The 72089-nt window shown below is 36.5% G+C and overlaps 3 protein-coding genes and 1 non-coding gene across 6 annotated transcripts; 2 read left to right on the forward strand and 2 right to left on the reverse strand.

Annotated features, from left to right (window-relative positions):
- Positions 1-967: 967 nt before the first annotated feature.
- LOC142523916 (uncharacterized) lies at positions 968-1723 on the reverse strand. The gene has a single exon (XM_075627649.1). It carries the CDS (start codon positions 1721-1723, stop codon positions 968-970), a length of 756 nt encoding a protein of 251 aa, XP_075483764.1.
- A 21601-nt stretch (positions 1724-23324) lies between these two features.
- On the reverse strand, positions 23325-27435 carry LOC142523917 (uncharacterized). The gene is made up of 5 exons (XM_075627650.1): positions 25848-27435; positions 25563-25655; positions 25350-25431; positions 24625-25108; positions 23325-23960 (listed from the first exon to the last, which is right to left on the reverse strand). Exons 1-5 carry the CDS (start codon positions 27433-27435, stop codon positions 23325-23327), a joined length of 2883 nt encoding a protein of 960 aa, XP_075483765.1.
- Positions 27436-27969: 534 nt separating this feature from the next.
- Positions 27970-28076, forward strand: LOC142525706 (small nucleolar RNA R71). Its single transcript, XR_012815156.1, has one exon. It is a non-coding gene; the product is annotated as a small nucleolar RNA R71 (small nucleolar RNA).
- Positions 28077-32982: 4906 nt separating this feature from the next.
- Positions 32983-36585, forward strand: LOC142524495 ((S)-coclaurine N-methyltransferase-like). Of its 3 annotated transcripts, none has more exons than XM_075628512.1 (8): positions 32989-33379; positions 33817-34015; positions 34166-34390; positions 34728-34827; positions 34916-35026; positions 35110-35193; positions 35841-35899; positions 36191-36585. In XM_075628512.1, the coding sequence occupies exons 1-8, from the start codon at positions 33073-33075 to the stop codon at positions 36381-36383; spliced, it is 1278 nt and encodes a 425-aa protein (XP_075484627.1). In that variant the 5' UTR covers positions 32989-33072; the 3' UTR covers positions 36384-36585. The 3 variants fall into 3 exon arrangements, with proteins under 3 accessions (XP_075484629.1, XP_075484627.1, XP_075484628.1); XM_075628513.1 differs by having other exon boundaries at positions 32991-33379; positions 33817-33920; positions 34161-34390; XM_075628514.1 differs by lacking the exons at positions 35841-35899; positions 36191-36585 and adding an exon at positions 35978-36071 and having other exon boundaries at positions 32983-33379; positions 35110-35210.
- Positions 36586-72089: the final 35504 nt, after the last annotated feature.

The following is a 72089-nucleotide window of genomic DNA, read 5'->3' on the forward strand; positions in this document are numbered from 1 at the left end:
TTGGTCAACAAACTTCTGGTTTGTGACAATGTTTGTTTCGACTGTTTTTATTGTTGTAAAATACATTCCAGAAGGAAGTGCACATAATTTTTCTTTTATCTGCTTCTGGCCAGATATAATAGATGTTATGCAAAGGTATTCGAAATTATTTTCATTTAATGTTTCAATATGGTATCCATTTCGGCGGATGTCTTTAAAGCTAAGCAAATTTCTACTGGATTTGCTCGCATATAGGGCATTTTCAATATATAGGCTTGTATTATTTGGTAAAATGATTTTTGCCTTTCCATAACCTTCAATAATTTTTGATGCACCCGATATTGTTGTAACATTATTTTCAGCTAATGTTAACTCCAAAAAATACCTTTTATTTTGAAGAATGGTATGTGTTGTACCACTATCCACTAAGCATTCATCCTGACATTTCATCGTTAATCTAAAATAAAAATATAATTCAATAAGCTAAATTCAATAAATAATGTGTAAAGCTTTCAAAGGAAATATTTTATTGAATAATGAAAACATTTATTGAATAACAAAATAAACCTCCATGACAAATCATAAACATGAACTGAACATCAAAATAAAAACGAGACCACGATAACCTAATAAACAATAGAAATTCAAAGTAGAAACAAGAGCAATGAAAGTAATTACTTATTATTTTCTAACACACCACCACCAATCAAATTATCTATATTTTCATCTGGATTAGCAAAGAAATCAGAGACGTCCAAGTGAGTTATATCAATTGGATCATCATTGTCCACAAAATTTATCTCCATTTTTCCATTTTCCTTGATTGATTTTTGGTATAGATCCACAAGATGTTTTGTCGTACGACAAGTACGAGACCAATGCCCTTCCATTCCACATCTATAACATTTTTTTCATATACTTTGGAACTCTTCTCCTTTGCTTCTTCATTATTGGAATTCCACTGCTGGTGGCTTGTTTTATGTTTCTTTCAATTTTGTTGCTGATAGTATCTTCTTTGGCCATGCCCACGCCCACGCCCACGCCCACGCCCACGTCCATGTCCACGTCCATTGTTATGATTTTGAGTGGAATTAGCATTCGCTTCAGGAAATGCAATTTCATATTCTTCAGGAAATGTAGTTCCATTTGCTTCAGGAAATGGTGTGGATCCAGTTGGGCGCATTTGGTGATTTTTCATGAGCAGCTCATTGTTTTTTTCAGCAACTAGTAAGCATGAGATGAGTTCAGAGTACCTTTGAAATCCACGTTCACGATATTGCTGCTGAAGGAGCACGTTTGATGCATGAAAAGTGGAGAATGTTTTTTCTAACATGTCTTGATCAGTGACTTTCTCTCCACAAAGTATCAGTGTGGAACTAGTCTTGAATAATGCAGAGTTATAGTCACTTACGGACTTAAAATCTTGTAACCGTAGGTGCATCCATTCATATCGGGCTCTTGGGAGAATTACAGTTCGTTGATGGTCAAATCTTTCTTTTAGATTTTTCCAAAGCTCTCGTGGCTCTTTCACAATGAGATATTCGACTTTCAACCCATCATTGAGGTGATGACGGAGAAAAATAAGTGCCTTTGCACGGTCCTGCTGGGACATTTCATTTACTTCTTTTATTGTATCTCCTAAATTCATAGAGATAAGGTGGACCTCGGCATCCAAAATCCATGATAAATAATTTTTTCCAGTCAAGTCAAGTGCTTCAAATTCAAGTTTGGTGATGTTCGCCATTGCAACTTAAAAAAAAAATTATATAATTAGAATCATGACATAAATAGAGTAAAATTGCATTACTATTATTGAAAATAAATATTATAACAAATTATGCATGTTACTACTTTTACTATGTAATTTTGAAATTTTGTTATTCTATTTGTTAAACTAACATCGATGCAGGTGTACATTGAGATGTGCTCAATTAATAATTTATGTATCTATTACAAATTGCACTAATTACAAATTGTAGCATTATAAACTAAAGAAAAAAAATAAAACTCTTTTATGCACAATTATTCTAATACGTAAAACAAATATCACAGAATCCTGCCCAACTTCGTAAACAAGCCATATATTTCTTGAAAAGGAAAAAATCCAACACTTTGGACTTAAAGAAATTATAATAAAATTTATGTCTTAAAAAAAATTACTCTCACACCTAGAATTTCTCACACCACTGCTGCGGTTGTGAAGAATTATTATTATTTTTTTTTTGGTCCAATTGATATAAAAAATAGTGTTGTGATTGACTCAAAAATTATCATAAAACTAGTAAATACTAGTATTCACACAATATTTTAGCGACTATTTAAATCATCAAAATCCAAATAATATAAATCTTAAATAAGCAATCCAAGATATGAAAAAACTTAAATCAAAACAACAATACATTTATAATCAATATTCTTCAAGAATATTATCGAAACATATGATAGTTATCTAAATTCTTCAGGAATATGATAACATTATATTTTATATCAATATTATTCATAGATATTGATAGATCTTTATGATTTTAGATCAAGATTCTTCGGTAATATTGATAAATCTTATTCATCTATATTTTATTCATAGATCTATCAATATCTTCAACATAAAGTTGTGTTGTGCTACTTCAGGAGCATCAACATAAAATTAAAAGTTGTGCTTCTTCAGGAGCATCAATATAAATCTATAATTTGTGCTGCTTCGGGAGCATCAATATTAAATCTAAATATTGTGCTTCTTCAAGAGCATTCATACAAGAATAAGAATAAATTATTTATAAATTTTATCTTGAAGAGCACTCGTGCTGATAACGTGTTGTGAATAGTATAGAATATAGAGAAGAGAGAATGAATTTTTTTTTGTGCTTTATTCATCATTGGAGACCTCTATTTATAGAGTAGATTTACAGAACTTGAATAGGTAACAATATCAATAATCATCTATAATATCTTTTCTATAATAATTTCAAGGATTTAGTAATTTTCAAATTTTGGGTATCAATCTTTTTAATTAAGGGGTGAGATTTAATTTAATTATCTAGTGTTTATCTAATTGTTTACTAATGATCTAAACCCTAAACTAAAGCCTTTTTTTATTTAACCTATTTAAAAAAAAAAAAAAAGAGGAAACTCACGCACACAGCCTCCTGACCAAGAACACACACACATATCAGCCGTGAAATTCCTTGTGCATAAAGGTCTCGGTTTTGATTGTTTTCTTGGTCTTATCATCACAATCACTCACTCACACGTAGCACAGTTGGTTCACGCCATTTTTACACAAAAAAAACAAACGAAACGTCGGTCTGATCGCCCACCGACTTCCCCGCAACGAAATTCGATGGCTCGAGCGTTTAAAAACGCAAAGACATGTCTTAATCCTTTCTTTACGCATCGATCTTTTATATTATGTATTTTGACACAAATTATGCATGAAAATTCATTGGATATATGCAAACATGGGTTCAAAATAATTCGAAAATCGTTTCTGAAAACTTGAAGCATGAAACTTAAGTATTCTTCCAAATCTTGATGGCGTGTGCTTTAGCTGGGCTTTTGGACGTGCTGTTGCTGTATGGGTATGATGTGGAGTGTGTTTAGACATGTTTAAGTCATCTGGTAAGGGTTATAAAGGGTCTGGAAGGACAGCACAACCGCTGGAAGTGAATAGGGCCCGTGCGATTCTTTTTTTTTGCATGCGTGCAGGGTTGTAGGTGTTCGGCCTTATGGTTTCAGTCACGGGCTGGGTTGGGGCTCTTGGCTATGGCTTATGAAGTCTCTAAGGGTCCTAGGATGAGCCTAGTTAAGGTGGTTCACAGCTTGATTGGATAGAGAAAGCGCTAGAACTATAAAAAAACACAGCTGCGCAGGATGGAGCGTATGTAAGGGGCTGTAGGTGGTTGCTGGTGCGGTTCAATGCACGGGCTATTTAGGGCCTCGTGGCTATTGTTTGGGATGTGCCTTAGGGTCCTAGGACGAGCTTAGATGGGATGGTTCATGGGCTGGTTGGCTGGATAGGCAGCTGGAACCCGAAACGTGCAGCTGTGCACAGTTTGGGCGCATGTGAGGGAGCTGTCACGGTTTTGGCTTGTTGGAGGCTTGGGCTGCAGGTCTGGGCTGGAAAGGGCTGGACCAGGGTCTCATGAGATGTCTAAGGGTCGAGTATAGGGTCTGGTTTGGGTCCGGTTCACGTTAGTTTATGCATGAAATCGTGAGAAGCGTATAGGCGCCATATTGCGTCTCCATGGAATGTTTTCTTGGATAGACTATTGTTCACGTTTTCTTGGGTCTTGGTCATGGTCCGGCGATGTTTTAAGCTCTTGTACAGTAGGTTAGGGTGTTGGCTAAGTATGGTTCGAGTCCCGGGCCGTTCGGTAGGTCATAAGCTACTTTATTTAAATCGGGAATCGTACGCGTACAAGTGCATCTTTGGGGTTATGTTTTGTTAGTTAAATATTGAGATTTTGGCAGCATGTCCAGAGCATTTCAACGAAGCTCACGACGTTTGTAAGTATGATCGACGTGCAAAAATATTTTTATTTTGGAGGTATGTGATTTGTGTTGTGGCCACCCGGTAAAGCATGACTGGGAATTTGTGATTATGAGATTGGAAAGCGGTAAAGCATGATCGAGGACCTCTCCACCTGGTAAAGTATGACCAGAGATTTATGTATGTGGGAGTGGACATTCGGTCGAAAGATTGTGGTGATCCATGCCAGCCCAGTACTGTGGTTTAGTCTGATCATGCTATTTATGTTACGAGCCACTTGCTTTGAACATATTTCTACACAAAATTAAGTGTGATTATGTATGTTATGATAGAAGTACTTTTATGAAAATGTTTATGCAGTTATGGCATGTCTACGTTTATGTATGTCCCGTTATTTTTTCGTACACGTTACTTTCAAATGCATGTGATTTTACTAAATACTATTCGCGATTCATGGTTTTTGCATGTTGAGTCTTTAGGCTCACTAGACTTGATCGATGCAGATGATGATGTTTTTGAGCAGGCAGGAGGTGCTGACCAATGAGCTTGCTCAGACTGTGTGCAGTATAAACTCGAGGGCCGCTTAGTTTATGAAATGATTTTATGCATGATAAAATATTAAAATACTCGGATTATTTTTAGATTGTTGGCAAACAAATTTTTTTTAGCTCTTATATGTTTCTTGGATGATTCCAGATTAGTATTTTTATTGCATTGAATTTAATTAATTTTATGTAATTAAAATATTAAGACGGAGTTTTTATTATTTTAAACTTTCGAAAATATTAGTTGATTTATTTAGTAATAATTTATTAAGTAAGAGATTTTTTCATTTACGCATATTTTAAGTAGTATAATAAAATACGGTTTGTTACAAATAAAGTGAACTGAACTAAATCAGTATTGGACTGATGAGGTTAAAGAACATAATGGTACCAATCCAGCACGTCAAGGATAAATTGAGCTGAATCAATTAAGTCAGAAAAGACCAATTGAGATGTTCATTAGACTGATCTTAAAACATTATCTGCATACAACAGACAGTTCTCTCAGATTTCAATTTGAATTTGATAGGTAAGGACATGTCATATTCTCTCTCTGAAACAGAATAAAAGATCAGCTGGTACCATATCTAGCTTGTGTCAAAATGAATTTATTTTCCCAGTACTATATCCAAAAAGACATCAATGACATGTGACATTCTCTGAAAAAATTTCGAGTATCCAGTATATTTGTGAGTACTGTTCAATTTTTTTTTTTTACGTTGGAACCATAATCTATAAAATGAGAATGCATTAAAAATATTGAAGACAATTGAAACTTTTAATTAGGGATGTAAATAAACCAAACCGTTTATGAGCTATTCGAAACTCGATTCGATAAAAGCTCGTTTGAGCTCGTTTAATGAGGCTCGTTAAGATAAACAAACCAAATTCAAGCTTTACAGTATTCGGCTCTTTAGCTCGTGAACATGTTCGTTGGTAAGTTCAGGAGTAATCTTTTAGATGAAAAAATAATAGTTTTGATATTTGATTTATTGATTTTGCATATTTTTATGAAATATATAGAAAAATCTATTAAATTTATTTATAATAATAAATTTACAAATTTTAATAAGAATAATATATTTTTCTTTAAATATATGATTTATTTTTAATTAATTTAATGAAAATTTAAATGTATAATTCATATTTATTAAGCTTGTTTAGGCTCGATAAAGGCTTGAATGAGCTCGTGAGCCATGCATATATTCGTTAAATAAAGCTCGAGCTCGACTCGATTATAAACGAGCCAAGCTCAAACATTCAAGAGTTCGGCTCGGCTCGACTCGATTACATCCCTACTTTTAATCTCTACTATTACAAACACTTCTGAATTATTTTCAGCACCTCTCGAAGTTATATCTTCGAGTTGATCTGCACATGCTTAAAGTCTATCAGATCAATAAGGATCAATTTTGTACTTGTTTATTTTTTCACGTGTCAGTTGTTTACCTAAGCTATATTGCAATGAGAAGCTTGTAACTGTCAAAAAACCTATTTATGAACATATTGAGATTGTTGTGTATCTAGGAGTTTCAGCTAAGAAGGTTCTTTAATCAAGCTGAACTGGGTTTATATAAAGGTTGTACTAATCAAATCTTTTTGTTGAATCTTTCAGAAAACAAAAGAAGGGGAGATGTAGAAATTTTGTTTTCAAACTTCTATAAACCAACTCTCGACTTATTTACTTTCAGTTACTCAGTTATCTGATTTGATTTTTTCCGTGCATACTTTATTCACTTTGTATATTAAGATTTCTTTCGTACTTTTATACTTCTTTGTTGATTGAGTCACTTAATTTGATTAGAAAATTGTTTCAAGTTGTTAATCCCATTTGATTTGAAAAATATGTTATAATTGTTAAATAGTTTTATTCACCTCTCTCTAAATATATTTTTTTATCCTAACATGATAAGATATATTTGGGAATAATCGTTGAGCTACAATAGCTCGATTCTTAAAATATTGAATATCGATGAATTAAATCGAGTTTAGTTTCAAACCAAATGAAATACACTCAAAATAATTCTTCGTAGAAATCGATTAAACTTTTTGTAAAGTATTTAAAAGATATGCAAGTTTAATGAGTAAAAAAACATTTTTGTTGAAGCATTTTATCAAACACTTGATATGCAATATTTTGATATTTGAAGAACACATAAAATGTTTCAACAATGCATCTTTAAAGCATTAGAAATTAGAATTAAATGTAATAAATAAATAGAAACGAATTTGTTTATGGAAGTTCGGAGATTAACATCTCTCGTCACCCCTTCTTTCCCTTAGGAAGGATTCACTAGAAAACTTTAATCCATACAAATCTTTGTACAAATCCAATCTAGAATGGCAGTACCCAATTAGAACTCCTAGCACTCAAAATTGCTGGCAGCACCTCGCAATCAGCGTATTGTTTAACGTCTCATATACAAAGATTACAAACACATTGTTTTACGTCTTTATGTGAAGACTCACTCAACTAGTCTTTGAAGTTCAACTTTCTTGTATATGTGTGACTGATTGTGTGTGAGTAATTTATCCTATAGTATATTTCTCAAATGTATTCTCAAACAAGGGCGTGTGCTCTCAACTAGCAGATTTATTCATGTCAACTGCCCATGCTTTGAATCCCTTCAAAAACCTTTGTTTGATCTTCAAGAGTTGTATTTATAGGCTTCAACAATGATATATACATTAAATAAAAGAAATATGACCGTTGAAGAGATTTCTGGACTGTTTCTGAGCTGACATAATTTGGCCCGCGAACTGATGACATGGCAAGTAACATGAATTGATGATGTGGACAAGTTCTAACTAGTCACTGTCGAACTGATGTGAAATACGACATGTCCCAAATTGAGTTTTCTGATCAGTCAAGTTGGCGGATTGTCATTTGAATCATTCAGCTGAGAGATATCATCAGAAAACTGAATCTCGTCAGAAATTCAGTTTGGCAAAATTTAGTTTCAGTTTAGCTCGGATCAGTTTAGATCAGTTTCAGTTCGGATCAGTTTAGCTTGGATCATTTTGAGTTTCCAACATAACACAATATAAATCATATACTATTTTGCAATAAAAATCCTAATTAAAATAATTAGTTCGACAATCAAAACAAGCCAACAAAAGTATTCAATCAACAATATCTATATAAAATTGAATAATGATTAATAGTATTGATTCCAACGTGATAGTAACTTGCTACCAAATAGCTTACGCACATAATTATGTATAATATCCTTATTCGTTAATTGGAGATGGAAACAAGCTAAACGTAAAGGAATCATTTGTAGTAATTGGTTTCAACAAAAAATGTGACGAGACATTTAAATTAATTAATTTAGTTTAGTTTTGTTTCAAAAAAAAAAAATGTTTATAACAATACATCAACAAAGTTCATACAAACATGTGTGTACAAACGAAATGGAATAAAAAGGGTGGTGATGGCAATGATCCCTTGTCTACCCAAGACCCATATATAAATGTATATATATAGTTTTGCTATTCTACCACAAATCGTGCTCACTTTTATGCACACCAATGATGTGATGCTCACTTATTAGATATATAATTTTTATATGATTCACTAGAGCCAATAAGTGAGTGACACCTCATTGGTAGTGAGTTTAATTCATCGCATTGGTAAGCACAAAAGTAGACACAATTACTGAGCATCATAGCAAAGTATATATGTATATACAGTTTTGATATGGTGCACACTCATCTTGTGGGTTTGTGAGAGCAACAATGAGGTGACACTTACTTATTGGATTTCTAGTTTTTTTTATCACATCCAATAGGTGAGTATCACCTCATCGATACTCACATATTAGATATACAATATTTGATATGTTGTACACTTGTTGTGCTCACCTATATGAGCCGAATTATATATATATGTGTATACCTATTGTACAAAAAAAGGGTTGTGATTCAATATGTTTACCAATCAAAAAAATAATATCATAAATGTATATCTATAGTACAAAAAAAACGGTTGTGATTCAAGATGTTTGGCAACCAAAAAAATATCATAAATCTAACTTTTACAAAAGTCAAAATTTATTTCTCCAAAAAATTAATCTAATAAGTTTTTCGAATTCAATCAATTATTCATATTATTTACTAATAACCTATGGTTTGGTTCATTGTATTGATTTGAGTATGTTGTTCTCATTGGTTTTTCAATTTTATCTAAAATTTTAATAGGAAATCAATTAAAAGTACAAATTAAATTTTTTTGATAAACAGTGATAAATTTTAATAAAAGGAGATAAAATCATACTCTATTTTATTTGTGTAATCTGAAATATAGCACGAATTATGTTTTATGTGTTTTAAAAAAAACTAAAAAAATTATGTTAAGATTAAAAACATTAAAAGAGATGTTTGGTTGGATGTTCAAAATCATAATAAATATGGTTATCGGGTTTTAAAAAAATGTAATTTAAAAAAAATAAATTTCAAATTTATCACAAATTGATATAATTTACATTTTTAATGTAAAACGTCATCGTAGGTAGAAAACACAACCAAAAAATTGCAGTGTCCCCTGCTAACCTAAGTAGGCTGGCAAACGCAATGTATGGACCAATGCAGTGTCCGCTATAATTACATTGTGGTCCACACGGACCAGCAGACCACATGCTATATATTTGTAGATGTGATTATATTTGTGGTCCACACGCAATGTATGGGCATGTAGGCAATGTCCGCATGTCCATTTATTTGTAGATGTGATTCAATTTGTAGCTTTAATTATATTGGCTGGTTGTATATGTCTGAATGTTTATGTTGGGTTAAGTGTACATGAGAGTAGTACTGGATAAATGATTACATGGAAGTTCTCATCCGTCAACCTGTCGATGTTGCGCCGCTTGATCTGGTTGACTAAGTGGAACGTAAAAGAATTGAAATGTCTATTACTCTAACACTACTGATTTTTTTTTTTTTTTTGAAATTATGGCCGAAAATGCACACATACTCTTATACATATATATAAGTCAACCATGCATTTTATAAAGTCATTCAACTACTGAATAAAAATTGCTACAGTTAATCAAATCTTAAAAATGTAATCAATCTCATATTCTACTGTTTTTAAAGAAAAACTCAAACATGTTATCAAAAATCTGTCAAATCAACAACGTATAAAAAAATTACTACAAAAAAAGGCTAAAGACAACGGTGAAAACCGTTGTCATTAGGTCTTGTAAAACCGTTGTTAAAGGTCATGTGGTTAAAGGGTGTGCTCAAAGACAACGGTGAAAAACCGTTATCGTAGACGTCAAGACGACGGTGAAAATCTGTTGTCGTAGGTCTTGTAAAACCGTTGTTAAAGACCATGTGGTTAAAGAGTGCGCTCGAAGACAACGGTTATTCACCGTTGTCGTAGGTTTTATTTGCGACGGATTTTTGAAAACCGTCGCTAATTTAGAGACGGTATACAAACTTAATTTGTCGCTAATATTTTCAGGAGAATAAAAAAAATTGCTTTTATAACTTAATAAATCTAAATAAAAAATTACAATATGACAATGCTAACAATATTCATTATATTAAATAATACTTAAAATTTTACAAAAAATTGAAGCGAAAAAACTACTAAAATCGTATAAGAGAGAAAAATTTTAAGTGTTGTGAAGAGGTGTTAGAGGAAAATGGATCGAAAATACGGATATTTATAGACGAATTGCGACGGAGTTTGGTAAAACCGTCGCTATTAGCTACGGATTTTGTTTAACGATGGTTTGAAAATAACCGTTTCTATTAGCGACGGTTATTTATTAAACCGTCGTTATTGGCGATGGTTATTTTAAAAGGTTTGAAAATAACCGTTGCTATTAGCGACGGTTATTTATTAAACCGTTGCTATTGGCGATGGTTATTTTCAAACCGTCGCTATTGACGATGGTTTTACCAAAACTCGTCTCTAATTTAAAAAGTGCGACGGTTTTAATAAAATCGTCGTTAAATTTAGCTACGGTTTTGCTTAAACCGTCGCTAAATTTAACGACGGTTTTATTAAAACCGTTCTCGTAGGTGCATTGTTGAAAGAACATAGACATAAAACGGTTTTATTAATAGAAAACGGTTTTTAAAACCGCTGTCTTAGCTACATAAAAATGCGCTCATAGACAACGGTATTAATAAACGTTGTCGTAGCTACTGAAAAACCCCGCTCATAGACAACTGTTTAAAAACCGTTGTCGTAACCCATAAAAGACAACGGTTTTAACAAAAACCGTTCTTAGCTAAATAAAAAACCAGCACAAAACTGTTGTCTTTGGCCCATAAAAGACAACGGTTTTTTAAAAACTGTTGTCTTTGACAAGGAAAAAATTCACAAAAACAACGGTTTTCGTTAAAATCGTTGTTAAAAGGAAAAAGACAATGGTTTCTGATAAAACCGTTGTCTTTTGAGTGTGGTTGAATGTGGAATTTCTTGTAGTGAATTCATAAACATTTAAAAATATTATTTAAACCCATGTCTCATAAATCATAATGTGCGGAAGAACTGCAAGGTCCTCGGGTTTTCACGTGCACCCCCAGCTCAGCCTACTCACTCTTCAGCACCCCCAGTCTCCTCATCCACATGATCACCTGCATCAATCATATCTAGTTATTCTAAAGACTCAACACACCTGAACCTTTATAACAAGTACATATACATATCATTCAACAATAAAAAGTACTGTAACCAAAATAAGTTTCGTGATCTTCAAAGCATAAACATAAACATATTCATCTCAAATCATGTCATATTGTATCGTCATATTGTATCATCATATACATATTCATTTTTTCTTTATTGAATTCAGATCATTAGTTGTGACTTCATATCAGCTGATGTTCGATGTATCCATCTACGTATAACCGTGGAACCCGGCGGCGGAGACATCAGCGACACTCTCACCCGTCAACTGAGCCTTGAACTTACATGTTTCATGTTCGTGTTCATTTTCGTGTTCATGTTAGTCACAACCAACTCACCTCCTTCAAAAACATGTCATCGTGTTCACTACTCGAAAAATTCATGCATATACATACATTTTCTTAAAACCAACCATGCAACGTATTTTCACCATTTTCATAAAAATTCCATATTCATTTAAAATAAACGTTAAATGCAAACATTCAGTTATCATGACGCTGCCAGGACAGCTAACTCGACTCAAGTGCAAAATGACCATTTTGCTCCTGAAACCTTAAATTTGACCATTTTACTCGTGGACCTTAAAACTATGACCCGAGTCAATCCAAACTCATCAAAACATCTTAAAACATACTTATAATCATTTCTTAGATGTAAACTCGAGCTCATGCATTAATTCTGTAATTCGTTTTAAAACTTGGATCGGAGTCCCGGTTTTAACCCGAACTTAACCAAACTTTAACCACAGTTGAAAGACTACTAACCAATCCCCGTATGACCCATATTTAAACCATATATAACCACAGACCCATCGATGTAACCTGTGGGAACACCCAAAACGAGACAAGCCCAATAAAATCATTAAACCTCGTGTACTGGACTAGCTCCTAGGCACTAGCTGTGTAGTGCTGCAGCACTTGGTAAGCGCCTAGGCACCATGCATCAGCACTGCGGCGTTACAAGCACCGTAAGCTCAAGTGATGCCCAAGCGCTGCGGCGCTAAATAGGCAGCGCCGCGGCACCACTCCCGTGAAGAAAACCCAAATTACAACCTTGAAGCCAACTCCATCCTACACCCACTAGCCCGACCAACCTCTCCTAAGTCACAACTGACTCTTCCTGAACTGCCCTAGCCATGGTCCTCAGCCCCATGTACTCGGATGCGAACCACCCAAAAAATCGAGCCACAAACAACCTCAAAACCGAGCCACAAACAAGAAATTTGATTGGACTCATACCAAACCATTCCAGATATGAACCTAGTACTTCACATCATCAACCCGATGTGATTTGAGTCCTCGAACCCTCGATCCTGGCAGCACCTTGCAAGACATGTCAAAAACGTGATACACCATGAAAATAAAATCGATATACCAAAAGCAAAACGTGTAAAACTGATCCAAATCATTATATCTATCATTCCTCATGCAAAATAGACTCAAAATACAAAATATGGTGTGAAAGATGAGAAAACGAGGGTATAGGGCTTGCCTTTGCGATTTAAGTACTCGAAACTCGATATTTAGTGCGAGGGAACGATAGAGACGATTGGGAGACGACTTTCCTATGCTTTCTTCTCCAAAATCCTTCGAAATTCTCCTCCTAGGACTGCTATAAGGGACGGCTACAGCAGCTGCTTCAAACCCTAGCCTTTGCCTAATATTTTCGAAAATGGGTTGGAGTTGGAGACTAAGCCTTTTTGGCTATTTATTTGGTGGGTTAAAAATCCACTAATATTAATTAATTTGGTCCAGCTAGGCCTAATTAATTCTGCATAAAATTTTTGCATTAAATGGTTTCTCCAAAATAAATTACGAGTATTCAAAAAGTCCTTCGTTTTGACATAAAATGATTTCTAAAATAAGATAAGGCTAGATTCGAAAAATAATTCAACTCCTATCAATTTAATTAAATGACATCAATTAAAACATATTTTCGAGCATAAAAATATTTTTATATATATCAGAAAATATTTTTTCTCACTCGTCCCCGGTCTTTTTTCCTCGACCAAACATCAAATAATCTCCTGACGAATCCTAAAACTGAAATCATGCACCAAAACGCCTATAGACATTTAATCAAAATAAAACATCGCATTTAAGCATTTAAAATCATTTAACTAAATAAAAATAGTGACTTATAAATTCTTATGCATGTGGTTTACGTCAGTGGAGTTCGGACGTTACAAGAATGACACCAGATCTTAACAGATAATACTATATCTGCTGAGGACTGGAACGACGGTAGGGAAATAGTAATACTGATCTCTAAGGGATATGATATAGCACCAGAAGATAGAGATGCACCTCCCCGGACTCATGGACCTAACAGCCCGACCCATTAGCAACCAATTAGGTGCACTTTGCGCTGCCACAAGTATAAAGAAATAAAGTTGTGCATTGGCTAATAGCTATAACTTTTGGCCTAATGATAAGCACTTGATTCTAACAATTGATATCAAAGCGAGGTCGTGGTTCAAGTATCCCAAAAGGCATATTTCTATACTTTTTGGGGTGGGGGAATGTTGTGTTAAGCATGTACGAGTGAGAGTAGTACTGGGATGGATGACCTCCTGGGAAGCTCTCATGCGTCAAGCTGCTGACGTTGCACCACTTGATCCGGTTGGCTAAGTGGGCTGTAAAAGAATTACATCAGATCTTAACGGGTAATATTGTCTCTTCTGTGGACAAAGCCAACGGTAGGGAAATGGTAAGACTGATTTCTAAGGTATATGAGATGGTACCAGCAGATAGACACATACCACGTCGGACTCATGAGCCTAACAACCTGGCCCATTATAATACTAGGTCGTCGGCTTCAACGTCCACTTCTTCCACAATCCCACCGACTATCATAAAATAAATTCACCGTTCACTTCTTCAATGGATCCATGATAATTCAGATTATCGTCCCGTTTTTGACGGTTCACTTCCCTTTCATTGTAAGCTCACCGTTTTCGTTTTCAACGGATCCTTACTAATTTTACGTCACGATCAATTCACATTCCTAAAAAAATATTTTCCTTTATTTTATCATTTCATAAAACATTCATAAGTTTCCATATTCTTTAAAACTTCCAAAAATTGCTTATATCATTTGTATATGTCGAGATTGCTAAAAATAGCATAAACATGCAGATACTTTAAAACTTTTGAAAATAGTATATATCATGCATATACTTTAAAACTTCCAAAAATAACATTTAACATGATATGAAATTGTTTTAGGAAGTTGTAAACTGCCCTCGATTTTGTCGAACCGACCGCACACGATTCAATTCTATATGTACCCGGACGACTCCGAACTTTGACTTAAGGGTAACGACTCGATTCCATAATTTTAAAAATATCAAAATATCCAGTAGCTTGTTGGAAATTCAATCTTAGGACCTATGTTTCAAAAAGGACTCGATTTGCTTACCAAACGACTCTTTTACCCTCGTTTTCGCGTTTTCGGGCAAACCAATGACCAAACTACCCTTCCGATTCGAACCAACCCAAGACCAGACCTTTATTAAAATCCTAAGACCCAATAAAAGTTGTTGGAACTTCCCAATCCCAAGCCAAAACCGAAACTTGAAGAAACGATTTAACATATGCCCATTTCGTCTATATTTTGACACGTTTGGGCATATTGCGATCCAGAACGGACCACGGCTCGAAACGACCCCAAACCAGGCCCTAGACCTCTTTCTTAGACCCTAACTAAGACCATTATCAGCCCCATTTGGACTTACACCTGATTCCCTAAGCCCTAAACCTCTCGCATCAGCAGCCCACCGCGCCCGTCCCTTGCGCAACAACAGCTCTCTCGTGCACTGGCGGCTGTCACAGCCTTTGGTTTGACTCTTGGCTCATTCCATCCCCTCACCAGGACCATAAGGCACGTCCCAAGCCCCTGGTCCAGCCCTTACACCATCCCCTTAGCCCTAGGACCGCACACCCCCAAAACAAGACAACAAGTGCAACTTTTGAAGTCATGCCCGCAGCGCTGTACCAGCTTGTCCAGCTATGACCTAACCCCTCCTAGACTTCCTAGGACCCTAAACCTTCCCTCAAGACTACGGATAGGACCCCATGCAGCCCCCATAGCCAAAGAAGCCCCAAGTCGCGATCATTTCCCTCTTGGCCCGCACGCAACAGGCTTTGCAACCCCTAACCAGCCTCTCTTATGATTCTTACCCTTCAAAACATAATCTAAACATTTAGGTCTACCCTTGGATCTCTTGGTTTGCATACCTCTTTCAACAATTCTCAAAAACGACAAGGATTTCTTATTGAAAACATGATATGAATAAAACTTAAAACCATCATCCTTATGAACTCTTCACATAAAATCAAATACATGCAATATTATGGATTGAACAGTTCATAATGAAAGGTTTGAAAACATGCCTTTGTGTTTAAAACACTTGAAATACGAATACCGAAGCGGTGGAAACGTCGGTGACGAACGAATGACGATTTCTACCCTTTTTTCTCATCAAAACCCACCAAAAACCCACCTTATGATGCAAGGGAGTTGGGTGTTCGTTGTTGGAAGAAAGAACAATGAAGAAAATCGAAGAATGAAAGAGAAAAAAAAATTAAAAATCTCAAAAGCCGAGGAACTCAAGTTTCGGCCACTTCCTCCTTCAATTAACGTGAATTGTGTATGTGTTTGTAGGTGTTTAGGTGTATGTGTGTGTTTAGGGCTATGACTCTTTTTTATGATTCTTACCCTTCAAAACATAATCTAAACATTTAGGTCTACCCTTTGATCTCTTGGTTTGCATCCCTCTTTCAACAATTCTCAAAAACGACAAGGATTTCTTATTGAAAACATGAGATGCATATGAGCAAAACTTAAAACCATCGTCCTTATGAACTCTTCACACAAAATCAAATACATGCAATATTATGGATTGAACGGTTCATAAAGAAAGGTTTGAAAACATTCCTTTGTGTTTAAAACGCTCGAAATACGAATACCGAAGCGGTGGAACGTCGGTGACGAACGAATGACGATTTCTACCCTTTTTTCTCATCAAAACCCACCAAAAACCCATCTTATGATGCAAGGGAGTTGGGTGTTCGTTGTTGGAAGAAAGAACAATGAAGAAAATCGAAGAATGAAAGAGAAAAAAAATTAAAAATCTCAAAAGCCGAGGAACTCAAGTTTCGGCCACTTCCTCCTTCAATTAACGTGAATTGTGTATGTGTTTGTAGGTGTTTAGGTGTATGTGTGTGTTTAGGGCTATGACTCTTTTTTATGATTCTTACCCTTCAAAACATAATCTAAACATTTAGGTCTACCCTTTGATCTCTTGGTTTGCATCCCTCTTTCAACAATTCTCAAAAACGACAAGGATTTCTTATTGAAAACATGAGATGCATATGAGCAAAACTTAAAACCATCATCCTTATGAACTCTTCACACAAAATCAAATACATGCAATATTATGGATTGAACGGTTCATAAAGAAAGGTTTGAAAACATTTCTTGTGTTTAAAACGCTCGAAATACAAATACCGAAGTAGTGGAATGTCGGTGACGAACGGAGGACGATTTCTACCCTTTTTTTATCACAAAACCCACCAAAAAACCCACCTTATGATGCAAGGGAGTTGGGTGTTTGTTTTTGGAAGAAATAACAATGAAGAAAATCGAAGAACGAAGTAGAAAAAAATTCAAAATATCAAAAGCCGAGGAACTCAAGTTTCAGCCACTTCCTTCTTCAATTAACGTGAATTGTGTGTGTTTGTAGGTGTTTAGGTGTGTGTGTGTTTAGGGCTATGAATCTTTTTATTATATATAAAAAAACAAAAAGGCTTTCCAATTACTTAATTAATAGGCTTAATTAACCCTAGTTTTTAATTAATAATTAGGCTTAAAAATATCTATTTCCTAAAAAATCCTTTATAAAATACTTAATTTCTTTTCTCCCACCAATTAATTTAAATTTGAGCTTAAAAATGTGAAAATTCTTAAATTATTTAAAATAAATATTTTTTTGACTAAAAATAAAAATTAAGCTTTTAAATCTTTAACATCTTAATCGTCTCCAGTCCTCCGTCCTCGGCCAACCACCGATATTCGTCTGAAAATCTTTAAATTATGCAATCGAGCAAAATTACACAATTAATCATTTAGTCACTCAAAATATATCATTCATGCATCTAAAATCGTTTAATTAATAATTTTCATGCGTGTGGTCTACATGGACTGACTTTCGGACGTTACATTACAAGTCCGGCGGGGTTGTAACGACATCGGGACGGCACACGGTAGAAGGGGTGGTGGCTGAAAACTCCTTTCGAAATAAAGGGGTGGCCGAAAATTTCCTTGAGGAAGGTGGACAAAATTTTGTATGCAAAAGTTTTCTTCTTTCATATAACTCTTAATGAAATATTTATAGTAGTGTCACTACTAACATTAATATTTATCTAATAGATTCTAAATTTACTAAATAAATAATTTTGAACTCATTATAACCCCGATCGACGATCAGACAGTGTTGATGTGTTGATGGTACAAATCTCGTTCATATATTGAAAATTTCTAGATCAAAATTTCCACTGATATATGTTGAGTATTTTCACTACCGCAAGTATACGGTGTCAAGTTTTAGTACTGGTTAGAGTACAGATATCGACCCCACGAAGAGTAAATAATTAAAATTGTATATTAATTACCACAATTAACATAGCTCAACTTTATTTAAACGAATCAAATAGTTGGTTTAAAATCAATTCAAATAAAATAACAATTCCTGTAATTCTAGCACGCAGCAGAAAATTCACTGAGGAAATAAATCTAGAGATATGATTTCGTCGAGTCTCCCCTATGCTAAATTAACATTGACTAACATTTAATTAAATTGCACCATGTTTATTAACCAAGAACTCACAATATTTTCTATTCCCTCTGTCGAGTGTTAAATAGAAATGTACTACCTATTACTGATTTTAATATGTCTATTCAAAATCACGTAACACGTAATAAAAGTAAACAAGGTTCTTTTATGGATTCGTCAGAGTTATAGGTCTTTTGCACGTTATAAATATCTAACGATGTGATTTCTTCTGTCCTAATTTCAATCCCCTCTGTCGAGTGTTAGATTTCAATTATGTAATCAATCGAATTATGGCCAGTAATTCAAAAGCATTAAAAACAAGAAATCACAAATAAACACGATGAAATAATTCAATGAAAATTCAAATCGTCGTTCACATAGGTTCAACCACGACTACATCAATCTCTAGAAAATAAAATTAGTTCATGCTCGAATTTAAATCACCACAAAACCTGTTTGTAATCATTAAAAACGTAAAAGTAAGAAACCGAATTAAGAACGTGTTGGCGAGAGATGAAAGTGCTTCTCCGTGTCCGGATTCACCGTCTTCTATCTCCGTTCTTCGCGTCCCGTGATCCGTGCGCTCTCACTTTTTCTCCTTTCTCTCGAGTGGTGTGACGGCTGTGCTAAAAATATTTCGGATCCCCTAAAAAGAACACGCCGAAGCCTATTTATTTCTGAACTTTGTGCCGCACGCATATGCGCAGGTGCTTCTGGTGCCGGTGTTCTTCTTGCGCGCATATGCGCGCCATGAGCGGCGCATATGCGCGCTACTCTCTGGATATCGCCTCTTATCTCTCGCGCATATGCGCGCCATGAGTCGCGCATGTGCGCGGCTTTGGGATGCACATGTGCGCCGATCTTTCTGTCCTAGTTGCGCATGCTTGGCTCACATCTCTTCTACTAAGCGCCATTTTGGTTCATTTTCACGCCCATGTCGTGGCCGCACCTAGCTACCTGCAATCACACCAAAAACAACAAAAAGCGCGTAATTCCGCCCAAAAGACTAACAATATATATGAAGTATAAGAATAATCAAATCCCCCAAAACTTAAACTTTTGCTAGTCCCGAGCAAAATCAAAATAAAATAAATAAAACATTAACTAGACTCGACTAAACAAATCCTAAAAAAAAAATAAATAACTAAACGAACAAGAATTGTGGAATAAAACGATAACCACTAGCCTCAGAGATTACAGCTTCCATGATTTTGAATCAAACACATGCCACATTACTCACAGTTCACGTGCGTGTGTGTTTTGCTATTCTCGTTTACCCAAACCAAATGCCAAAATAAGTTCATAACTTTTTCTTTTTCATAAAATTCTGGACCCCTCGACACACACGTAATTAGCAAAACCATTGAAGCACACATTCACCTTCACAAATCAACAGGACTTATAGGGTAACATTTGGCTAAACAAAGTGGTATTATGAAGGCAACAATTAACCAAATAAAATCCAATATCATGAGATGCGCACATGTACACAATCAAATTCTGTGTTTATCGACGGTATTTTTCAAGTGTCCATAGGCTTAACTTTGACATCTCTTCTCCACTAGTATATTGGGTACGTGTGACTTGGTTAATAGGTCTTTTAAGCTTATAACGTTAGGCTATGGCTAATGGCTTCAAATGAAGGTAGGGAGTCAAGAGAGAGAAAACAAGTCAATTTATTTTTCAACACGCGTCTCCTTCCTTTTGTTTCACTTCCACTTGCCTTGCCACAACATATTCACCATTTTGTCCTCTTTTTCATATCACATGTCATACTCGTTATTTAACTTTTCCTTCTCCACTTTTTCAACAGTCTCTTCTTCTTTTTTTTTTAGAGACATTTCTTTCTTTCTTTTCATCTTTTTCTTTTCGATGATATTCTTATATGCACAGAAGGGAGAAGAACTTTTATAGTGATACACAGGTTCGTTTTCTCTCAGTTTTCGGTCGGTACTAGTGTATATGCTCAAAAGTTGGTAGTTGACGTAGGAATTTAGAATTGATACGAATGGGGGCTTTTGTGTGCCTTGGCACACTCCATCCGATTTTCATTAAGCTCAAACATGGGACAGTAGGGCATAATATGATGTTATGGGTAGGCTTGAAAGGCTCAAACGTTCCAAAAATCGCCTAAATCATCCCTAAGTCACACAATACCCGTATCTCGCCTCGAAAAGTGCCAAACCAAGTTCTAGACTACTTTCAATTTACCAATCAACAGACACGGAATGATCATGCTTTCGGGTATTCAAACAGAAAGAATTTCCACATCTCATTCTCATTTAGGCTCAAAGGGCTAACAATTGGCAAATTATTCAAGGAAAAACAGGCCCAACATAAATCAACGACTGCCTGAATCATTTTTCTGTTAGTGAACATGTAACTCAACAACAAGTACTCGACATGCAGGTTTTGGAGTCCATTCATTCATTTCAACTCACAAAACACATGAACACTCTCTCGACATCGGGTATATCAACAATCATAGCAATCGTGAATTAATGTGTAAACGGTTAAGTAAGGATGACATGCATTCAGATTCGTAATCAAGGAACAACATGAATTTCGGGTCAACTCTCATCATTGTTTGGTTATTACCTTAATTCCACAATTCTAAAAAAAAAATTAACGACTACGACAATAAAAATAAAGACTGAATTAAATATTTTTTTTTAAAATTAAATAAACATAAAAAAATAACATCAAAGCAACAAATCAACTCAGATCAAATAATCAAATCACCCCCCCAAACTTAAAATAGGCATTGTCCTCAATGTATAAACAAGAAAGAAATGGGACACGCATACCTCACACGACGAGCGTCAGTGCTCGCCGTCATCATCATCGACATCCTCATCCATGTGCTGGGGTGGGGCCTGTGGAGGAGGTCCTGGATACTGTGGTGGTGGTCCTGGATACTGCGGTGGCCATGCACGTGGCTGGGGAAACATAGGATCTTCTGGACCTAAAGGCGGGAACCGCCGAGCGAGCACGGAGGTGAAATCCATCTTGAATCCCATAAAGTGGTCCGTGCGGTACTGAAGTGAGTCTAGCACCTGGCGCTGCTCGACTAGTAACTGCCTCTGATCCTGCATCTCAATCTCTAGTCGTCTCAATCTGTCTCCCCTGCGCTCTCTGGCTGCTGCATGTGGTGGTGAAATCTGTGCTTGTGGGGGCTCCTTTTCGTCCGGCAACTCATAGGGAACATAGGATGCGGCTCCAAAGAAAGCAATAATGGGGGCCTTTGGCTTGAGAACTGGTTCATCAGGGGCCCATGAGACGCCGGCCTGGCGGCATAGCTCGGTAACAGTGTGGGGACAAGGAAGGGCAACCGTGGCTAACCCTGCGCCGGCTCTCATAATCGAGCCATAAATGATTTTCCCCACGTCAATTGATTTGCCCATCAGGATGGCATAAACCAATGCGGCTTTGTCCTTGGTGACATCGTAGTAGTGAGAGGACGGGAGGATGCGGGCTAGTACAAAAGATGTCCATGCACTAGCGTTAGAACCCATGTCGGTTTTCTTTAAAGATGTAGGCCAGCTCGAGCTCATTTTCCATACGACGCCGGCCTCACAAATGGTCCGGATGACCTCTGTGTAATTAACTCCTTCTTCGAGGAACTCACTGTACTCGTCCTGATCGAAACTGGGCATATGATAAAGCGTGTTGATCGTTCGAGAATCGAACGACACCAATTTCCCTCGGACCAATACTTTAGATTCCTCATGCCGAATCCGGAGGTTGGCATAAAATTCTCGCACAATGGAAATAACGGCGTCCGACGGGTGTTGAGCGAATTCCACCCATTGCCTTCGTTCCAGTTCATTTAAAATCACACCACGTGCAATGGACAAATTGAACCCCCAGTTCCGGTATTATGGGTCGTGTCATAGTACTGTCATATATCTGCTGGGCCTCCTCGTTCCAAAATCGGTGCGAATCAAAACTCGCAGAAGAAGAAGCACCCTTCTTTGATTTCTTCTTCGGTGCCATCTCAATTAACAATGCTTACACCACCCTTTAAACTCAACTAACAGACAAAATCAAAGCTAATTGAACCACCAAATTTGAACACTATAATTGCACCACACCAATAATCCAATAAGCAATGCACGTACAACCCAGTCACAAAAGATTTATACCAATTCGACACACCAAATCACGATATCAAGAGTCCCCCAAGTTGCTTGAACTACTTTCTATGAAATCTGAAAATTTTAACAAAATCTGAAGAGAAACCCCTTACTTGAACGAGAGGATGATCGGAATTAGGATTGTGGTGGAAAAATTGCTGTTGAAAGGCGGCGGCGGACGGTCGGCTGAAGGGTGGCGACGGTGAGGGAGATTCGGAGAGGGGCGGCGGCGTGGTGGCTAGGGATTTGAGTGTGTTGCTGAGTGTGATTCGCGATCTCACCCCTTTTTTTTTTATACTGAATCGCGCGCATATGCGCGATGTAAAATGGCGCATATGCGCCACTGCTACTGTCTCGACATGCTGGGAGCTGGCGCATATGCGCGCCCGGATTGGCGCATTGCGCATGTGCGCGCTCGGAGTGGCGCATATGCGCTGACCTCTCTACCACTATCGCGCATGTGCGCGGTAATATGTTGCGCATGTGCGCGGAGCACACTGTCTAAGCGATTCTCGAAATTTTTTTTTTTTTTAATACCTGCAAAAAATAGCAAAATGCAAATTAATACTTGAGAAAATTAAAATTAATAAACTAAAGAATCGAAATAAAATAAATAAAATGAATGCAAAAATAAATAAATGTGGGTTGCCTCCCACACAGCGCTTGGTTTAACGTCATCAGCCTGACTTTCTTCAGTCTACTTTGGTTCTCGCAGTGGGATGTTGTCCATGTGTCGCACTTCATTTCCAAAGTAATGCTTGACCCTCTGACCATTGACTTTAAATGTCTGACCATTGTTGCATTTTAACTCAATTGCACCGTGTGGGTACACTGTTTCCACTGTGAATGGTCCAGACCATCGTGATTTTAACTTACCAGGGAACAACCTCAGTCTAGAATTGAATAATAACACCTGTTGCCCTGGTTCGAAGTCTCGTCGAAGAATCTGCTTGTCGTGCCATTTCTTGGTCTTTTCCTTGTATATCTTGGCATTCTCGTATGCATCATTCCTAAACTCTTCCATCTCATTCAACTGCAACAGTCGTTGCTCTCCCGATGCTCCCATATCAAAATTGAGCTTTTTCACAGCCCAATATGCTTTGTGCTCCAGTTCCACAAGGAGATGACAAGCTTTTCCAAAGACCAACCTATAAGGAGACATCCCGATAGGTGTCTTGTATGCAGTCCTATACGCCCATAACGCGTCATCTAGCTTGATCGCCCAATCCTTCCGGTTTGTCTTCACTGTCTTTTCTAATATTTGCTTGATCTCCCGGTTGGATACCTCTGCTTGCCCATTAGCTTGCGGGTGGTATGCCAGTGTCACCCTGTGCTTCACGTCATATTTGGCCAATAGTGAGTTAAAAATTTTGTTGCAGAAATGCGTATCTTCATCACTGATAATGGCTCTAGGCGTTCCGAATCTTGTGAAGATGTTTCTGTGGACAAACTTAACAACAACTCGAGCATCATTAGTACTGGTGGCGATTGCTTCCACCCATTTTGACACATAATCAACAGCAAGTAAAATATAAGATTGACCAAAAGAGGATGGGAATGGACCCATAAAATCAATACACCAGACATCAAAAAGTTCCACCTCCAAAATATTTGTTAGTGGTAATTCATGTCACCTAGAAATATTGCCAACTCTTTGGCATTTATCACATGACTTGACTAAAGTATAACTGTCTTTAAATAAATTAGGCCAATAGAAACCTGACTGTAGTACCTTAGCTACTGTTCTAGATGCTCCAAAGTGTCCACCGTAGGGTGAGGAGTGACACTGCTCTAGAATCGTACCCGCTTCTTCCTCTGCTACACATCGTCTGATTATCTGATCAGCGCATCTCTTGAACAAGAAAGGATCGTCCCACAGATAAAACTTGGCATCATGAAGAAATTTCTTCATTCTGATGATACGTTAAATCTGAAGGTAATTCTCCTGCAGCAAGGAAATTAGCTATATCTGCAAACCACGGATGTGTAACACTTACCTTGAAAAGTTGTTCATCTGGGAACGACTCGTTGATAGCTCTACCTTCAGTTCTTTCTTCCAGCTCTAGTCGTGACAGGTGATCAGCCACCTGGTTCTCACAACCTTTCTTGTATTTGACTTCAAAGTCAAATTCTTGAAGTAGGAATATCCATCGTATCAACCTGGGCTTGGCATCCTTTTTGGCAAACAAGTAGCGAAGAGCTGCATGGTCAGTGAAAACAGTTACCTTGGTGCCAATGAGATATGTTCTGAATTTGTCGAATGCAAACACCACTGCTAGCATCTCTTTCTCAGTAGTGGTGTAATTCTGTTGGGCTGCATCGAGTGTACGACTTGCATAGTAGATGGCTTTAAACATCTTGTCTCGCCTTTGTCCCAATGCTGCTCCAACAGCATAGTCGCTAGCATCGCACATGAGCTCAAAGGGCTCCTTCCAATCAGGCACTATCATGATGGGTGCAGAGATCAGTGCTACCTTGATCCTGTTAAACGTCTGCAAACAATCATCGTCAAAAATAAATGTAGAATCTTTCTCTAATAAATTACATAAAGGTCTAGTAATTTTAGAGAAATCTTTAATATAACGACGATAGAACCCGGCATGTCCCAAGAAGCTTCTGATTCCTTTCACATTTTTCGGCGGTGTGAGTTTTTCAATTGCCACAACTTTGGCTATGTCCACTTCTATCCCTCTAGCTGAAATTTTATGCCCAAGCACAATACCTTCTGAGACCATGAAGTGGCATTTCTCCCAATTCAGCACTAGATTCTTTGCTTGACATCTCTGCAAAACAAGCGTTAGATTCTGCAAACAATGATCAAAACATGAACCAAACACAGAGATATCATCCATAAAAACTTCCATTATTTCATCGACCATGTCAGAAAATATGGCCATCATACACCGCTGAAAAGTAGCAGGTGCATTGCAGAGACCAAATGGCATTCTCCTGAAAGCAAATGTACCGTAGGGGCAAGTGAATGTAGTCTTCTCTTGATCCTCCAGTGCAATGACAATCAGATTGTAACCTGAATAACCATCTAGAAAGCAATAATAATGATAACCACCTACTCTATCAAGCATCTGGTCAATAAAGGGAAGAGGGAAGTGATCTTTCCTAGTCGCATCATTCAATTTCCTGTAGTCTATACACACTCGCCAACCAGTCACTGGACGAGTTGAAATCAATTCGTTATTCTCATTTCTAACTACAGTTATACCTCCCTTTTTAGGCACTACTTGTACTGGTGAAACCCAATAACTGTCAGATATAGCATAAATAACACCAGCATTTAACAATTTTAATACCTCAGCCCTCACAACTTCTTTCATGGCTGGATTAAGCCTCCTCTGATGATCAACATAAAGGGTATAGGACTCCTGCATCAATATTTTATGCATACAAACAGTAGGGCTAATCCCCTTTATGTCAGCAATTGTCCATCCCAACGCAGATTTAAATTCTCTCAACACCCTCAACAACCTATCTTTCTCATCACTAGTAAGAGCAGAAGATATAATTACCGGATGTGACGAACCCTCGTCTAGGAATGCATAGCACAAGTGACTCGGTAAATCCTTCAATACAGGGGATGCTTTTGGTACCTCTTTACTTGCATCCTCAAGTAACTCTTCAAGTTGGGCATTATTCTTTTCTTTAGGTAGCGTATTGAGAGCAAGTAACTCCTCTCGCACATCCCAGTCATCTTCATCCAGTGTAGAAGTTGATTCCAACAAGCATCTCTCCAAAGAGTCCTTTGTCATCCTACCTGCACCAACATGAGATACACATGAATCAATTATATCAATGCTATTACAAGTACTTACCTCATTTGGTCCCTTGATGGTGTTGTAGATGTTGAACACGACTTCATCTCCACCTACTCTCAATGTGAGCTCGCCCTTGTGCACATCAATCAAGGCTTTTCCAGTAGCTAGGAATGGCCGTACAAAGATAAGTGGCGTCTCTTGGTCTTCTTCCATATCTAAGATGACAAAATCAGCAGGAAATATGAATTTATCTACCTTTACCAGCACATCCTCTATTATCCCTCGTGGATAGGTAAGTGATCTGTCCGCCAGCTGCAAAGTAATAGTGCTAGGTTTCACCTCGCCAAGTTCCAATGTCCTGTAAATAGAAAAAGGCATTAAATTTATACTAGCACCCAAATCACATAAAGCTCTATTTACTCTAGAGTCACCAATAACACAAGGAATAGTAAAACTCCCTGGATCTTTGAGTTTCTGTGGTAATTTCCTTTGAAGTATTGCACTGCACTCTTCGGTCAGCTTTACGGTCTCAAACTCTTGAAGTTTCCTCTTTTTGGACATCACATCCTTGATGAACTTAGCATAATTGGGCATTTGCTCCAATGCATCGGCAAATGGGATGTTGATATGTATTTTCTTGAAAATTTCCAGGAACTTCGCAAACTGATCATCTAGTCCTTTCTTCTTGAACCTCTGTGGGTATGGAAGATTCACCTTTGGTAAGAGTCGCTGCTCAATCACTTTCTTAGGTTCCTCCACTTTCTGTTCCCCAACACTTGCACTCTTTTCCTCATCTTCCTCAACTATAATCTCTACACTTTCTTCAGTAGGCTCTGGGATCCCAATTTCCTTGCCACTCCTCAGTGTGACAGCTTTGACCCTAGGATTCACCTCGGTATTGCTGGGAAACTGTCCTCGATTCTGATCTTTTAAGGCATTGACTAGTTGCCCAATCTGTGTTTCCAAGGACTTCATCGTGGCACCCATATTACCCATGTGTGTCTCCATATTATCAAGGCGAGACTCAGTTCTTGCCATCCTCTTCCCAGACTCAGTCACAAATGTACCAACCAGATCTTCAAAAGATGGCTTTCCTTCCCTTTTTTTGTGTATTGAACCCCGGTGGGGGATTCAACACGTTCTTGTTGTTTGCATAGGAGAAATTCTCGTGATTCCTCAAACCTGGATGATAAGTATTAGGGGGAGGATTACCTCGATAACCTCCAAAGCTGCGATTGTTGATGTACTGAGCTTCCTCCACAACTGGCTCTTCCTCAGCAGTCACCAATGCTACATCAGACGTAGATTGGCCTGGCTTGTTCATAGCTGCAATCTGTGCGGTCAATGCCGAAACCTGTGCAGTAAGTGATGTGATTGGGTCTACAGCATACACTCCAGCAGGTTTCCTTGATCCAGATCTTTCACTTGGCCACTGATAACTGTTGATGGTCATCTGTTCAAGCAAATCATAGGCCTCATCAGGTGTTTTAGAAAAAATAGTACCTCCGGCGGCTGCATCCACATTCCCTCTGGCTGGCCCATCTAAACCATTGTAAAATAACTCAATCTGCATAGCCATGATTCGGGCACTTCCTGAGTAATTCTTTGTATCGCTCCCATGCCTCATACAATACTTCAAATTCTCTCTGCCTGAAGTTGGTGATATCTATTTTCAGCTGAGCAGATTTAGCAGGAGGGAAATATTTTTACAGGAACTTCGTAACCAAATTTGCCCAAGTAGTGACACTTCCCAGCGGTAGAGATTGGAGCCAGCTCCTAGCATGATCCCTGAGAGAAAACGGAAACAGGCGCAATCGAATAATTTCGTCAGAAACACCGTTAATTTTTACCGTATCCGTGATCTCCAGAAAAATTCTGAGGTGAAGATGGGGATCTGCGGTGGCTGCTCCTCCAAATTGGTTCTGTTGAACCATGTTGATGAGTGCGGGCTTTAGCTTGAAATTATTAGCAGCAATAGTTCCACGAGCTATTCCAGAGTAATGAGCGTTTATGACTGGGCGAAAATGTTCCCGGATTGGCACCTCTCTTGGGAGCTCATTCTGATTATCTCTGTTTTCAGCCATCGCTTTAATTTCGTCTCTCCTTGCTTTCCTTAATCTCCTGGCAGTTCTTTCGATTTCCGGATCAAAAATTAGCAAGTCGGGATTTTGAAATCTTCGCATGCACTGCAAAAACAAAAAGATTATAGATTAACAAAGTAAATAAAATAAAATAAAATAAAGTCTAAATTAAAGTAAAGACTAATTAGTAATGATATCAATATGCAATTAAATAGTTTACTCCCCGGCAACGGCGCCAAAAACTTGTTGAGTATTTTCACTACCGCAAGTATACGGTGTCAAGTTTTAGTACTGGTTAGAGTACAGATATCGATCCCACGAAGAGTAAATATTTAAAACTGTATATTAATTACCACAATTGACATAGCTCAACTTTATTTAAACGAATCAAATAGTTGGTTTAAAATCAATTCAAATAAAATAACAATTCCTGTAATTCTAGCACGCAGCAGAAAATTCACTGAGGAAATAAATCTAGAGATATGATTTCGTCGAGTCTCCCCTATGCTAAATTAACATTGACTAACATTTAATTAAATTGTCACCATGTTTATTAACCAAGAACTCACAATATTTTCTATTCCCTCTGTCGAGTGTTAAATAGAAATGTACTACCTATTACTGATTTTAATATGTCTATTCAAAATCACGTAACACGTAATAAAAGTAAACAAGGTTCTTTTATGGATTCGTCAGAGTTATAGGTCTTTTGCACGTTATAAATATCTAACGATGTGATTTCTTCTGTCCTAATTTCAATCCCCTCTGTCGAGTGTTAGATTTCAATTATGTAATCAATCGAATTATGGCCAGTAATTCAAAAGCATTAAAAACAAGAAATCACAAATAAACACGATGAAATAATTCAATGAAAATTCAAATCGTCGTTCACATAGGTTCAACCACGACTACATCAATCTCTAGAAAATAAAATTAGTTCATGCTCGAATTTAAATCACCACAAAACCTGTTTGTAATCATTAAAAACGTAAAAGTAAGAAACCAAATTAAGAACGTGTTGGCGAGAGATGAAAGTGCTTCTCTGTGTCCGGATTCACCGTCTTCTATCTCCGTTCTTTGCGTCCCGTGATCCGTGCGCTCTCACTTTTTCTCCTTTCTCTCGAGTGGTGTGACGGCTATGCTAAAAATATTTCGGATCCCCTAAACAGAACACGCCGAAGCCTATTTATTTCTGAACTTTGCGCCGCGCGCATATGCGCGACACAGACTCGCGCATATGCGCGGGTGCTTTTGGTGCCGGTGTTCTTCTTGCGCGCATATGCGCGCCATGAACGGCGCATATGCGCGCTACTCTCTGGATATCGCCTCTTATCTCTCGCGCATTTGCGCGCCATGAGTCGCGCATGTGCGAGGCTTTGGGATGCGCATGTGCGCCGATCTTTCTGTCCTAGTTGCGCATGCTTGGCTCACATCTCTTCTACTAAGCGCCATTTTGGTTCATTTTCACGCCCATGTCGTGGCCGCACCTAGCTACCTGCAATCACACTAAAAACAACAAAAAACGAGTAATTCCGCCCAAAAGACTAACAATCTATATGAAGTATAAGAATAATATAAGTGCATTTCTTATCAATATATTTTTTGCAGTTGACAGATTTGTAAACTCCTTCACTAAAAAAGAAAGGTCCACTCTTCTCACTTAATTTGCAATTAAGCTAACTTCGACAACTTTCATTCCTGAAATTTACTTATAAACTCCTTTATAAGCAATCTGTTTGATCTCCATCAAACTACAGTCGCCAAATTCAACTCCTTGAATTTGAGTATCTCAACGGGAAAATAGAATTGAATACTTGTATGACCCTCGATGGTTTAAGATACAGATAGTCGTGGGTTCACAACTACATTGTAATTCAAAATAACATTTATTCTTATTCGGGCTTACCTTAATCCTTATTCTTTTCATCAACCCCTTGATCAAGAATGTCAGAACTCATATCTGATTGCACCTATCGGATCATGATAAGAACGTCTAGTAACATCGCCTCATGATCTCCAAGGTATCGTTGATAGTGCCTCCAAGAACCTTAAATTATAGTTAGCGTACAGTACGGTCCCAACTCATATATCCTGATCGAATCTACAACCATTGATATATCGAAAGTTGCAAATGAATTCGATAACGATGTGATATTTCTTTTGAGTAATAACAGTGCATTGGTATGTGTAACTAGAAAAACACATTTCCTTAAAGCACGTGTCTTGCTTTGGCCGGAGACTCCTTGTACTATTAACTCATCATATCACATAAGATATCTTCACCTGTAGGCCAACGGTGAATCCCCAACTACAATGCATTGATCCTAGGTATTTCTAAACTACATCCAACATCACCACCTTATGACCCTCCATGGAGTCGGTAAACGATTCAAAGGTATCATCATGTCTACCTTGCAACGTAAGATCATAAAACTCATAGGAAGTGTACCGTATATTCTAAAAATGTTTCTAGTCTAATCAATCGCCTGAAATAAGGATAAAAGTCTCTTGAGCTTGAGACTAAAAAATGTGATGTAAACGCCATGTTTCATTGGTAAGGGCATGAAAATGTCCGTTAAGTAATTATCACTTATCTAGTAGAAAAGTCCATGATTATGATTGTTTTATCAATGCAACTTGCATTAGTTTATATATAAGTAAATGGCACAATTAAATAAAATCTTAAAATATAATTAAAATAAAATTATTTTTACGTAAGAATCAATAAACTCAAGTCACAATTTGACTCGCGGGAGATATACCGTAACATAATACCCACTAAATCTATCCTATCATTGAACAAAATGTGCTAAAAATTTTACAGGGTTTAATGTCCACATGCATACACAGCTCAGTACGGTTTAATATATGAGTATTTATATTGTTTTTATAGAATAATTAATTATGTGTTTATATTTGTACAAGTCTTATTTAACAATGTAATTTCAAAAACTATATGTATTATTAGTATATCAATTTTTTACTTTACGTTATAACAATATTCATACATTTAGTATTTCAAATCAGCCTAACAAAATAAAAAAATTGGGAAAACAAGGAACTTAAATGAATCAAATATTGATTAATTTATACCTATACACTATTATATAGCTTTGGTAGCAATAACTATATTACATATATTCAAATAAATCTTAAAAAACTACTATATAGCTTTCGTAGCAATAATTATATTACATATATTCAGATAAATCTAAAAAAACAAAATATAAAATAAAGCAAAAAGACACCAAATATTTCTGCAGTAGGAATAAACTTGTCTCAGATCGCGATGATTACGTGGCTGTCCTAGTAAGATGATACGTTAACTGGATCAAATTTTTTATATTGTAATATAAAGCCTGATTCCATTTTATCTCCTCCTTTTAGCCAACAAATTCTTTTATTTCGGCACGTAGAACAAAGTACTCTAAGCCGATTAAGATTCAGAACATGTAATGAGCTTGTATATGAGAACGAGTGCAAATGAAGGAAAAAATAGATACTTCACTTACTGGAAACAATCCATTATATTAAACATCTAGTATAATTCGGTAAAGAGACTATTTTCAGAAGAATGAATTTTTTCAAGATTTTATTCAACTGTGTCATCAACTTCACAAGGCCTTTTCCTATAAATAATATCACTGCAAACAAAAAATTGTCAAAGAAAAAACATTGAAGATCACAAACGTTTTAGAAGAAGGAATAATGTGAGCTCCGCCACTGGGGAAACTTTCCTTGTGATTTTCTTGATTTTCTTCGTAGCCCCCATATCCAGTTCCAAAATTTAATAAATTTGCCTTGATTGCTCTTCTCCTCACATACAACTGTGGTGCCTCCCAATAATATTCTGTGAAAAAGTAGCTGCCATCGGGGACGGATCCAGGATTATATGATTGGGAGGACCGGCTAACCACCAACTATGAAAGTTTTAAGTTGGGCCTACATAAACAGAGAAACCTTATCTAAACCTTAATTTTCATCAAAAAAACCAACACACCTAGAACAAATAAAATTTCGGTAAATATACTTACCCCGAACAACGACAAAATCCAAGCGGTGGAGAGAAGAAAGCCGAAACCACGAACATAAGCAGGAGGAGAACACAGCCGCGGTGGAGAGGAAAAAGCGGAAACCCCAAACAAAAGCAGGGGAAAAGCAAAAACGAGAAGCAAAGAACGGAGTAGACACACTTAGTTGCCGGCTCTTCTTTGTTGCGGTGGAGAGAACCAAGGCTTCAAAACAAAGGAAGAAAAGGAAAATGATGAGGGAAGAAGGAAACAAATCGAAACTGTAACATGTAACCCGCAGCTGTGTGTTGTGGTGAGAAGAGCCCATCCCACGTGCTGATGTCCCTTGTATGTGATGTGGTGGAACAGGCTCATGACACGTGTTGAGGGCGTTACCATGTACCGGACCAAAACTGGTCAATTTGCTCAACTGCATGCTTTAATATAAGTAGATTATGTTATCTTTGTTTAAAAGAAAATTTGAAACCACTTGCTAAATATTGCAAGGGACATCGGCAATTTCATGTTCTATATGGGTCAAATGAAATTAGAATAAGACGGAACCCGTCGCAGCTCTGGATTGCATGACGTGCCAACTTCTCCTACACAAATTCCAGTCGTATCAATTTCTCCTACACAAATTCCAGTCCGTTTCAAGGAATCAGGAGACAATGGCGGCGACGGCGGATGCTAACGGTGGCATTATATATTCACTCATGAAGGTACCGTATGAAGCAACGGTGCGCCTGATGCTAACCTCCCTCGAGCGCAATTTACTTCCGGACCCCGTCGTAAGACGACTCACTCGCATCCTGCTCGCCTCCCGCCTCCGCTCCCATTACAAAACCTCTGCTTACCTCCAGTTGTCCGACATGCTCGAGTTTGCGCATTGTAAATCTCTGAACTTGGTGTCCTCACATCTAATTGTGTAATTTGATGTTCCAATTGGCTCCCACCTAAGTAATTAATTTTTTGGTTGCTCATGGGTTTATTGTCTGACAAACTCCGTCTGAGTGTACAAACTCGTGTTCAGTAGAACACTAGTTTCATGCTTGAAACCACTAATGAATGTTTTGATCATGATTTGCAATTTCTTTCTGATTCTGAGTTTTATAATGTTGTGTTTTTACATTTGGGTTTTCCCTATCAAGATGATACACAGGATGAAGATTTTATTTTTATTGTTATTGTTATATAGCATTGTGTGCAGTTTTCATGTCATACGGGCTTCAGCTGGATATGGCTAATATCAATTATCTCTATTTTGGTTTATGAATTCTTACTCATTATATATGATGTCCTCCAAAATAATGGATCTCTTCTTTCAGCATTGAGAGAAATGCCTATAGCAATCAAGACGGAAATGCCAAAGGATCAACACTATGAAGTTCCGACATCTTTCTTCAAGCTTGTTCTAGGGAAGCACCTTAAATACAGGAAAAGATGTTCTGCAACTTACTTCGCTTTTCATAACGTTCGCATCGTGTATGGGTCTAGAGAATTTAAGTGTAGACAGCTCAACATAAAGTAACATTTCTTTTTTAATAAATAACGAGGTCTCCAAATTCAGTTTACCCTATTGAGAGTGTAAAGTATTATTATTATAATGGGCTCTATGCTAAAGCTTTTGAGATTCATGATACTCTTCTGCGAGCTGATAAGTATTCCTGGCTACAGTTGCTGCTTCTTTCCAGACAAGTCAAGCAGCTTGGAGGATGCCGAGAAGGCAATGCTAGAGTTATACTCTGAGAGGTCACAACTAAAAGATGGTCTCACTGTTCTTGATGTTGGCTGTGGCTGGGGATCACTTTCTTTGTACATAGCTCAAAAGTATCCCAATTGCCAGGTTACAGGGATTTGCAATTCGACTACCCAGAAAGCATATATTGAGGAGAAATGCCGGTATTTTCCATACTCGTTCTTTGACCTTCCAGATCCTATGGTTAGTTTTTGAATACCTGAATCTCCAGATGTGCTCCCAGTCTTGTTACTTTTTTATGTGCTACTTTTCTTGGTTTCTCAGGGAAGGTAATTCCTGGATAAAGGTGTGAAGTCTTTTTTTCCCTTGACGGAAACAAATTTTGTTTTACATTAGGAGAATGGAAGATAAAAGAAAATTTAAAGCTCAGAGTGTAGTAGTATATCTTGGATTGATGTTCAACCCGTTGATCTTTTTTGTCCATGTTATTTCACAAGCAAAAATCAGGATCAGTCTGACAACAATCACTTTCTATCACAGGGAGCTTCAGCTGCAGAATGTCGATATAATAGTTGCAGATATCAGCACATTTGATATAGAAGCTTCCTATGACAGAATATTTTCCATCGAAATGTTTGAGGTGCTTACCCTTAAAGATTCAATAATAGGAAACGGGTATGTGCCTATTCTTGGCACCACTAATGAAATTTTTTGTCCATTTGAAACAGCATATGAAAAACTATCAAGATCTTCTTAAGAAGATCTCCAAGTGGATGAATTCAGACAGTCTTCTGTTTATCCACTATTTTTGCCATAAAACATTTGCTTACCACTTTGAGGTAATGATAGTCTGTTATACGATTATCATTTCTTTTTTCATATTTTAATTTGTAAAACACTTTTTTATGTATTCACTATGCAGGACATCAATGAGGATGATTGGATTACTAGGTACTTCTTTACCGGAGGTACAATGCCCTCGGCAAACCTACTCCTCTATTTTCAGGTGATCAGTGATCTACCAATTACAATTTGTTAATATGGATGGGGACTGTCAAAGAGTAATGTTAGCCATTTCAACCAATCTTTATTCGATTTATCATATTTGTCTTGCTAAGAAGTAATTCAAATCAATGAACTTTACCAATTTGTCTGTTCTTTAAGATTACTACATATATGTTTGGTCCCTATATGTGAATGACTTGAGTATTACAGATATCATTTAAGGTTAAGCTCATTTAGAAATAATTTCCCATGGTTTAGATAATTTTGGCATTCAATTTATTGAGAATACAGAGAGATTTATGCATTTTTTCTATTCACCAGAGAGCTTAAATAGAAATACAAAATATATGTGTTGCGGTTATGGTGTCCACTGTAGAAGGAACAAAGTCTACGAAGATTAGTTTATGTCAACTTTCCAGCATAAAATTCGTAAATACAGAGGAGCAGTTTGCAATGGAGCTAGCAACACTTGCCGTGTTGGATTGTAGAACTTTTTTCATCACAAAAAACTACAATTTTTTTTCTGTTTTGATTTTAAAAGTGCTTGTCTGAAACCTTCTGATTTCTGAATGATGCATCATGTTTTGAAATTGCAAGTTCAACCAGTGTAGAGTTACTAACTGCTTTTTGATGGTGTCTCTTATGCAGGATGATGTATCTATTGTTAATCAATGGCTGGTGAATGGAAAGCATTATGCACGCACAAGGTAAGTTCGAAATATGTAAAATAATTCATGAGCACCAGGAGCATCCGAAAACTTCATTTTCAGAAAAATAACAAGTAAAATTCGAAAACCAGCTTCCTTGGGTCCTGCAGGGTACACCCTGTTCGATTATAATGATCAATATACTTTACGTCATTAGAGCAATCAGCATGCTTATGAAACTGAGTTAAACTGGCCATCTTGATGGTTTTAATCATTCTTTATTTGTCGGGTCAATCTGTTGCATCTGTGGCTTGTCTATGTAAAAACTAATAAAAGAATATCTGGTTGCAGCGAGGAGTGGTTAAAGAGAATGGACCAAAATTCCATTTCCATAAAGCCAATAATAGAATCCACTTATGGCAAGGATTCAGTTGTCAAGTGGACGGCCTACTGGAGAACATTTTTCATCGCGGTTGCAGAACTATTTGGCTATAATGATGGAGAAGAATGGATGGTCACACACTTCCTTTTCAAGAAAAAGTGAAGGTATTTTAAATCACCTCAATTTGCATGAATTTCCTGTTAGTCAAGACTTTTCAAGTGTAATGCAGATACCGGTCATTGTTCATCGGCATGAATTGTTGCCTATTTTTGGAAATCAAATTTGCCAAGGGATGTAGAACTTCAACTTTGAAAGCGGTTTGGTGTTCCATATTTTCAGTTGAGTTTTACATTTCAGAGGACCATCCTGGAGCTCTAATTTGATATCAGCAGCAATTCCTATGCTGCACACATTGTGTGTACAAAGATTAATTTTTTATATAATAAGTAAATTTTTTGTTATAGATTTAAAGTAATTTTTAATGTAATTTAGAAATTATGTTAAATAATCTCATATATTATTTTTTAAGATTTATGATATTTATTTTAATTAGAATAATAATATTTTAAGTAGAATAATCTTTATTATTTTTAAAATTTATTTTGCCTTATTATAAATTTTCGATTATGGTTGAAATTGTCATTCTGTGTCTTCTTAGATAATGGAGGTAATATTTTTAAAAATAAAATAAAATAAAAATGTGCAGATCAATTTAAAAAACCAATTCGACAGCCAACACACAACAGAGTAGACTGAAGGCGCGGTTAGAAGATTTTGTGCATTATATTAGTTTTCAAAAATATGATAACTAAATAAACTTTTAAAAAAAACTACAATCGTTTTCATAGATAAAATATATATATTTTTAAAAATTCCATATTATATATTTTTTTAAAAATTCCATATTATATATTTTTTTAAATTCCAATTTTTTTAAATTTGATATCCAAATTTAAATATATCAGATTTTTACCAAATTAAACTATTGGCCAAAAATGCGAAATTATATTATATTTTTATATTATAAAAAATTATAATATTTAATGGACACAATATTATATAGGCCATCGTCACTAAATATATAGGAAGAATAACGATTCTTGCAGTTTAGTTTTACTTTACTCTCTATTTTACCTTCTTTCTCAAATAAAGTAACCAGAATACCCTCTATGACATTAATTTTTTATATAGATACATCTAGATTAAATTATAATAAATCCTTTTTTATTTTATTCAATATAATTCAACATTATTAGTTGCTTCAATTTGTTTAATTTTGATATAACTAAATATATTTTTTTATCTCCATACATTTGTTTGAAGATAAAAATATCTGAGAACGATAGTATAAAAGGTAAGTAATTTTTTTAGTCTTTGCAATATATGCTTTCAACAATTTATTACTTTTCTTATATTTTTCAATATCTGACTTTATCATCGGAGGGACGGTGACGGAAAAAACTCATGGCACCTAGTAACCTTCTTCTTTGTGTTTTCAGGCTTTCATATGGCTGAAAATGGAAAGAACATGATTTTCCAACCTTCAGTCTATATCATCCTTTAGACATATCAATGCAAGGCCATCGCAAATCCTACGTAGGAGCAATAAGATTTTTGAAGCTTCACATGAAGGGATGACAATGGATTCGAGTAGAACGAATATTTACCAAGATGAGTTTGGTTTGGGAAAGGTTAAATGGGCATAAATCAGATAATGAATTTGAACTCGGATGAGTTTGGATCGAGTAATGAGTTTTCTATAGGATCCGACTGTTTTAGTTAAGTGGTTTTTTTCCCCAAAAACCAAAATCATCTACTAGTTTAGAGTAAAAAAATCATAGTATTTGCGCTGAATAAGTTTCAATCTTGTAAAAATTATGGATGGAATTATAATTATTTTTTATTCATCACTTTTGATTAGTGACTTACCAATGTTGTTTGTGTCATGTTATGCGGTGAATAACCTATAGAGTGTTTGCAAAGCTAGTTGTGATATTTGATTCAAGTGTGCGATGAAATTTCAAAAACATCATAAATAATTTAATTGATTTCTTTACGATAGAGAACTTTTTACATGGTTTTAAGACTATTATCTAGACTGTTAATCTTATATATCTAACTATTTGTTGTTGTTGTTGTTATTATTATTATTATTATTATTTGTTGGAACAAAACTTTTAATTTTTGGTGTTAACAAATAATTAAGGCATAACTGCTCTAAAATAAAGTGAACTCCAAACCAAACGTAACTTAGAGACCATTTCACAGATATTTTGTTCCAATGACATAATGTCATGTGTCTTGTCAGAAGAAATTCAAAAAGTTTCCGTATATAAGTGCCCTAGTTTAACTCATTCTCTTCTTACTTCAAAACATTTTCTGCAAACTGTTTGTGCTTTTGTCTTCCGGTTTTCATCGCAATCACTCTTTTCTTCCTAAAAATTTTAGATATATTCTCGAAAGACATCATCTTCACCAGCTTATATCTTGAACGCTATTGCGGTAGATTTTGATTTGATTTCTGCCATGGAAGACGACATAATCTCAGGAGTCTTCCATCTGTTAGATTCATGTAGAATCAGCAGATTTTTTTCAGCTTCTTCCCTGGATATATTCGTGACAGAGTTGCTTAGTGTTTACGAGAAGAGGTCGGTCAATGAAAAAGTGAAGATTATCATGAACATCAATGAGCACACAATGTTGTCAGAGGAGGGTTTCTTTGGAACCATGATTCAGTTACCTTCTGAAGGAATCACAAGTTTCTCCGATATTTCTATTTATGACTTGAAGGTAATGCAACTTAAGTTCTCTGTGTCTGGGAAAGCTGTCAAACTCTCGGATATCAAAAAAGAACTCAAATTGGAATATCAGTTACTGGCAGATGTGGTGGCCAGAAGTTTAATAGCTAAAGCAGGATATTTTGCTAACAGTCGAAAAATTCCAGGTGATGATGGTCATAGTCAATAGAAAAAATATCAACTTGTCCTTCATTCTATTCAACACCCTGAAGAGTATGGTGCAGCACACCAAGAAATCTTTCATTTTTGTTGTTCAGTTGAGCAAGTTGTTAGAAGATTCTGGCATTCCACTTAATGAAGCAACGAATCTCCACAAGCTCAGGATACTTAATGAACAGATCATTTCGGCTTTGAAGCCAAAGAGTCAAGCCTCAACCATCTCACTTGAAAGTATGTTGAAGGTAAAGAAGGAAATAGGAGAAGATATGGCTATATCCAAGAAGTCAAAGGTTGTAACTGTTAGAGTAGGTACCCGTCGAGCCAAGTCTTAGCCGAGTGTTCACAATGAAACTCTATGTATGAACAGTCTTTATTTTAATAATATTTGAAATTATTATTTTGGCACATCTTTATCTGTATACCCATGCTAGTTGCATAGATAAAGCCCTTGAATATACAAATAGTAGAAAGAATATGAGATGGTCATATGATGTGTAACGCCCCGAAAATTTAAAAGTCCACGAAAACCACATGCATGCAATTATTAAATTCTCCTGTATTTTAATTAAATGTTTTAATTGTATTAATTAATTATGTTGTGCATATTTACATGTATAAAATATATTTTTCTACATGGTTGCATTAAAATATATTTTTAAAGGTTATTCGAGTTGCGATCGAGGAACAGGAGACCGATGGCTGAAAAATAGAAAATGATTTTTATTAAATAGTTGTTTTTAATTATTTAAAAATATGGGTGATGCTTTTTATTATTTTTTGAAAATAAGGGGTTTTGAGGTGATTTTATACGCCGGGACGTAAATTTTATCGGTGTTGGTCTTTCAACGAAAATGCGAACTTTTTTGCAACCCGGTTAATAAATTCCCAAACTTATTGTACCAAAATTATTTTTATTATTTTAATTAAGTCCCAATTAAGATTAATGGGCCTAATTATCTTTTCATGGGCCTAAGCTTGTTTGAAGAGCTAATTTAAGTATTTAAAGTACTAAATCCTACCCCATAACCTATTCTACACGCCCCACACCCCTAGAGTTTTAAAACTCTTCCCCACCAGCAGCAAATACACGTGCACACACCCACAAAGTTAGAGGAGGAAAATCGAGGAAGCCTTGAGGAAAACTTGTAGCCAAAGTCTCGCCGTCGTTCTTCGATTAGTCAACGAGAATTCGTGCGTAAAATACGCAAAGGCAGGCCATATTTCTTTCTTTCAAACATCTATCATACTATAATATTTATTTGAACATGTTTTGAAAGAAAACAAGGCACACAACTTGATATTTTCGTAACTATGTTTGCATGTGTATTAAACTCTTGAATTGTGGCTCCAAAATCATGTTTTTATGTTGTGGAAAGGGCTGCCATGAATTAGGATGTTAAGGGGCAAGTTTTACACAAGTTTAGGGGTCTTAAAACACAATAAAAACTGCAGCACACGAGAACAATACAAGTTGGAATCACTTTTTCTGTCATGGACTTGAGGGGTTCGGTTTTTGGGAGTTAAGGGCTTGGCTTTGGTTCGGTTGGGACCAGGGCCTGGCTAGGGACGTGTTTGAGTCAAGGGAAGAGTCCTAGCCATGCTAGGACTCGAAAGCAGGGGCTGGGGAGGAGTCCTAGCAAGCTAGGACTCCACCCGAGAGCCCAAGGGAAATCATGTGCAGGGTGTTGTTGCTTGTGCAGGGAGGAAAGGCTCGGCCAGGGGGCTATGGGCTGGGCTAGGTCAACTCTTTAGGGTCCTAGGAGGGTGCTTGAGGGGCTGGTTCAAGGGCTGGTCCGTTGGTTAGGTGGCTAAGCAAGAAAACAAGAGCCCTTGCCAAGTGGGTCTTCTCGGCTGTGTTTCTGCAGCTATTTTGTGGTTTCGGTTTTAGGGGCTTGGGTCGTTCCAGGGCCTGGGGCAGTGGTTATGGTAGTGCCTTAGGGTCCTAGTTTGAGTCTTGTGGTGGTGGTTCATGGGCTGGATGGTCGGGTAGAGCGCTGGAACCAGAAACGCGAAAGCTGCACAGAAGTTGGCCTCACATGAGGGGCTGTCACGTTTCTGATTTTTGGAACTTAGGCGCTGGTTCTGAGTAAAATGGGGCTTAACCAAGGTCTTAATTTGTGTCTAAGGGTAAGGTCTAGGGCCTGGTTCGGGTCCGGTTCGAGTCGGTTTAAGGATGAAGTTGTTAGAAGCATGTATGTCTCGTTTGCTCAATGGTAGTCTAGGCGGGTTTGGGGCTGTTTCTGCAGCTCATGTGTTGCTTCGGTTTTGGAGCTTAGGGTCAGGTCCAATGGGTTCTAATGGTCCAGGAGGGTGCCTAGGTGGGTTGGCTCGGGTTTGGCTTGAGGTGGTTCGGGCGTGGCTCGAGTAAATTAGGAGATGGCTCGGTGTGTTCGATAAGGTGTCAAAAACGAAAATTAAAGAACTAAAATCGAATCCATGGGTCCACGGGTGTGGCTCATGACTTGGAAGGGTAGAATAAATAACGAGTTTTGGATTTATTCGGAATTTAATCGCCGCACGAAACGCTAATTAACGAGTTAATTGAAACGCATAGTTTTAAACTTAATAAAATTATGAAAAATTAGATTTAAGCTTAAATAATTATTATAAGTCTAAGTTTTTAATTTGGGAATTTTATATTAAGATTTGGTTTAATTCGGGTTAAAACACATTAATACGTCATATTTAAAGAATAAATTAAAAGTACTTGATTTAAGCTAAATAAAAATATGAGAAAATTCATGTGAGCTTAAATAATTATTTGGGACATGTTATAGTAAATGGAATTAAGAAAAAATCAAAAATATGAAATTTTACGTCCATGGGTAAGACGGTCTTTTTACACCTAAAAATTAGTAAATGTCATGGCAGTGTCTTAAATGCTATTTTATATGTTAATATAATTATTTTTATGATTATGGATGTTTATGAATTTTTATATGTTATTATGTCAATTTTAAATGTTGATGAATTTTTAAGATGTTAACACGTTTATTTTAAATGTTTACGGATTTTTAATATATTAAAAGATTTATTTTAAAACGTTTATGTTTTTATGATTTTTATATGTTAAAACGTTTATTATAAATGTTCATGGATTTTTATGGTTTAATCTTTGACATTTAAAAGATATGTTGCATGCTTGGTTTCAAAAATAAAACGATACGTATATACATGATTTTTTTTTAAGTGATGATAACATGTTGAAGGATGTGAAGGGATTGTGACTACTACATGTTGGAAATATCGTGAGGGTTATTGTCACGCCCCGAAACTCGGGATTGACACCGGCGTCGTTTACAATCACACAATTGAAAACAACAAGCTTTTGTAGTACAGTTTAAACCGAAACCAGTATAAGATTCATATCTCAAATTAAATAACCAATGTCTTTACAGTGACCAAAATAAATAAGACAACATAGTTTGAATGCGGAAACGTAAATCTACTTAATAATAACTTAAACTGAATTCCTTGAGCGTTCACCATCCCAGAACTGTTCGGACTCCTCATCCTCGAGTTCTTCTTCGGGCTTATCTGGGAAGGGTTGTAAGGGGGGTGAGTATTTTGGAAATACTCAACAAGTGAGGGAAAATCGAGCACAATAAAGACAACATGCATAAATTTCGAATCATAAATCATGAGTTCATACGTACTTCATAACACATGCATAAACTTTGACCCAGCACTGCGACTCATCTACTTTCTACGGTTTACTGACGTCAGTCCCTAATTTTTACTCCTCTAAGGGGGCGAGGCCATATAGCGGTTATGTCCCCCACCGCGTAAGGGTACGTCGTGGTTGGGATTCCCTCCCGTATACAGTCGACTCCTCACAGTGCTTTGAAATCGTATGACAATTACACGAAAAGAGTAGAAAGGAGATTGTACTCGACTATTTATTTTTCTTGTAAAAATCGAACACATGTATGCATAAATTCGATGCTAAAGTTTAAAAATAACCCACTTACTGAATATTTGATGCTAAAAACGTGGATGATTGGCTTAGAAGATAGGTCGCTCCTTGATCCTCACTTCGGCGGCACTTCAGCGCGATTTTCCTTGGACGACTTTGAGTGGATTTCGGCTGAGGAGAGGATGCTGAATTTCGAGAGCCTCAGCAAGGGTTTTCGAATTTTTTTGAGTGTGAGAATGAGGGGGAGTGGTAAAGTATTTATAGTTGGAGGGAAGGGTGTTAAATATGGTGCTCAAATCTTGCACAAAATTGGCTTAAATCTCATATTTTTGGCTCAAAAATATCCTTCCATGGCTGCTGATTATCTACCAAATCGAGTTCTCCTCCCTCCTAATCTAATGGTTCGAAATTGAGGTGCAAAGGAGGGGAGGATTTGCTTCCCCTCTTGAGGCTTATTCTAGCATGACATTACATCCTTAGGCAATACAATGTTTAGGCAAAATATCTAGTTGATTTTACATTGATTCCTTTAGCCTTGCATGATATCTCCCCAAATTTTGTAATATATCCTTCCAATTTCGAAAATATGCATGCCTTCATAAGAATATTGTTGACTTGATCATCAAGATTCTCAAAAATAAAATCTCCCATACAAGGATTTCCAATAAAAGGATCTTAGCTAATAAAATTTCTTCCCAATATTAATTATTGTAATATTTTCGGTTCTCACAGTTATGATCCCAGTGGGAGCCCGACGATCGTGTTTTCTTGGATACGGATACGAATACGTGATACGAATATGAATATGTTAATACGTAGGCCAAGGCCCAGTTGACCGGTGAGAGTGTTGCTGGTGTCCCCGCCGCCCAGTACTGTGGTTTTCTTTAGATGGATCCATCGCCCAATACGTTTAAGAATACGAGTCACAATCACGATCTGAATTCAACAAACACGAACATGAACATGAATATGAATATGAATATGGACACGAATATGATATGAATATGAATATGTTTATGGGATATGTGTATGTTTATATGAAAACGTTTTTATGAAAATGTTTTTATGCATCATGAAAATGTTTACGAAAATGTTTATGTTTATGCATATTCATGAAAATGATATTTTAAGTACAAGTATTTTTCACTGTTATATGTTAACTTTATTACGTATTATTCGTTATCAAGAATATGACGTGTTGAGTCTTTAGACTCACTAGGTGTGATTGATGCAGGTGATATTGATTATGAATATGATAATGGAGGTTTTGATGGTTGATCTGACTGGACTGAAGGTGCACATAACCCGAGGACCAACGCTAGTTTTCCGCACTAGTTATGATTTATGATTTTGAGTTATGTTAAAGATATTTATTCGACGTTTTATTTGTGAGTGGTTTTTGAGAGGTTATAGTATGGGCTATACTTTTCAAATGTTAAATGGTTGATTTATTTTAAAATGATGTCAAAAATATTTTATGTAATTTTTGGTGGTTCGGCCGATGCTAAGGGAGGTTTAAAAAAAAAAAAATTCTAGTACTTTTTACGAAAACGAATAGGAGACGTTTCATGATGAGTATCATGAAACTCATATTTGTAATATTGTATATTCTAAACGGTTCCTAGTCGATTCAGCCGCCATTAAGAAGGATATAGGCCGCTCGAGTTCGAGACTAGTATCTGCGATGTGAGTACCATGTTTCATTGGTAGGGGACATTGTGATGTCCGAGCATGCAGATAGGTGCTCCTGGTAGAGTGCACTGAACACCCCTCCATAAAGGACTTTTCAAGTGGTTCTCACTTATCGAGTGGAAAAGTCCTAGCTTATGGTTGTACACCATTATTCCTTATGACCCAGGACAACATTGAGACTCTATGTGCTAGAATTACACTTTGATTTGTTTACCGACTCTCATGGGGTCATCAGGTGGCAAGGTTGGGTGTTCTGTCGAAACATATAGGAGTCGATGCATTGTAGTCGGGGATTCACCGCTTACCTTCGGGTATGGATATCCTATGTGTTCTCATGTGTATGTAGGTTGAAATCTCTGATCAGAGTATGGTGGTAATTATGAAAGGGGTTTCATAGATTACACCATCGATGCAACTACGACATGACACATAGTATCGATTCATTGACAACTCTCGATAAACCAATGGTTGTCGAATCGGTCGGGATATATGAGTTGAAGGGACCGTACTGTACGCTAACCATAATTGAATGGTTCTTGCAGGCACTATCATTTGATACCTAGGGAATCATGTAAGCGATGCTGCTAGGCGTCTAACATGGTTGGTTGGGTACTATCAGACTTGAGTTCTGACGTTCTTGTTGTCAAGGAGTTGATAAGTAAGAATGGAGCAATTGAGGTATGCTCATATAAGGATATGTTTAGTCCGAATCACATGGAGATGTGAACCCACGGCTAGTTGTATCAATGAAACATTGAGGGCCACACAAGTACTAGCTTTCTAGATCCCGTTGAGAAGTAAAATAGTTCAAAGTATTGAACAGCTTATAAATGAGTTTATAAGCGTAAAGAAAAAAAGAAGTATGACTTCTATGAGAGAAATGTAACTTTTAATTTATGAATGTGTTCCTAAATTAAAAGTTGGCCAAGTAAATAATGTATTTGAAAATTGTGATTTTCATAAACATTATTATGGACTAAATTAAATTAATTCAAGTATTGAATTAATTAAACACTAGTGGGCCTAGTAGAGTCCAAATAATTGAATTAATTCAAGTGTTGAATTAATTAAGTAACATTGGGCCTTGTAGAGCCCAATTGGAAATAATTATTTAACTAGTGGGCTTGAGTAAAATCAAGTAAAGTTTAATTGAGCTCAAATATGTTTGAGACAATTAAATTAAAAAAGTCCATGGGCCCTTTGTAAATGTTACAAGCCCACTAGGTTTTGCATGCTTGGGAGGTGAAGGGTTGTGGATTAGTTTTGATTAAAATATTGGCATGACATGCACATGCTTCCATTAGCTTTTCCCACAACCAAGACAAGTCATTCACTCTCCCACTCTCACTCAAGTTGGCCGAAATTTCTCCTCATTTTCTCCCTCATTTTTTTTCTTCAATTTTTGGAGAAACAATTCACTTCTAAAAAAAATCCTCATATTTTTCTAGTGCAAAATATGAGTGGATCTTCCTAGCAAGTGGTGGGCCTAATTTTTGAACAAACAGTGTTCAAAGGAAGCTTGTAGAAAGTCTTGCCATTGAAGAGCCAAGTTGTTTACAACTTGGTTGGAGCCATCATCAACCTCAAGAGGTTGATAGGTATAATTTCTTAACACCCTATGTATGACAAAGGTGTTTAGTATATCTTACACACTAGTACAAAGGTGTTCAAATTTTAATTAAAATTTCGGTTTTATGCCCTAGAAAAGTTTTTGAACTTCCGTTGCGCATTTGAACACCATAAAATCGATCCCTTTCAGTAACATGGATAATCAGCTAGTTCCCAAGTTAAAATGCAAGAAAAACTTAATCACGTATGAAATTGATTCTGACAAGGTACTTCCTTCACTTGATAAGAAGCTCAGAACAACAAAAACGAAACCAATTTCCATCCCAAGCAAGTTTGTACCTCTGTCTGAGGAAAATACAAAAGAGAGGAAAGAAAAATTGCCGAGGTAAATCAAACTCAACTGACCAAACTGATATCAAGGAAATTACTAAAAAGGAAACTGACAAAGAATTTTCTGCTAAACCTGCAAATAATTTAACTCTAGTAGGAATAGCTGCTACACTTCGAACAGTTGCTCCACCTACCATTCTACAAGCAGCACGACCAAAGGTGTAGTTATAAGATATCCAATTAAGTATAACACATCTAGAGTGTTCTCAAAATAAACTTCAAAAATGATAGAGGGGAAAGGCAAAGAGAAGATGGGAGAAGCAGAGAAGTTCATACCTATGTCTGTTGTATAAACTCAAATTGACCTCTTGAATGGATGAGGTAAATGAATATGAAATTTCCAAAAATGAATTCTACGATGAATAGTATCAATTTCGAACAGTCACTTTTGAAAAGAAACTGAAAAATAAAGAGACAATGAAGAAATTCATTGCTCTTAAAATGACTGCCTTGAAGGCTGTTGTAGGACCGAGTACTTACCGCTTTACCAAAAGCTATAGCTAGTGGTAATGGTGCAACTCAAATCTTTTAAACCGCACAGCAGCTCAAGCACCATGGTTCGATCGTTCTACCAAGCAGGGACAATTATTTCACGCAAAAATCTCCCTCCCAATAATTGCACTCCTTGCAATCAATGGGAATCAAACCCGTGACCTTGGCTCTGATACCAATTGTAGGACCGAGTGCTTACCACTTTACCAAAAGCTCTAGCTAGTGGTAATGGTGCAACTCAAATCTTTTAAACCGCACAGCAGCTCAAGCACCACGGTTCGATCGCTCTACCAAGTAGGGACAATTATTGCACCCAACAGTAGTTAAAGCAGTAACAATGGCTCACGCTATAGAGATAAGGGATTACTTCTTTGATATTATGAGAATTAAAAATCTGACACTAATCTATAAAGAACTGAAAACAAAAACTATGATTCTCAATGCCCAACTAGTCATGATGAAACATCAAATTTCACTTAGTTGAACACAGATTTGAGTTGTCTTCAAAGAAAAGAAAATTTCTGGGAAAGTGATGAAAAATTATACATTCCAGTGGAACACAAGAGCAAGAAATCTACCAAGGGCTTCACAAAAAAAATATCTGCACAAGAGGAAAAGCCTGAAATGGAACAACACGAGAAGAACTCTTCTGATAAAGTGTTGAAGAAAGATATTGATCAAACTAAACAAAAATCAAGCAAAGTTGGACTCTCAACTAGTTCAGCTGATCAAATTTTGGAGCAAACTGAACATTCAATTACTCAAGCACAAGAATGTCAGAATTCAACTGAACCAGTTGAAGAGGTATATCTGGTTAACGTTGATGAAATCTTGAAAATAATAATTCAGACCATTGAAGAGGTCCATTATGAAGTGATAGAGATGTCCGTTTTGTCAAAAATGGAAACCGAAGAATAAATTACAGATGTAACTGAAGTGGTGAAGTCAGTAGAAGTTCAAATCCCTTCAGTTGAAGTTCCTGAAACATTTTTCATGTCTGCATCTGTGAGGAACCAGTTGGCGCCAAACCCTTCAATAGTTATATAACCAGTTGCAGCAACGAACCAAATGATAATTCAGGAAACTGAAACTGAAGTTGTTGAAGCAGTTGAGATAGTTGATGTTGTTGGACCGAGCAGCCAATTGATTATCTTTCCCTATCCCAAAGCGCATATCATTGCTGAACCACCATAATTGGAAATATGAGATGATCTTCCAATGTAAAACATCCTCTCAAATCTGACTAGTATAAACGCTCTTTTGTCACAAGTCAAGACAGGTCAGAAACTGATTGATACTGATATTGAAAACTGCAAAGACAAAGTGGTCAAGGATCTCAAGAATCTATGAAAGATGTAAACTCCATTCATCCAACTAGACTCCATGAGAAAGAACTATGTTTCAATATCACAACTATCAAGCTTTCATGATGCTCTCACTCAGAAGATGGATGTAGTTCATGAAAATTTTAATTCCAAGATTTATTCAGGTCACACTCAACTTTCAGCCAAGTTAGACACTATGTCAGCACAGATGACTTCAGTTGTGCACATTAGGAAAGATATGCAGTTGTTCCTGGTGATGACAAAAAATGATCTGAAAATTTTGAAGCTGAATCTATTGCAAAGAAATCTGACAAGAAGGGTGAAGATAACTGACAATAGATAATTGATATTATTTATAAAATTTATCATTATTTCAGTTTATCAGTTTCAGAAACTTAGTTTATCAGAATTGGTTATCAGAATTTATTATTTATTAAAATTGGACGTATTGCTTAATTTTTTCGGATACCAAAAAAGAAAAAATTGTTGGGATAGAACTTTTATGCTTTGCTGTTAACAAATAAATAAGGCAAAATTGATCTAAGCTAAAATTAACTCCAAGCCAAATGGAACTGATCTAAGCTTAACTGAACTTCATACCAAATGAACTCATCTAAGCTAAACGAACTCCAAAACTGATAGGATCGGTTAAGAGAGTTCAAGTGTTTAGAAGGAGGGTTGAATAAACACTTGAATTTTTTATTCCCCTTTCAATAATGAATCAGTTCTTTGATGAACTGATCCTAAAATCTTGTTTGTCGATACAAATCAGTCAACTGATAAAAGTACAGAAATAGACTGAAATATAGATTGAAAACTGAAGGAATGATATAGTGTAAAACTAAAGAATAATTGAAATGAACACATGAATTTTTATGGATGTTTAGAGACTTCAAATGCTTCTACATCACCCCTTCTATCATGAGGATAGGTTTTACTAAAAGACTTTGATATATTACAACAGATTGTAATAATCCACTTCAGTTGGTCTTACCCACTGTCAAACTGAAACGCTTATTCTATCAACACTTGTACAATGATTAATTGAATTGCTCTAATTGGTAGCCTGAATGCTACGAATAAATAAAATGAATGTAGAGCTAAGTGTGCGATTTGTAAGCTGAGATAATACTTGTGAAAAGTATCGCAACTGATTGAAGATTGTAGCTTGATTGTTTCGTGTGTTTCACTCGCCTTCTTCAATTGATTCGATCAGCTATATATAGTTTTCGATCTCAACGGTCGTATTGAATGCATTTAATGACAAATATCCTTTGAATCGTCGTCTAGTTACTTTATCTGATTGTAGTACGAGGTATTCAGACTGTTCTGTTCTGATTCATTTATTCTACTTTGGTACAACCTGTCAGTCTGTCTACTGATACTTCAATTGATGATGTGGCCAACTGATTAGAAGTTAACTAATCAGCCGATCAGTTCAGCTGGACATTATCAGTTCTAACTGATCTCCTATCTGTTACGAATACTTCAATTGATGAGTTTTTTCTAGTTCAGCTCAAACGAAGTCTTCAGTTACGATTACTCGATTTGTTCGATCAGTTAGGTTCTTCAGTTCTCTTACGGATTAACTTGTCAAACTCTGAAACTTATAATATTCAAACAATTTCTCACTTTTCGGTGTTTGACAAAACTTATATTTCTTGAACTGACAAATTATAACAAAAATTTTTGTAGATAAAATAATGTACAGATCTGTACATAATCAGGAATAATGATTTTATTTATTTTGAAAGAGAGGCAAGTACAGATTCGTACAAACATTTCAAATTAAAAAATACAGTCTTCAGACTAACAACTGACTTAGGACACTTAGATTATTTCTTAGATTTTTTCTCAACTGGTCTTTTATCAGTTGGGTTGTCTGGTTCACTTCTCTTCTTGCTGCTTGCACCTACTGCCTCTGTCTTAAGTTCTTGTCCCTTTTGTCAACACCCGCCACTCTTGTGAAGAGAAGGAATGTTGAAATTACTCGAGCAGAAACCTCAGACAGCTGATTTTGCATTATGTCAATCTTCTTAAATAGACTTGTATGAACAAAATCAATCTGTTTGATGAGTAGTTCTTGGGAGGAGAGAAGTGTAGGAATTGTAACTGATTCTCTTTTAATCTTTTCGACTGTGTCGAAAAGGAAAACTCCATCCTTTGTCAGCTTCTTCAAGTTCTTCATTGTATGATCTTTCAATGTGTCCAGACTTAAAGAGTGCAACATTTGAGTAGATTTGATATGAGAGACATTGGAGCCAAGATTGTTTAGTTCAAATAGAATGGTGTCCAACATGACATCAGCTGCTAGTCGCATTTCAGGGGAGAATGCTTCAGTAGGAGCTTTTTCTTTCCCCTTTCTTTTCTGAGAAAATTCCACTACAGCAAGATGCCTTAGCACTTCTACTGTTGCTTCTTGAACTGATTGATTGGTAAGTGAGTAACTGAAGAGTGGCTTCTAGACGCCTTAGCAGTTTTCTGAGAAGTGAGCAACTGAAGAGTGGCTTCAGACATAAAGAAAGTCTCATGAAGTATCAGGTTTGTTGATGGCAATACTGGTGCGACTGATGGTCCCTGGACTTAGAGAGTAATAATTTGTTCAATTGGTAACTGAACCGCTTCAGTTTGAACTTCCTCATCTGTTTTTGATATCATTTCTTGATCTTCAATAGTTTCAACGACGTCATCAGCAGCTGATCATCTTTGTATTCCTATTTGAATATTATCAACAACTGATTGCAGTAGGTCATCTACATTTTTCAATGTCAGATATTCTTCAGTATATGTAGAAGGCTACGCTGTTGGTTCAAAAATTGGTATGATAATCAAAGCTGCCTATGAGGAGGGTTGATCATCAATGGAGAGTGGAAGAAGTAATTCTTAAATCAGTTCAACTGATTGGACCACAACTTGACTCGGATTCCGCTAGATTTGTCAGCTGATCCTCTGTTGTTTCAGTTGGAATGTCCTCCTCGGTTGACTCAATTGCAATTTCTTCCTCAGCTGACACTGAACTGCTGGCCTGTACTAGAACGTGTAATTTTGTTGTCCCATCTCCTGATTCTTCACTTTCATCAGAAGGGAGATGATATCAGAGTCTAGTTGTTGAAAAACTGCTCTGTCTTCATAGGTAGTAGGACCATATGAATCATAATTTAACTTCAGTTCAGCTATCACCTCAGCCAGCCTTTTGATTCTCATAAGATCAAAGAAGTATGATATTCTCTCCATGAATTGGGCGACTGTGGTGGCTTTTACATCCTTCATGACAGCTGATTCCAAATAGATGAACTATTGTAGAACTTTCTTCTTCTTCAATTTTTTTTTTCAATAATGACTGTTCTGAAGATCGAGCATTATGATACATTCATCATAATGCTCGATCTTCAGCTCCGCGTTCTCATTAATGGCTTCTATTATGAGGTCGATTTGAGTCTGAATGGCATTGTTGGGTCGCGATTCTTCAAGCATATTTGCCTTGACCTTCGGATAGGGGTGTTCATCGGTCGGTTCGGTTCGGTTTTCGGTTTTTTATTTCGGTTTTCAGTTTTAGAAATATATAATCCGAACCATTTTTCTTCGGTTCGGTTCGGTTTTCTACCAAAACGGTTTGGTTATTTCGGTCGGTTATTTCGGCTTTGGTATAATTATTTAAATTAATAATATAAATATATTGTAAAATATAATATGTTAACTTTCTATATGTTTTCTTAGTAAAATATTTAAATATAACGTCTAAATTAATTAAACAAACAACAATCAACTAAAAATTGTTTAAAATGGTTTTTCATTCACTAAATATCATATCAAAATATATAATATAAATATAAAAAAAATTATTAATTTAATGAAATTTCGGTTTTTTTGGTTTTGACATATATAATCCAAAACCGAACCAAATAAACTTCGGTTTTAACATTTATATTTGAATTACAAAATTCGGCTTTCGGTTCGGTTCGGTGTTCGGTTTTTTCGGTTTGGATTTTCGGTTTTTTCGGTTTTATCCGAAGTTTGAACACCCCTACCTTCGGATCAGTTAGGGCATGAGGCAAGTCCAAAGATGAACCAGTTGTGTCCACCACCTCTCTGATGACTACACCTTTTGTGGCAGCTGGCTGAATCGACTGAATTGGAACAGCTGGAAGAGGTTGCTCAGCTTCTGATGGAAAAAGTCTAAGCTCGGGAAGAGCTCATAGAGTGGCAGCTGGCTCGGTCTTCTAAGACCTTAGTTTCTTCAGTAGTACAAGAGAAGGGGTCTTCTCTGAATCACTGGTATACAATACCAGTTTTCTTTTGGATTTGGGAGCAACTACTGGTTTTACCTTGTCAGTTTTCTTGACCTTAGCACCTGGCTTATCAACGCATGTCTTCTTTGGCTGGACTTTGCAACTAGCCTGCTCAGATGAAGTGCAAAGCCTATCGACTGCTTCGAAGTCTGCACCATATTCTTCAAGATTCAGAAGAGGATAGATTTCCAATTCATTTTAATCCCGTTGACAATATCAGTCATCACTTGAAACTTCTCAAGTGTGAGGGCAGCAAAAGAACTTTCCTTTGCTAGAAGGCTCTTAGCAAAAATATAAGCCAGTTGCTAGTACTTTGGCTTCGGCTCTTTCTTAGGATCAGACACTTTAATCTTTTTCAAAGTGGCTGATAGAGTGGCCTACATCTCTTCAATATCAGCGGCAGAAACCTCTTAGAAACTCGAGAGGCCTTCAGTTGGGAGTTGAAATAGATCTCTGAAAAACTCTTCATCCACGATCAAAACTGTGGTCCTTCACTTTCATCTGAATTTTCCATCATCAGTGACTGATCTAGACTCATAGATAGATAGAATCTTAGCAGAGTAGATTTCTTAGGTTTCCAAAACTAGGAAGGTACGAAGCCTAGATGCTTCGATCTTTTCGAATAATCTGCGAATTGATTCTTAAGAGTGTAGAAAAATAGATTCAAAATCGATTCCAACAGCATTTGAGAGATAAACAGGTGTCTGAGATGCCAATTGATTGAATTTAGCTGCAATGAAAGAATAATGCGAGTGAATTTCTCTAAAATTTTGAGAGTTAGAAACTTTGGAAATTGTGAGAACAATTTTGAGATGGTGATTTCTATTCATATCTCGTGACCATTCAAATTTTGGACACATGGCAATCTGTGAAAGGTTTTGATCAAATAAGTAAGATTTTCAACTGTTGGTCATTTAAATTTAGAAAATTGAAAATTTGCAGTTACGCAAAAATGGGATTAAAACTTTGACATAAAATTTGAATCAAATTTAGATAAGCAATTTATACTTGGTCATGATTCCAATTAAGGAACTTAAACAAATTAAAGTTAATCAACTTATGAGATAAGATCAGTTTATTCGTATACCAACTGATCCATTCAAAACTAAATCAGTCCAGTTTATGAACAATTGAGTGTTGTCTTATCAGTTGACTTACTGAAACTCAATGTTCCCCCTAAATTAAGCATTTAATGTAAATCAGTAAGCTCTGAGATATTTCTAAAGTAAGAAAAATTAGTCTCTGATAATGGCTTGGTGAAAATATCAGCTACTTGTTGTTCAGTTGAGATATACTACAGTCTGATGTTCTTCTTGAGAGCATGATCTCTGATGAAGTGATGTCTAACATCAATGTGCATTGTTCTGGAATGAAGAACTGGATTGTATGTAATTTCAATGGAGCTTGTGTTGTCACAGAAGATCGATGACTCTTCAGCTACTACTACATAATCTTTCAATTTTTACTGAATTCAGAGCAGTTGAGTACAGCAACTTCCAGCAGCTAAACACTCAGCATCAATTGTGGAAGTGGCGATGAATTTTTGTTTTTTCTTGAACCATGAGACCAGTCTATCTCCTAGAAACTGACATGATCCACTTGTACTTTTTTTATCAAGCTTATATCCTCCATAGTCTGATCTGAATAGTCAACTAAATTGAAATATGAGTCCTTACCATACAATAATCTCACATTTTGTGTGCCTTTTAGATATTTCAATATACGTTGAAGGACCGTTTGCTCAGCATCTTTGGGATGCTTCAAACAAAATATTCTCCAATGAGCTGCAATAGCTCGTTTTCTAATAATATTAACACCGATGAATTAAATCAAGTTTGGTTAAAACCAAGCGGAAGAAACTCGAAGTAATCCTTCGTGAAGAAGACTATTATATTAGAAATCATTTTATCTTATGTAAATTGAATAATCGAAAAGGGATAGATTAGTTTTTGCATTCATCAGTTCAGTTATGGTGACAACTGAACTAGTGGATACTCTAACTGATCCAAACAGTTTGAAAACAATAGTTAGACTGTTAAATACACAAGATATGTTTATGGATGTTCGGAGACTTCAACTGCTCCTACGTCATCCCTTCTACCGCCTCGGGTAGGATCCAATAGAAGACTTTGATTTATACAACTCTTTGTACAAACCCACTCAGCTAGGACTTACCCACTGCCTAAACTGAACTCCTAGACTTAGACTGAAGGCAGAACCTTCCAGTCAACACTTCTTTAATTTCTATGTGAGAAAGACTACATACACAAGTTTAACGTCTTTGTGCAAGACTGTATTTTAGTGGTTGAGAGTGTTTGCGTGTGTGAGAACTGAACAAGGATGTTCTCACACACTGAGGGAAATACGCTTCTAATCTAAGCTGATATATTTGTAAAGAGTTTCCTCGACTGGGCTGAATGCTTCTCTTAAGCTGATATAACTTTGAAGTGTGCCCTTTACTCTTCTCTCTTGAGTTGTCTACGTTTGAGTCTTCACTGATCTTTTCTTTATATAGGCGAGAAAAATGATCGTACAGTGAGACTCATTTATTGTATCCGTTGCATCTTGAATTCGTTTCTTGGACTTTGTGTCTCGACTTTTCGACTGTCCTTCTGAAACGTTTTGTCTTTAATGCACTAATGCAACGTCCATTATTGTTCCTTTTAGTGGATAATGGCTTTGTACGTTCACGTACAGCTAGATTCCACTTAAAAGAGTTTGTCTTCATCCATAACTGAAATATTCTAACTGATGCTTCGAACTGATCAGTTGAACTGATCTTTCAGTTGGGCTGATGAAATGAGTTGACTCGTCAGTTGAACTGATTTCACACTCATTCAGTTGGACTGATCAGCTGGGTTCCTTCATCATTTGAACACTCCTTCGGCTGGCCAGGCTTCTGAGGTTTTCCTACTGAATCATCTATGAATAGGACAATCAGCTGGACTGCTCAATTGACGTAACCAGTTAGACTGATTCATTTTGTGCGATCAGTTGGGTCTTTAGTTTTGCGATGTAAACATCTCGTGAGTGATCCTAGATGCTGCACACTAAGGTAGATCATTAGTAACAAAATTAACAAGTTTTGTTATCATCAAAATCAATATTGCGAACTTGATAAGTTTCAACAATCTCTCCTTTTTTGATGATTACAAAACCTGAGCAGTTAAACGCAATATATTCAGTTCAAGGGTTAGCAAGTTCAAATATCATTAAAGGCTATCCTTTATAACTGAATTTAATGAAATTAAAATAACCAAAAGCTCCATCTCCAAAACTGAGTAAAAATCTTTTAAAAGAGATGGACAGAATTAAGAAACTACTTTTCAGTTGATGAAAATGAAAGAATTTTTCTTAAAAACTGGGTTTTAAAACTGATTGATAATACTTTTAGATTTAGAGAAAGACAAGAAGCTCCCCCTCAGAAACTGAATAAAAAAAACCCGTATCTGAAAGATATTTATATAGTCATTCATTCAGAGATTATAATCATTCAGGAAATGTAGACAAGAGATTTGGAAATATCCATTCAGTCATAATAAAAACAGCTGAACAAATATGATGTTTATTTAAATAAATTTCCTTGTATTTACATCTGAGTACATACATCAGTTGAACAAGAAAGATTACTAGAACGGTAGCATATTTTAAACTCAGATATCAGTTGGTTTGTGCGACAGAACTGGATATATCATCAACTAGTTGCTTGACTGCTCGAACTGCTACATCGTTTGTGAGTTCATTTGCTAGAGAAACGTGTTAAACTACTTGAACTTGACTTCTTAGCAGACTAACTGGTCGAGCAGACTCTAACTAGACTCAACTGGAATGCAGCTGGTGATTTAATCATCCAACGTCCCAGTATGGATGAGTTTCGTCTGAAGAACAGCTGACCTGCTAGGCTTGCAACTGAAGACTTGTTCAAGGAGCAATTTAGCTGTGCATCTTTGCAGATGATTCTCAGTCCCCTGCAGGCTAATTAAAACCCCTAAGTAAAAAGTCTAAAGAAGTGGCTACAATATTAGTCGCAGAGCCAATCCTCTCAACTTACCAAAGAGCGACATATAAATATTTTCAAATAGTTCTGAAAATCATATGAGATACTTTTAAATAGCTTTTGACACTATTTTAAAGTAAGATTTTAAAATACAGTTTTCTTCAAATGTTCTTCTTTGAACAACCTGTTCTGATACAAATTGAAGGACCGTTTGCTCAGCAATCTTTATGATGCTTCAAACAAAATATTCTCCAATGAGCTGCAATAGTTCGTGTTCTAAGAATATTAACACCGATGAATTAAATCGAGTTTGATTAAAAACCAAGCGGAAGAAACTCGAAGTAATCCTTCGTGAAGAAGACTATTATATTAGAAAGCATTTTATCTTATGTAAACTGAATAACCGAAAAAGGATAGATTAGTTTTTGCATTCATCAGTTCAGTTATGGTGACAACTGAACTAATGGATACTCTAACTGATCCAAACAGTTTGAAAACAATAGTTAGACTGTTAAATACACAAGATATGTTTATGGATATTCGGAGACTTCAACTGCTCATACGTCACCCCTTCTACCGCCTCGGGTAGGATCCACTAGAAGACTTTGATTTGTATAACTCTTTGTACAAACCCACTCAGCTAGGACTTACCCACTACCTAAACTGAACTCCTAGACTTAGACTGTAACGCCCCGGAAATTTTAAGGTCCATGTAAACCATATGCATGCAATTATTAAATTATTTTGTGTTTTAATTAATTATTTTAATTGCATGAATTAATTATGTTGTGCATAATTGCATGTTTAAAATATACTTTTCTACATGATTGCATTAAATTGTATTTTTAAAGGTTATTCGAGTTGCGATCGAGGAACAGACACCGAGGGCTGAAAAATATGTTTTTATTGGTTAATTTTTTTTAATTATTTAAATTAAGGGTGATGCTCTTTCTTATTTTTGAAAATAAGGGGTTTTGAGGTGATTTTATACGTCGGGACGTAATTTTTATCGGTGTTGGATTTTCAACAAAAATACAAACGTAATGGCAACTCGGCTAATAAATTCACAAACTTATTTAAGCAAAATTATTTTAAATATTTTAAACTAACACTAATGGGCTAAGTAGGCTTAATTAAGTTATTAATGGGCCTAAACTTTTGTTAGTATTCCTAATTATTATTTAAGGCCAAAACCCACCCCATAACCCATTGAACCCCACGCCCACCTCCCCAATTCAATCAAACACTTTCCACCAGTTAACTCTCGGCCACACACTTTCAACCATATCAAACTCTCCCATCACATTAATCACCACAAGCCCTACACCATTAACTCACGCCACTTTCTGAATTTTTGTGCACCGAAAACTCTCCCCAAAAACCCATCAACATGCACGGCACGCACCTTCATAAACTAATTTGAAGAAGATATCGAGAACTTCAAGGGAAACTTCATAGACTTCGTCTCCTCGTCCCTGTTCTTCGTTGTCAACGTTAATTCGTGCGTATAAAACGCAAAGGCACGCCATACATCTCCTTTTCTCATCCATCATATCATATTATTGTTTTAATTATTGTATGAATGAAGAACATGGATTTATTTTTCAGTATTTTCGGTATATTGCATGCACACATGGGGAAACATGAGATTTTGATGCAAATTCATAGATTTATTATTGTAAAAGGGACTGCCATGGGTTAGGATATGATCAAGTATGTTTTTATATTAAGGTTTGGTTTAATTCGGGATTAAAACGCATTAGTACGTCTTATTTGAAGATTAATTTAAAAGTCATCAATTAAGCTAAATAAAATTATGGGAAAATTCGTGTGGGCTTAAATAATTATTTGGGACATGTTAGAGTCATGAAATCAAGATAAAAGTCAAAACCGAAGAATTTTACGTCTAGGGGTAAAACAGTCTTTTTACACCTAGAAATTAGTAAACGTCATGGCAGTGCCCTAAATGCTATTTTTATGATATTATGATTTTTTTTAAATGTTTATGAAATGTTCATGATTAAATTATGATTTTTAAATGTCTAAGGGATTTTTATGATTTAAGGAAGACATTTAAAAGACATGTTGCATGCTTGGTTTAAAAAACAAAATGTTATGTTATGCATGATTTTTATAAAGTGATGAGAATGTAAATGTTGAAGGAAGTGAAGTGATTGTGACTAATTCGTTAATGTTGGCGACGTCGTGAGGGTTATGGTCCCAGTGGGAGCCCGACGATCGTGTTTCCATCATTACGAATATGTGGTAACGATTTTGTGGTAACGGAAGAATGGGAATATCGTGAGGGGAAAAGGCCCCAGAGGGAGCCCATTTATGGGAAAAGGCCCCAGAGGGAGCCCCGACGATCGTATTTCTATTCGAATAATGATAGGCCAGGGCCCAGCTGACCGGTGAGAGTGTTGCTGGTGCCCCCCGCCGCCCAGTACTGTGGTTATATGTAGATGGATCCATCGACCTTCATGTCATGATCAGGAAAGTCACAATTAACGATCTGAATTAAACAAAGGAAAAATGTTTATGATCATGACAAATGTTTTATGTCATGTCATGTTGAGAAAAAAGGAAAAATGTTGAGGTTTGTGAAATGCATGTCATGAAAATGTTTATGCTTAAGTTTATGCATCATGAAAATATTTATGAAAAGGGTCATGTTTGAAGTTTATGCATCTTCATGAAAACGATATTTTAAGTACAAATATTTTTCACTGTTATATGTTGACTGTATTACGTATTACTTGCTATAAAGATGATGGTGTGTTGAGTCTTTAGACTCACTAGGTCTGATGGATGCAGGTGAGGATGAGGGAGGACTTGACGGATGATTAGACTGGACTGATGGCGCACACAACCCGAGGACCAGCGCTTCTATTATTCCGCATTATGACTTTTGACTCATGCTTTATGATTAAAGATTTTTAAGATTATTTATTTATGCATTTGAGAGATTTTTGAGAGGTTTAGTGTGGGCTACTCTTTTCATTGCTTTTTAGGTTGGTAAACAGTAGACGATTTCAGTTTTATGACTATTTCACTTGATTTTTAAATACTAGTTGGGTGATGTTTTATTTTAAAAAGGAAAAAATATTTTATAAAAATATTTTCATGAGTTATATGTCATGGTCGAAAATCGTGTGTTTATAAAAAAAAAAAAATTCTAGTACTTTTAAAGCAATAAAAAGGGCAAGACGTTTCATAGACTGAAGGCAGCACCTTCCAGTCAACACTTCTTTAATGTCTATGTGAGAAAGACTATATACACAAGTTTAACGTCTTTGTGCAAGACTGTATTTGAGTAGTTGAGAGTGTTTGTGTGTGTGAGAACTGAACAAGGATGTTCTCACACACTGAGGGAAATACGCTTCTAATCTAAGCTGATATATCTATAAAGAGTTTCCCCGACTGGGCTGAATTCTTCTCTTGAGCTGATATAACTTTGAAGCGTGCCCTTTTCTCTTCTCTCTTGAGTTGTCTATGTTTGACTCTTCACTGATCTTCTCTTTATATAGACGGGAAAACTGATCGTACAGTGAGACTCATTTATTGTATCCGTTGCATCTTGAATTCGTTTCTTGGACTTTGTATCTCGAATTTTCGACTGTCCTTCTGAAACGTTTTGTCTTTAATGCACTGATGCAACGTCCATTATTATCCTTTGAGTGGATAATGGCTTTGTACCTTCACGTACAGCTGGATTCCACTTGAAAGAGTTTGTCTTCATCCATAACTGAAAGATTCTAACTGATGCTTCGAACTGGTCAGTTGAACTGATCTTTCAGTTGGGCTGGGGAAATCAATTGACTCGTCAGTTGAACTGATTTCACACTCGTTCAGTTGGGCTGATCAGCTGGGTTCCTTCATCAGTTGAACACTCCTTCGGCTGGTCAGGTTTCTGAGGTTTTCCTGCTGAATCATCTATCAACTGGACAATCAGCTGGACCGCTCAATTGACGTAACCAGTTAGACTGATTCATTTTGTGCGATCAGTTGGGTCTTTAGTTTTGCGATGTAAACATCTCGTGAGTGATCCTAGATGCTGCACACTAAGGTAGATCATTAGTAACACAATTAACAAGTTTTGTTTTCATCAAAATCAAGATTGCGAACTTGAAAAGTTCCAACATACGTTTAGCAGCTAGGAAATGCAATTGTTTAGGATTAGCCTGAAATCTAGCACATAAATAGACATCAAACATAATATCAGGACGGATAGCAGTTATGTACAATAAATAACCTATTAAACGTCTGTAGAGTGTCATCTCAACTGATATTCTCTCTTCATCTTTATCTAATTTAACTTATGAGCCTATGGGAATGGATGTAGCTGAACATGTTTCCATGCCAAATTTCTTTAGCAATTCCTTCGTTTATTTAGTCTGACTAATACAAATACCAGTTTTCAGTTTCTTTACTTGCAAGCCTAGGAAGAACGTCATTTCACCCATCATGCTCAGCTCAAATTTATCCTGCATCAGCTTAGCAAAATTATCACATAATTTGAGGTTAGTTGACCCAAATATGATATCATCAACATAAATTTGAACAATTAATGAATGATCTTTCTTTGTAAATTTGAACAGAGTTTTATCATCGGTTCCAATTGTAAAATCATGATCAATCAAGAATTTTGATAAAGTTTCGTACCAAGCTCGAGGTGCTTGTTTCAAACCATATAAAGTTTTATTAATATGATAAACGTGATCAGAGAGCAAGTGATTTACAAAATCTGGAGGTTGTTCCACGTACATCTCTTCTTGTAACTGACTGTTCAGAAATGCTTTTTTCATATATATCTAATATACTTTGAAATTTTTGAAGGATACATAGGCTAGGAATATACTGATTGCTTCCTATCAAGCAATTGGACCATAAGTCTCATCATAATCTATTCATTCTACGTGTATGTAGCCTTGTGCGACCAGTCTCGCTTTTATTGCGCACAACTGAACCATCTTCGTTCAGTTTGTTCTTGTATACCCATTGGGTATCTATAATAGATTTTGAAAAAGGTCTTGGAATTAACGTCCAGGCATTGTTATGTGTAAACTGATTAAGCTCTTCTTGCATAGCAATGATCCAACTAGGATCAGCAAGTTGCGAGAAAAAAACAGAATGAATAAATAAATTCAACATTGATTTCTAGTTTTCACCAGATCAGATGGGTTACATAATACAAAGTTCAAAATATGGTTCATGTTCCATCTGTAGTTAGGTACTACTTGACACGTTTGCAAATCTGTTTCAGTTTGTAATTGAGCAGTTCCTTCTGCTTCAGTTGGAACAACATCAGTTTAAGGTTGAGTGTTTTCTAGATGTTTATCAAAATGATTATCAGGAACTGTATCATGCCCAACTGGTGGTTCTACCACTTCTGGCTCTGGTGTTTGAAGGGAATTTTTGACGATATGATTTTCATCTTCTTTATCATCCTTTAAACTTATATCTATTAAGCAATTAATCAGCTCGACCAGATCAGTTGGCTTATCAGTTAGCATATTCTCATCAAATACAACATGTATAGATTCTTCGACATCGAGAATGTGTTTATTAAAAATTCTATTTTCTTTGCTAACAGATAAATATCTTAAGGATAATCCTTCATCTGATTTAACGTCAAAGGAAGTTAGGTGGTTCTTATCATTGTTATGAATGAAGCATTTGCACCCGAATATCTTAAAGTAAGAAACCACACTTTTCTTGTCATGCCAGATCTCATATGGTTTTTTCGAATGATTCTTACTAATCATTTATCTGTTTTTGCTATAACACGTGGTGTTAACTGTCTCTGCCCAAAAACTTTGAGAAATACCAGAATCAGCTAGAATTGTTCTTGCTGCCTCTTTAAGAGTTCAATTTCTTCGTTCAGCTACATCATTCTGTTGTGGTGTTCTTGTAGCGGAGAACTCATGCTTGATCCCTAAGTTTTCATACAAAGTCTGATTGACAAATTCAGTTCTGAGGTTGGATCTTGTTCTGTCAATCTCGACTGATTTTTCATTTAAATTATCTTTTGAAAATTCACATTTGGACAGACCAGTTACCAGTTCATGTTTGCTCATTTGTGCAACGGATTTGAAATTTAGATGGTTCAATCTTTTGTGTCACAGCCAGTTCTGAGATTGATTAGAAGTTACGAAGCAAACTGTCTTATCGGGTGGATTGCTCCAACTCACTTTATATGTGGTCCACATCTATTTCATATCATGATTATATCACCATATGCATTTCCAACTGAACAGTCATGCTTATTGAATTCAACTGAATGATTATTATCGCATAGTTGACTGATGCTAATTAAGTTATATTTCAAATTGTCAACAAATAATACATCATTAATGGTAATGTTATCATGTATAAGCTTACCATTACCCACGGTTTTACCTTGTGAGGCATCTCCAAAACGGATCTTAGGACCAGAATATTTGATCAGTTGAGATATCATTTCAGCGTTTCCAGTCATATGTCTTAAACATCCACTGTCCAAGTACCAGAATGAATATTTGATCAAATTAGATATAATCTGCAATCACAAATAATGAAAAAATTTGGGACCCAAATCTATTTGGGTCTAGAACTGATTAGTCCTTTGATAACTCAGATTTGGATAATTCTAACTGATATACTAGTTTCTGTGTTCAAGATAACCTTTCCTAATATGTGCGTGACGTGTGAATACGATGAGGATGATATAACATGTGTTTGTGCTCTTTTATCCTTATTGTTCATTCGATATCGTTTTTGAATAGGCTTGCTATTATAATAATTGTAATAGCCTCTTGTTTAACTTTGTTTACCATAACTGGACTTCTTGGGTGACCAGTTGCACGATTCAGAGGAACTCTTGGGAATGTACCCAATTCCATATCGCTTAGCTTTGTTCATATCTTCAAATGATTTTTCAACTAGTTTTTCCACCGGCTTACTGAACTCAGGATTCTAATGTACCATTACTGATTTAAAAAAGTGAATATATTTCTTTTGCTCTTGTTCGGTTTTGGCATTGTACCATTGATTGAGGGTTCATCTTGGCTATAGAAGCCTATACCAATTTTATCTCTAACTAGTTTTTGTAACCCTTGCATTTCATTCAGCGTAACTGACGACTTATTCCAAGTCTGAATTACTTCAGTCGGTTTAAATTTTTCTAGTCTCAGCTGCTGAATGAAAGAATTGCTTTCTCTCTTTTCAGCTATCAGCTTAGCAATATCATCTTTGACATTTAACCTTTCAACTGATTTTAGACTATCTAATGTGTCAGTTGAGGGATATTTTGCTCAGCTTTAGCTTTCTCAAAGGAGATACTAGCTTGCGGTAATCATTTACCATATCGTGTAGTGTAGAGATAAGTTCTTCTCATGTGAAATCAGTTGAGCTAAAGTCAAATAACCGATCACAGCTGGACTTCAGCTCAACATCATCAGCCATGAGGAACATCACCTCCTCTTCATCGCTTGAGCTGCTTGAGCTCTCAGTTTCATATGCTTTGCTGTCAGAGTCAGCCCACTTTGACTTGTTCTCTTATGCTACCAAAGCTTCATGCTTCTTCCTGTATGACTTCTTCTCATCCTTGAATCTTCTTCTGTGCTCGAAGGACTTTTTACACTTCTTAACTGATCTCCTACTGTCATTTTTGGGCTTGGACAGTCAACAATGAAATGACCAGTGAAACGTCCACTACTCGTTTTCTTAATAAGAACTAGAATTTTTTTTTCCTCTCATGAATCGGCCGAATTTAGAAATATACATACTTAAAAATACCTTGCACCATTTTAAAATAAAACATCCATCAATACTTGAAATTCAAAGGAAATAGTTTAAAACATAAAATCGTCAATCGTTTGCATATCCTAAATTAGCAAAATTGCTAAAACTACCAACCTCTCAAAAACCACTCAAACCATAATAAATGTCATAAAATATCTTTAATCATAAACATAAACGTAAGTCCGGAAAACTAGAAGCACTGGTCCTCGGGTTATGTGCACCTTCAGTCCAGTCTGATCATCCATCAACACCTCCACTACCCTTAACATCAAGCTCACCTGCATCGATCACACCTAGTGAGTATAAAAACTCAACACTCCATAAACGTGATAACAAAATCATACGTATACAAATCACATGCAACAGTGAAAATACTTGTACGTAAAATAACATTTTCGTAAAGATGCATAAACTTAAACATAAACATTTTCATAAACCTTTTCATATCGACATATTCATATTCATATTCATATTCATATTCCTCATAAACATATTCATATTCATATTCATGTTTATTGAATTCAGATCGTTGATTGTGATTTTTGTATTCGTATTCGTATTGGGACGATAGATCCATCTACATGTAACCACAGTACTGGGCGGCTGGGAAATCAGCGACACTCTCACCCGTCAACTGAGAATTGGCCTTACGCATTAAAATATTATCGTATTACGTGTTCGTATTAGTCACAATCCCCTCTCATCCTTCAACATTACTTTTTTCCATCACTTTATAAAAGCTAGCATAATAATATCATTTTTCCTTTAAAGCAATCATGCACCATATCTTTTAAATGTTCATATTAAATCATAAAAATCCATAAATATTTAAAATAAACATTTTAACATATAAAACAGCATTCAGAGCACTGTCATGACGTCTAATATTTTTTAGGTGTAAAATTACCGTCTTACCCTTAGACATAAAAATCCTCAAATTTGACTTTTTATTAATTCCATCGACTTCTAACATGTCCCAAATAATTATTTAAGCTTAAATTAAATTTATCACAATTTTATTTAGCTTAAATTCTAGACTTTTCAATTAATATTTAATTATTCGTTTTTAATGTGTTTTAATATTGAATAATTTCAAAATTTAATATAAAATTCCCAAATTAAAACTTAGACTTTTTAAATATTATTATAGCCCTCGTGAACCATGACTCGACCCCCCGTGAGCCATGTTTCAATTTATTTTCCTTTCAAGCCCTATTTTCGAACCTAAGCACTAACCCTCGAGCCATCTTCATCTTTCCATGAGCCATGCCCGATCCGGCCTGAGCCAACATCGATCCAGCCCTCCTCTGGACCCTACTGGATCCTAAGCACCCAAAGAACCTGACCCTAGCCCCATCCGCAAGCCACAACCCCTGCTGCAAGCCACGGCCGAGACTCCCTTGTGACAAGAACTCCTCGATCAAACGCCTAGGACCTAGCCACAAGACCAGACCCTAAACGAACCCCTTGTGCACCCTCTTAGGACCCTAGTGAGTCACCCTAGCCCAGCACAAAGCCCCCTGGCCGAGTCCATCGTCTTCCTGCAAGGTTGCGCAACCAGCACGCCTGAACATGCTTCTCGGGTTGGAGTCCTAGCGTGGCTAGGACTCCTTTCCTGACTCAAGCCAAACCTCAGCCGTGACCCAGCCAAGTCATGCAACCATATACCCTTTCAACCCCAGTCCCCAAGACACAACACACATAATCGGTCTCCTGCTTGTTCCTTCGTGCGTGAAGCATGTTTTCGTGTGTGTTATAGGACTCTAGTAATCGTGTAAGACACCCTTGATCAATACCCTAACCATGGCATCCCCTTAACCACATAATATACATGTTTTTGGATGAAAACACAAGCCTTAAAAATCACATATGATACAAAAACGAAGTTATTTCATGATGTACTTGTTTTTCATGCAAAACTTTTTTTAAATAATTACTATGGTATGATGGATGAGAAAAGGGAAGACTATGGCGTGCCTTTGCGTTATTAATGCACGATTAAACGTTGACGATTGAAGAACGACGACGAGGAGAACCTTGGCTTGACAAACTATGAAGAACTCGACACTTTTCTGTCAATTCCTTGTGTGTGTGTGTTGTATTGCAAGAAGGAGTTTTGAATGTGGAGTAGAGGAGGGCGTGAGTTGTGATGGGTGTGGGAAAGGGTTTGCACTTTAAATATTTAATTAAAAACACTAACAAAGTTTAGGCCCATTAGGGGAGTTAATTAGTTCCATTAAGCCCCTTAGTGCAATTAAAAATTATTTTGCTTGATAAGGTTTGTGGATTTATTAGCCGGGTTGTCAATACGTTCGCTTTTTTGTTGAAAAACCATCATCGATAAAAATTACGTCTCGACATATAAAATCACATCAAAACTCCTTATTTTCAAAAAAAAAAGAAAAGAAAAGCATCAATCATATTTTAAATAATTAAAAACAATTATTTAATAAAACATTTTCATTTTTCAGCATATCCGTTCCTCCGTTCCTCGATCACAACTCAAATAACACTTTAAAATTTCATGTTAATGCATGTACATAGAAAAACTATTAAAACATCATATAAACATGTCACATAATCAATTTAGCAATTAAAATTAATTAATTAATCATTTTCCATATTCCCTAAATTTGCATACAGTTGGATTACGTCGTCTTAACTTTGGACCTTACAATTCCTCCCCCCATGAATAAAATCTTGTCCTCGAAATTAGAACTTACCAAATAGCTCTGGGTAGCGACTCCTTAAGTCCCTCTCAGTTTCCCAAGTAGCTTCTTCTTCCGAGTGATTCAGCCACTTGACCTTGACCATTGGAATGACTTTGTCTTGGAGTCTTCTTTCTTGCCTTGCCAAGATTTGGACAAGGTCTTTCTTCATAAGTCATATTTGGAGTCAATTGTAGATGTTCATGATTTAGTACATGTGATGGGTTTGACATGTACTTTCGCAGCATCGAGATATGAAACACATTGTGTACTCCAGAAAGCATCGGTGGCAATGCCACTCTATAGGCTAGTGTTTCAATCCTCTCCAAAATCTCAAACAGTCCTATAAATCTTGGACTAAGCTTGCCTCTCTTGTCAAATCACATAACACCCTTCATAGGTTCTATTTTCACAAATACGTGGTCTCCCACTGCAAACTCTAGGTCCCTTCGTCTCTTGTTGGCATAACTCTTCTGTCAACTTTGTGCAGTCTTTATTCTCTCTCGAATTTCGACTAATAGCTCGGTAGTCTCTTCTATCACAACCGAACCAATCTCTCTTCTTTCACCAACCTTGTCCCAATGAATAGGAGATCTACATTTTCTTCCATACAGTGCCTCAAAAGGAACCATCGCAATAGATGATTGATAGCTATTATTGTAGGTGAACTCCCACTAGAGGTAATTTGGGTTCCCAACTTCCTTGGAAATCGATCACACAAGCTCGCAGTAGATCTTCTAGAATTTGAATAACTCTTTCGGACTGACCATCGGTTTGAGAATGGAATGTTGTACTGAATAATAATTTGGTCCACATCGCTGCATGCAGACTCTTCTAGAAAGATAACGTAAATCTCGGATCTCTGTCAGAAACAATAGATACAGGAATCCCATGCAGACGAACTATCTCTCGAATGTATAACTCCGCATACTAAATCATGGTGAATGTCGTTTGATAAGTAGAAAATGCGCTGATTTCATAAGACGATCCACTATCACTCATATTGCATTATACCCCTTAATAGTCATCGGCAATCCGACAACGAAGTCCATAATGATTTTTTCTCATTTTCACTCGGGAATAAGAAGTGTCTTAAGCTTTCCCGCTGGCCTCTAATGCTCTGCTTTGACTTGTTGACATGTCAAACACTCGGATATAAATCGCAGGATATCTCTCTTCATGTTTGGCCACCAATATAACAACTGCAAATCTTTGTACATTTTCGTGTTTCCCGGATGAAAGGAATATGGTGTGTCATGAGCTTCCTTCATAATGAGCTCCCTCAAAGAGTCGTCACTAGGAACCCATAAATGATCTCGATAACGAACTATGTCATCCACCTCAGAATATAACCTTCCGGCCCTTGGCTTCATCTCTCAATCTCTACTTTTGCAATTGCTCATCAGTAGACTATCCCTCACGGATTTTATCTTTCAAAGACGACTTTACTGTCAAGGTGGCAAGATTAGGGGCATCGCCCCTAGCATATACTGTAAGCTCAAACCGTTGTATCTCGGACTGCAACGGTCTTTGAAGTGATATTTGAGTGATAACTGCTACCTTTCGACTCAATGCGTCTGCCATTACATTATCTTTTCCCGGGTGATAGCTAATCTCACAGTCGTAGTCTTTCACTAATTCGAGCCATCGCCGCTATCTCATATTCAATTCCTTTTGAGTGAAAAAGTATTTAAAACTTTTATGGTCGGTGAATATCTTGCACTTCTCCCCATACAAGTAATGTCTCCAAATCTTCAATGCAAAAACTACCAGTACAAGCTCAAGATCATGAGTGGGGTAGTTTTTCTCGTGAATTTTCAAATGTCTCGACGCATAAGCTATAACTTGGTCATTTTGCATCAGAAATGCGCCCAAACCAAGTTTAGAAACGTCGGTATAAAGAACATACTCTCCTTGCCCCGATGGCATAACTAACATTGGCGCAAAAATCAAGGCTTGATTCAACTTATCAAAACTGTCTTGACACTCGGATCCCCATACAAACTTTGCATTCTTCTTTGTCAAGGCAGTCATGGGTACCGCTATAGATGAGAATCCTTGAATAAACTTGCGATAATAGCCAGCTAGTCCCAAGAAACTGAAAATCTCGGTAACGTTTTTCGATACGGGCCACTTTCTCACTGCCTCGACTTTACTTGGATCAACTTCAATGTCGTCACTAGAAATGATGTGGCCTAAGAATGCCACCCTATCAAGCCAAAACTCGCACTTGCTGAATTTTTCATATAGCTTCCTATCTTGCAGTACTTGCAATGTTGTCCTCAAATGACGACTGTGCTCCTCTTTATTCTTCGAATAGATCAAAATATCATCTATGAAGACTATCACATATTGATCCAGATACGACTCAAATACGCGATTCATGAGATCCATGAAGATCGCCGGCGCATTGGTCAACACAAAAGGCATGACCATAAACTCGTAGTGCCCATATCTAGTCCGAAACGTTATCTTGTGAACATCAGACTCTTTCACTTTCAACTGATGGTAGCAAGAACGAAAATCAATCTTCGAAAATATCGATGCTCCTTGCAACTGATCAAATAAGTCTTCGATTCTTGACAGAGGATACTTATTTTTGATATTGACTCTATTCAGCTCTCGATAATCGATACAGAGTCGTTACTGCCATCCTTCTTCTTCACAAATAATACCGATGCGCTCCACGGAGAGTAACTAGGGTGGATAAAACCCTTGTCTAGCAATTCTTGGATTTGATCTTTTAATTCTTTCATTTCATCGGGTGCTAGATGATAAAGTGCTTTAGATATAGGTACTGTGCCTAGCATCAACTCAATAGAAATTCCACCTCACGGTCGGGTGGAATGCCAGAAACGTCATCAGGAAAGACAGTAGGAAAGACTCTGACAATATCAACATCCTCCAACTTCTGACTGAAAGGAGCATGTGCTGTAGTGACAAATGCTAGAAAGGCTTGACATCCACGTCTCATAAGCTTTCTCGCACGAAGACAAGAGATAATGTGCGGCATTTGCTAATTCCTTGCCGCCTCAAAGACAAAAGATTTACCACTAGGCGCTCGAATAGACACTGATCGATGACGGAAATCTATTGAAGCTCCATTTACTGATAACCAATCCATACCTAGTATCATATCAAATTCAGACATATGGAGTACAATAAGATCTGCCCGAACCACATCTTTCAATAAACGAAGCTCCGGATTCTTCACAATACTAGACGTGACCATTTGGCCACCGGAAAGAATAGAAACCTTGAATCCCAATCACATCTCCCTAGGAATAATATTCAGTCGCTTGATGAAAGTCTCGGATATGAAAGATTATGTAGCTCCCGAATCTAGAATTGCATAGGTATCTTGTTGGGTGCAATAATTTTCCCTGCTTGGTAGAGCGATCGAACCATGGTATTTGAGCTGTTGTGCGGTTTAAAAGATTTGAGTTGCACCATTACCAATAGCTATAGCTTTTGGTAAAGCGGCAAGTGCTCGGTCCTACAATTGGTATCAAAGCCAAGGTCATGGGTTCGATTCCCATTGATTGTAAGGAGTGCAATTATTGGGAGAGAGATTATTGGGTGCAATAATTGTCCCTGCTTGGTAGAGCGATTGAACCATGATGCTTGAGCTGATGTGCGGTTTAAAAGATTTGAGTTGCACCAGTACCACTAGCTATAGCTTTTGGTAAAGCAACAAGCGCTTGGTCCTACAATTGGTATCAGAGCCAAGGTCATGGGTTCGATTCTCATTGATTGCAAGGAGTGCAATTATTGAGAGAGAGATTGTTGGGTGCAATAATTGTCCCTGCTTGGTAGAGCGATTGAACCATGGTGCTTGAGCTGCTGTGCGGTTTAAAAGATTTGAGTTGCACCATTACCATTAGCTATAGCTTTTGGTAAAGCGGCAAGCGCTCGGTCCTACATATCTACACCTAGAATGAATATCCTCCCTGCGGTGAAAACGTTAACGTTTTAGATTGTTTGTGTTGAAATTTAAGGAATTTGTACTATTTATTTCCCAAAATTTTCAAGAAGAAGATTGGTTGGATCCTAATGTTCCTAGGAAAATTCATAATTTCCCCCCTTATAATTTTTGATTAATTGCAATTTGACCCTTCAATTATTTGAAATTTACATTTTAGTCCCTGTTGGAACATTTTATGTTCGCAATCTTGATTTTGATGTTAACAAAACTTGTTATTTTGTTTCTAATGATTTACCTAAGTGCGCATGAAGTTGGAACTGATCAGGCTTCAAACTTATCAGTTAAACGAGCAAAAACTGAAGTTATCGAGATGCAAACTGAAGACATCAACTCATCGACCAAACTGAATCAGCTCAACTGATATCTTAAAGAACGGTTCAATTGATTGTCCTGCTGATAGGTGATTTAGCATAAGACCTTCAGAAGCCCGGCCAACTGATGAAGAGCTCAACTGATGAAGAACCCAGCTGATCAGTTCAACTGAAAGAGTGAAATAAGTTCAACTGACGAGTCAACTGATTTCACCAGCCCAACTGAAGATCAGTTCAGATGACCAGTTAGGAACATCAGTGAGGAACCATTCAGTTGAAAATCAATACAAGCTTATCTTAGTGGACTCCAGCTACGCAAAAAGATACAAATACATGTACAATCAAAGATACAATAATGGACGTTGCAGCAAAGATTAAAGCCAAGAGATTCCTGGAGGCATGTCGGAAAATTCAAGACACATATACCAAGGAACGCATTCAAAGCTGCAACGATC

This window comes from Primulina tabacum, chromosome 14 (genome assembly GCF_025594145.1).
Source record: "Primulina tabacum isolate GXHZ01 chromosome 14, ASM2559414v2, whole genome shotgun sequence".
NCBI classification, from domain to species: Eukaryota; Viridiplantae; Streptophyta; class Magnoliopsida; order Lamiales; family Gesneriaceae; genus Primulina; species Primulina tabacum.

Coding starts and splice junctions, on each gene's coding strand:
- LOC142523916 (XM_075627649.1), bottom strand. CDS start 1,723: ATGGCGAACATCACCAAACTTGAATTTGAAGCACTTGACTTGACTGGA.
- LOC142523917 (XM_075627650.1), bottom strand. CDS start 27,435: ATGGCAAGAACTGAGTCTCGCCTTGATAATATGGAGACACACATGGGT. Junction 25,109..25,349: donor CCACTTCATGGTCTCAGAAG/GTATTGTGCTTG, acceptor GACGTTTAACAG/GATCAAGGTAGCACTGATCT. Junction 23,961..24,624: donor CAGATGAACAACTTTTCAAG/GTAAGTGTTACA, acceptor TATGACGTGAAG/CACAGGGTGACACTGGCATA.
- LOC142524495 (XM_075628512.1), top strand. CDS start 33,073: ATGACGTGCCAACTTCTCCTACACAAATTCCAGTCGTATCAATTTCTC. Junction 35,194..35,840: donor ACCTACTCCTCTATTTTCAG/GTGATCAGTGAT, acceptor TCTCTTATGCAG/GATGATGTATCTATTGTTAA. Junction 35,900..36,190: donor AAGCATTATGCACGCACAAG/GTAAGTTCGAAA, acceptor ATCTGGTTGCAG/CGAGGAGTGGTTAAAGAGAA.